We start from the raw sequence: 71,202 nt of genomic DNA, 5'->3' as shown, positions 1-71,202 counted from the left end.
TTTGCTGCTCTGAAGGTTCAACTTGCTCCAAACCACATGTTTATCTGCTCAACATACAGTGGGTTAAAGGGATGCCCCAGCAGCTAAGACCATTGGCTACTCTTGCATTAGACTCAGGTTCCATTCCCAGCACCCACATGCTGGCTTACAGTCATCAGTACTCCAATTTCAGGGGATATAATGTCCTTTTCTGGCCTATATGGATATCAAGTATGAAATATACACTCAGGCACATAAAGCAATCTTGTGAAAGCAGAGATTTCTCTAGAGAGGAGTCACTTATCTGGATGTTCTCACCAGCAGACAGAAGATTGGGTAACTGCAAAATTGAGGCAATAGGTTTGAATTTGTACAAATTGAAAAGTTGTTTTTTCTACATTTGTAAAGTTAATCATTGGCCTTGAAGCCAATGGAAATGTCTTATCTGCCTTTGAGTCCACAAAATCCTCTGTGGTAACTAGCACTAAGGTACTACATATGGAAAAGTGATGAGTAAATATCACTTACATTGTAGAAGTATAGAAAACTGTGGAGGGGGTAACTGCAATTCATTGACCTTGCCCTGGCCTAGAACATCAGTGAGTAACAGGACCACTAGGTATTAGTCAGGCCAAATTCATAGACCTTCAACTTTGAAACATCTAATATTCTGAGTTTAAGACAGACAAGAAAATTTTTACAAAAAATTCTAATAATTAAAGTGTAGCCTGTTGTATTTGACACGTTTTAAAAGTAAAAAGAAGTGACCTTTGTAAACCAGATTGGCCTCCACCTCGAAAAGATCATCCTGGCTCTGCCTCCTAAGTGCTGGGATTCAAGGCATGCACCACCACACCTGGCCAAGAGATCCTAATTTTTGTAGATGATATGAACTCTGACTGGATCACCATCCCAGCATCAGTTAAAAATTTTTGGACTTAATGTTTTTTCTTTTGATGGGCATTGTGAGGGGTATATATATATATATATATATATATATAAAATTCTAGAACTAGCAAATCTGAGGCAGGAGTATCAAGAACTTGAGGCCAACCTGGGCTACATAGTTTGAAACCTAGCTGGACTACATAGCAAGACCCTACCTATCTCAAAATGCATTTGTGGGAGAGAATACATAGATGAACAAAAATTATTCTTATTAATTTGTTTAATATTGTTATCAATTGAGTTGCAGCCCCCAAAATTTATCTAATGAAGTTATCACTCCTAGTACTTCAGAATGGGATCTTTTTGGAATTACAATTAATTGCTAAATGTGTAGTGGGATTTGTTACCGTGAATACTGTATCTTTGCAGATGAGGTGAGGGGGAAGGGAGGGAGGAAACACCACTTGAAGATAAAGGCAAATATGGGTCTATAAGCCAAAGAATACCAAAGATTTCTTCTGAGGGTGATGAGTAAGAACCTGTTCCAAGGCAAAGAGCAGTACATTGAGATGGACTGCTGGATTACCAAACTGAGAGACAATGTTTCTGTTGCTTTAGCCACTGTTTTAGTTACAGTTCAATTGCTGTAAGGGAACAGTATAACCAAGGCAACTTATAAAGCAAGTATTTAAATGGGACTTTTCAGTTTCAGAGTTATATTAATCCATGAAAATCATGGCCAGGAGCACAATGGCAGGAAGGCCAGCAGGAACAGTGGCTAAGAGCTCACATTTAATCCACAATTTGTATTCAGGAAGGGGCTTTAGTGTGGAAACCTCAAATTCACCCCCAGTGACATACTACTCCAACAGGCCACATCTTTTAATTCTTCCAAAATAGTTCCAGTAACCAGAGATTAAGCATTCAGACATAGCCTATGGATTCAATTCTCATTCAGACCTCCAGAGCCACTTACTGTGGATCTAAACCATCCCTTAAAACTTATACAGAGGTTACACAACAGATCTACTAAAGACAAAGTGCTCGAAGATTTTTGAAATGGAATAGGAAATAAATGCAATAAGAGAACTAAGGCAAGGAATGAAAACCAAAAATGGCTGATGTGAACTTGCTGCTATTTTCTATTGACTGTTCAATGCCACTTTGTTGATGCTTTCTGCTGGGCATTAATAATTCCACTCATGAATGTACACATATGCCTGTTTCAGAACTGTTTGTTTCTTATAGGCCTTTCATCAGGACACTGGCCACTGCTCAGGAATATGTATATTCTTATCTTAGAACATGTCTCTTCCCATACAAAGTGGATAACTGGAGCTCCATCCATTATGAATATCTTTCCTCCTACTTTCTTTCACTTATATCTGTAGGTGAGTTTCGGTCAAATACAACTGCTATCAATTTACCCATCAGCCAAACAGACCTCTTTCTCTTTGTTCATCTAGGTCTTTGAGGAAATATATCCTACATTGAAAGAAATTGATGTTATCATGACGGATAACATCAGGGTCTAGTTCCAGCTCACACTGTGTTCCTGTCCAGCTTGTATTTCAGACACAATAATTTAATCCTACAGTGAACTGCTGGTGGGCATCTATCCTAGGGAAAGGGGTAAATAAAGATTTGTAGCTACCTATGTGATCGTGAAAGACGTCTTTCCTAGATTGAAATGGAAAGGAAAACAACCATATAATGGACACATGCTATGTTCCTGAGCCCATATTAATCTGCTTGAGCAATGATATCATACCTGACAACCAGGACCTGTACTAGCTGTTTTCCAAACAAAATAATGAGCTAATAAAATAAACTGATGTATTCATTTGTAGTGACTGCAGCATAAGGAAGTTCAGATGCAAAATAGGTGCTTCTCTCTGTGGGGGAAAGGCTGGGAGACATTTGGGAAGGGAATCTGCCTGGCAATGTCTTAGGTCACTTCTTTTTACTTTTTAAACATGTCAAATACAATGGGCTATATTTTATCAGAATTGCTTGAAAAAAAAAAAAAAAAAAAAAAAAAAAAAAAAAAAAAACCTTTCTTATCTGTCTTAAACTCAGAATATTAGACCTTTCCAGCCCATTTGAGGATTTCAGGTCATTGACTCTTCATTCCAGACCCTGAGGACAGGTTAAGATGATGGGTGACATAGTGTCTCATCCCGTGGGGCAGAGACAATGGAGAATGAGGCTAAGATGTAAAGGGGCAGCTTTAAATTGATCAACTCCAGTGGATTGTGAAAAGACTATAGGTGTGTATCTCCATTACACAACACACTCACAGAGTGGTTGGTTATTCACAAATAAATGTTTCACTATTACATCTTGCCTGAATGGTCGATGATATAGCAGACATGATCTGCAGCTGGATAAGATCCTTGGTGTCATTTCTCCACTGGCAGCTCACGTAGCACCATCCAGTAATATGATCAATAGCCAGCAATGAGGGGATGATGGCTAATACATATATGCATAGCTGCCCAAAGAACTGAGAATAAGCGACTGAGGCACGCTCAGCCTTAAACTAGACATCTGTGTCAACTTCTTCCCTGGTCTCCAGGCCTAAGGAACATAACAGAAAACCGTAAAGGACTTAAAAGCCAGAGTATGGGGGAGACTGTCCTGAAGTGCTGGGACTTGATGGGAGAAAGGGGTTCAGAGGGAAGGGAAGAGTGTAATGCAGGGCTGTGTATAGCAATGCAGTGTGGTGTGTGTGTGTCTGTGTGTGTGTATGTGTGTGTATCTGTGTGTGTGTGTGTGTGTGTCTGTGTGTGTGTGAAAGAGAGAGAGGGGTGGGGAAGAGAGATTGTTAAAAAAAAAAAAAAAGGGAACTCTGCCAAGACTAGGTGGGAAGAAGATTAGCTAGAGAGTCTAATGGGCATTGAATATTATCACAATTCACAATAAACTGCCAAAGGAGGGAAAAAACAGGTAGAAAAAAATTGGTTCTGCAATACTGAGCAATCCCTTTTTGCTCTTCCACTTCTGTTTTTTCATTTAAACAAACAAAGGCTTCATGACCACTGGGACTGGACAAAGTGTGGCTCCACAGCTGGGCCTAGTCTCACCCTCAGCCCCCATCCCCCAACCACACCACACCCCCTGCTTAGTAAATGCACAGGGAACCGAACTTCCAAAATAGAACTAGGGCATGGCTGAGATAAACTTATTAGTAGGGGATGGAAGGAAAAGGGCTGTCTGCTTGAGATCTGGACGAGTAATGCAGTTACTTCAGCAGACTGCCCAGAAGATACCCTTCGGTCCTCCACCAAGGCCAAACACGCCCTGAGATGGTGAATATGGTAGTGGAGGATGGGCAACAGGAACTTACTGGGCCGTTTGGAACTATTTGTGGTCTTGCAGCGACATCTCGCGGTCAAATCGGGCACTGCCTCAGGAAAGGTTCGGCAGATGCCTGTCTCATTAGCAGCCATTTTACGGTTTGTACTATCACACTTCCCTGGGGTCTGTGCAACTTGAGCTCAAGGTTGCAGGAAATGGCTGCTTGCGCAAGCGCACTCTTACTTAGTCTCCGGCTTTGCCGGCGACAACCCCTGGTGTATTCATGTGCCTGCGCTCATTACAGGCTTGTAGATCGATAAAACTGAGGCTTTAAAAGCTTGATTACTCTGCTATGGAGTCAACACACAGCTCACAAACAGATATGAATGTTCTGTTTCTGTTGCTTATGTCTCTGGAATTTGAATGAAACAACTGGTCCACTCCGCCCCCCCCCCCAACCCCGCGGACAGTAAAACTAGAAAGCTGCGAAAACTATGTCAATGGTGGGTCTTATATGCATGTCATCTTGACTTCCCTTCCATATCTTGTTTTCTTGTTTGTTTGTTTGTTTGTTTGTTTGGGGGAGTTTTGTTTGGTTTTTTGTTTCTGTTTTTTTATGAAAGGGGTGGTATCCGTAAAAGGAAAAGCAAGAAGACAACGTCAGTGCCCACCATGCCTAGAAGTCTAGAAGTTGGCATCTGATAGTAAAGGGCACCATAGACTTTTCTACAACTTCCAGCTGATATTGGAGCTTCACATGAACTTTATGAAAAGCACTTTTAAGCCTATTCTTAGAAGACAACCAAAGAAAAATTAAAATCTTGAGCTTGTGAGTTTTTGGAATCTTAGTATAACAATAGCACAGAGAGGGAAAGAAATATAAAACATTCTTACATACTTTTAAGTCACCCCCTTATAGCTTTATAATTTGCATTTACACATCTTAAAGCACTTTGTAGACCCACACAGCATAGTAAGTTTTCACATTCTCAGATCTCTATACTTGTATTTATATACCTTACAGCATTTTTTTCAGACCTTAAGATCTTACATAAATTTTAAACATGATTTTTCCTATCCAATTATCTACTACAAGGTATAGGCGGTTGACTACTGTTTTTTTTTTTTTTTTTTTTTTTTTCAGTAAAACATGCTAGCTAACTGCAGTTTCCTTTAAATAAAGGAGTAGTAAACCGATGGTTCGAAAGCTGTTTTATGAGTTGATCTCTTACAATATAAGGTCTGCCAGTAAGATAAACCGTGACTGTGACTTTCTCAGCTCTAGAAACAAATAAGCCCTATACTGATTCCAGTCTTCCCCACTTTCTTAATTTTTTTTTTCATATTTTTTATGAAGAATTCTGAAAAAAAGACACATTGCACAATCAGACTTGGGAAATTGATATAAGATCACTGGCTAAGATGCAATTAAGTGTCTAGCAATAAATGAAGTTTGCATTCATACTTACTATACAAATTGCAAGATCTCCATCCTATACTGATTCCAGTCTTCCCCACTTTCTTAATATTTTTTTCATATTTTTTATGAAGAATTCTGAAAAAAAGACACATTGCACAATCAGACTTGGGAAATTGATATAAGATCACTGGCTAAGATGCAATTAAGTGTCTAGCAATAAGTGAAGTTTGCATTCATACTTACTATACAAATTTATATATATATATCCATCTATTCTCCTAAGTGACAAATCAGCAACACTCACAAAAACATTTTTCCTATCCCAGGATCCCTTAGTGAATTAGTCTATCATGGCAGTACAAGGAGAAGATTAATTTATAAATTATTCCATTATGATCTTATAAGGTACAAGTAATTAATCTCTTTTTATAGTATTTGTTAAAGTTGGCTTTATGACTTAAAATGTGATCTATTTTGGATCAGCTTGGTTTTATTCCAGGGATGCAAGATGATTCAACATATGCAGGTCTACAAATTCATAAATAAAGAATTACAGAAAGGCTGGTCAGTGATGGTGCATGCTTTCAATCCCAACACTCCCTTGGCAGAGACAGGACAATCTTTTGAGTTTGAGGCCACCACATTGTACAGACCTAGTTCCAGAATAGCCAGAACTACACAGAAAAACCCAAAATAGTCTCAAAAAGAAAACAAACCCAAAGAGAGAGAGAGAGAGAGAGAGAGAGAGAGAGAGAGAGAGAGAGAGAGAAAGAAAGAAAGAAAGATGTCATATTTAAACTTTGTCAAGATTATGGATGTTAATCCTTGTGACTTTAATAGTATGTATGGAGATTTTTTAAATCTATTGAAATATACAATTATGAGGACTAAGCTTGCATTGTAAATTATTACAATTAAAAACAAGCACTTGGGGCCATCAAAAACATTAGAGCCAGATCACCTTTATAAAGTAGTTGGACCAATATCAAATATACAGTGATCTTTATTTTATACCTATTAATGCTTAAGCACTCATTTAGACTGTTTTATGAAACAGGAATGATTAGCCAAATGTCCCCACTGTATTTCTTGTCTTCTGTCTTAAACAAGTTTCTCATGGCCTCTCATCTCCATAGGCCCCCAATCTGGGAAGAGACCAAAAGACCACTCAGCATGACCAAAGTCTGAATTGAGGGTCTGTACTGAGCCAGGTGCTGGTTGCCTGGAGAGAAACAGTTCTCGAAGAGTAGTTGGATGGATTTTACAAGGAGCATTTAAAGACAAAGAACATAGAAAAACTACATTCTGGTTAGCAGTTGCAAGCAAGCAGTTTAATAAAAGCAGAAATCATCCAACAGAAGTGTGCATTTTGACCCCAAGTTTCTAAAACAGGTTTGGATATTTTCCAACAGTACTTTTCATGACAGGGAGAGAGAAAGGGAGATCAGTTTCAAGTTAAATTAATGATGGTTCCAGCTGAAACAAGATGTAGGGAATTTTGCTCTGTTATAAAGGCCACCGCACTAATTAAGCCAATTAAAGGTATATAAGTCATTTAATTTTTAGCTGATAACCAAAAACATAGTACTGCCTCAGAAGGTCCCTGGATGTTGAAGCTCAGGGGTACAGGATTTTATAAGACAAAAGTTACAATAGCATAAGTGTTAAATGAGCATTAAAATAGACTTATAACATTAGTTATCATAGAACATAGTGATTATTTCAGACACAACATGATAATTCAGAGGATTAAACTCAAGTTCTTGTGCTTGAAAGAAAAACAACACTTTTTCTACCGAGTTTTCCCTTCATCCCTAAGAGTTTTTTAAAAATAAATCCCATGCAGCTTAATTATTTTAGCCTCTTTTTTTTTTCCTTTCAAGATATAAGAGAGAGTCCTTTGTGGTTGAAAAGGGGAACTTCTAGGAAATCTCACAGACAATTTCTAGTTAAAAATGTGTCATTCAGGAACTAGAGAGAGGGATCACTGTTTCAGAGTACAAACTGTTGTTGCAGGGACCCAAGTTCAAGTTCAAGCACCCACATTAGGCAGCTTACAACAGACTGTAACTCCAGCTCTAGGGGATCTGATATACTATTCTAGCTTCCATGGGCATATGCATAATTAAAAATACATCTGTTTTAAAAAGAAAAAGAGCCATGTAGAATTTTATTTAAGGAGAGAAAAATTTCAGAAGTATCATGTAGTGTGAAGATTTTGTATATACATCATGTCTCAGTGCAAAACAGAGCTTGACTACCTATTTAACCAAAATAAGATAAGAATTTTAAGTGTTAATATAGAACAGTAGATAATTATTTTAAAATTGAGTGGAATTGTGAAATGGGAAATAATATTGATAAACCAAATATGTGATAAGAGTTTATATCCAAAATATGTAAGGAACTCACTCAAGTCAATAGTATGAACAAATTAAGGCAGAGAATAGGACAGAGTGAGTGAGTTCCAGGAAGTCTTACACAAAACTTACAAAATTAGCACATGAAAAAGACAGTTAACAAAGAGGAAGGCTGGAAAACATCCAAACAAAGCTAATTAAAACCAGCAAACATATACATAAAGAGAGGCATTCCTGACCAAAGGTGATGATTGTAATTGATCATTATAATGAAGATTTAAGATGCTAATGTGACATTCCCAGCTTTCTTAGAAAGTTTTCTGTGGTGGTTTGAATGAGAGTGACCCCACCTCCAGGGTCAGCTGTTGAAACTATTTGGAAAGGATTGTGAGGTGTGGCCTTGCTGGAGGAGGTATGTCACCGGAAGTGGGCTTTGCTCTCTGCTACTGTTCCACCACCTGTTGCCATACCTTACTTTGCCATCATAGACCCTAGGGCTCTGGGTGTGCAAGCCAAATTAACATCTTTCATTTTTATGCCTTGATATATTCTCACAGCACTAAAAAAAAAACTAAACAAAACAACAACAAAAAAAGCCTAAGACACCCACATTATATAAATGATACAGAAAAATCATTCTATACAGATGAACCAAAAAGCCATGATGACATAAAAATTTGAAAATTTTGGACCCGTGTCCAGATATCTACCCTTGAGAGACAAAAGGAAAATGTTCTTCATACCATATCTTGTTTCATTTATTTTGTGGGTATATATGTGTATTGGTGTGTGTGTGTGTGTATTTATATCTCTCTGTCTCTGTCTCTCTTTCCCTCTGTCTCTCTGTCTCTCCCTCTCTCCCTCCCTCTCTCTCTCTCTCTCTCTCTCTCTCTCTCTCTCTCTGTGTGTGTGTGTGTGTGTGTGTGTGTGTGTGAGTGTGTGTGTGTGTGTAGGCCAGAGGTCAGCCTCAAGTTTTTTCTTTCCTTTAAGTTAACTCTTAAAAGATGGGTCAATAATTTATCGTTAAAGTATTATTATCTTTGGGCAATTTGCAATGTCATGTTTCCACTTAGGGCTATAGGTGTGTTATAACAAATAAAGGGAAAAAAGGAGAGAAACACATTTGTTGGAAAGGAAGCTAAGACTACATTTGATTACTACTACTACACAACATTTCAGTACCAACATGAGGGGACCTTAAAAGGAGAGACAGAGACTTACTTCCCTTTAATACCTTTTGATTTAAAATATCATGTAATAAACTACATTTAAAAGAATTAAAGAGAAATACATATTTTTAAATCTATAAAATATGCACTGGTGAGATGGCTCATTAGGAAAAGATGCTAGCTGCCAAATGACTTAACTTCAATTTCTAGGACTAACTTGGTGGAAGAACCAACTTCAGTAAGATCTGCATATGTACAGCATGGTACATATGTGCTCACTTAATACACATACATGCACAAAATAGATGGTGTAATTACTTTTTTAATCTATGAAATGGGAGCTGGAAATATGACTCAGTAACATGGTTGCCATACAAACATGAATTTCTAATTTTGGATCTCTAGCACCTATAAATTAGCCTCATTTTATTAAAAAGAAATAGATTTCCCTTCCTGGCTTTCAGAAACCTCTGCTGTATCCCCTTTTCAGATTCTAAAGGATATTTGTGACAGTCTCTGCTTTCATGTGGTGTTTCAATTGTGATACTTTACCTTCCTTAAGAAATTTAGCTGATTTTCATCTTTGCTGACTAACAATACCTCAGTAAAGCTTCAGAGAAAGAATAAAGTCTGACTTGATGAAAGGTAGGTTGTTGCAATAGAGAACATTTGAATCATGAGAACTTTTTTTAAAAAAAAACAAACCTTCATTTATTGTCTACAGGACAGTAATTTTGCCCCTTAGCTGGTAATCAAAGGTGGCTGTGTACTAAGCAATACACATCTTTTCTGGTTACCATCTCTGAAAGCTCAGAAAATTCAAAACATCTATTCTGCCACCAAAGGCCTGAACTATATACACTTTGCTGAATATTGGCTGTGTTCTATCGATGCCCTTCTTTGGAGAAACAATTTGGTGCTTCTGGACTAGCATTTGAGTCTCTTCCCACTGAGGGAGAAGCTTTCCTTAGGAAACGGTGGAAGGACTGGAGAGATGGCTCAGTGGTTAAGAGCACTGACTGCTCTTCCAGAGGTCCTGAGTTCAAATCCCAGCAACCGCATGGTGGCTCACAACCATCTGTGATGGGATCTGATGCCCTCTTCTGGTGTGTCTGAAGACAGCTACAGTGTACTCACATGCATAAAATAGATTTAAAAACAAAAAGCAAACAAACAAACAAAAAAGCCATGACCAGGAAATCTAGGGACTGAAGTGAATAGAACAGGGGGAAAAAAGGAAGAAAAAAAGGGTATAGAACAACAGCATGAACTCGAAGTAGCATAAAAGGCAGTGTGTGTGTGTGTGTGTGTGTGTGTGTGTGTGTGTGTGTGCGCGCGCGCGCGCGCACGAGAAAGAGAGAGGGAAGGAGGGAGGGAGGGAGAAAGGCAGAGAGACAGAGAGAGACAGAGCCGAGCAAGCAAGGAAGGAAAACAAAAGAAAAAGGGATATACAGGTTTTCGCTGTGTATCCTAGGTCAAAACTCATGTTTCTTCTGGTGACAGGACTAGTTCAGACAATGAAATCTTGTGATACTATAAATACAAGAAACTTGTAACATTGGCCTTCCAACTCGACAGCAAAGAATAAACAGATAATATATAACCTTTAGTTATGAAGTCCCTGCTAGGCTTGCATTTTTTGCTGAGCCCTATATTTTGCAATCAGACACATACTTTGTGTTCAGCCTGTACAGACAGTTACACCCACCGTTCACTATTTGAATATACAAATAAGAGCAACTGATGACCATTACGTCACAGCTAGTAACCAATGAGGGACACACACGTGAAACAGGAGAACCAATGGCTGCTGGGCCTGGCATGATACGCGCCATGCGTGGTGGTCTCTGCTAAGACAAACTTTAGAACAAACCTACCGCAACTCTGTTCAAATTCTGTGTCCCTCCCACTTGTCCCTCCCCCAGGCCCGACAGGATTGGTTAAGGCAACAGAATTCTCCTATTAGGGAGTGAGGGGGGAAGAGAAAGTGACACCAGGGCACAGCCCTCCAAAGGGTCGTGTGCAACACCTCGGGCGTGGGCGGCACCCGCATATATAAGGTCTTCCTGTACTGGTCTCGGAGCCTATTTCACCTTGAACCCGTCTGTGGTTGCTGCATCTCCTGGAGTTCTGGCCTGGAGGCCTCTTCAGCAGGTACGGCGCTGCCTTCCCCTTGGCACCATACGAATTTCTGCCATTTCTAGACATCACCCATTCCATTTGTGTCCTTTACTTTTATAGCCTTTTGTTTTCTTTCACTAAAACTTTTTGGGAATGCGAGGTAAGGGATAAGAGGAATGGAGGAGATCTGTGAAGGGGTGCAAAGCGTAATGAATTGTTCTCTGGTTATTTTCTGTTTGTGAGAGTATTTTTATGTTGCACAGGCTGGTCTCACATTTCCGGGTTCAGGTGATCTTCCTGCCTCCTGAGAAGCGAATCCCAGGGTTTGTTTGGGTTTGGGTTTTAAATAGGTCGAGGTAGGAGAATTTAGGCATAAGTGAGGGAGGATTTGGCAGCTGGTGTACCTTAGCCTATTGCTAGGATGCAGTGGTGGTTCATGGATGACACGGGACCTAGAGACATAACTTGAAAGCTGTATTAGAAGGGGTTGGCCAGGTCCAGAGCAAGGACAGAGAGATGTCTACAGAATTCTGGGAACTTGCTGGAACTGTGAAGGGGCGACACTTGGGACAGTTAGGAAGTTGCTGGAACCCGGACCTGTCTGAGTCTTGTTCAGAGCTGGATCTGAGATAGATGGTCCAAAATGGCGCTGGAACCAGGAAGGGGCGGTGCTTGGGACTGCTGGCAGGTTGCAAGGACTAGGATGGAGCTGGATGGCAGCTGTTTCCGGGGTGGTCAGTGGATTCTGTCTCAACTGCTCAAATCCTTGCAGGAACTTTTTTTTCCCCTAAGTCTTACAAAGTAGCAATGTCGGCTTAGGTTTCAAAACTGACAGATCAGCTTCAGCCTGCTTCAAGTGCAGGGATTAAAGATGTGCACAACCGCTGTCTTTAGATTACTGAGCAGATGCACAATTACCACAGCGTGTATGGGCAGGGACATTCAGGACAGACCATATTAAATATTCCTCTGCCTTGCCTTGAACAGATCAGTATGCCGGAACCAGCACCCCTGCACTGCCTGTCTGGATAGAGCCAGAAGACTGCCAGGATCAAGCACCTGTACCAGGAAAGTTATCATCCCCACTCTTCAGTGGGGCACTACACAGAAAACAGCAGGGTGAGCATCTGACTGTAGCAAAGAGCTGGTGAAGGGGTTTCCTGCCAAGATTCACAGACTGCAGGGCAGGGCCATACCTAGGATGACAGTTTGTTTACTTTCTGGGATCTTTTCTGCCTCTAATTCTAGATTCTATACTATGTAAATCCATAAGCTTAGTTTATCAGCACTCCTAAGTCTCTGCTCTCCCCTGCTCTCCAGACCTGATGATAAGATGCTTCATTGGTTGGAGAACCATGACATCACCTGTTGTCCTTCAAAGGCCTTAACCTATGTACTTATTTTAGAAACCCAGATCCACACTGTTCTTTGCACCCAGCACTGTGATCACATCTGCTTAGTTCCAGTCATGCCTCTTATCTGTTGAGCATTTTTTTCAGGAGGAGAGTTTCTTATGTGCTGTCAATCTTGGATCTAACAAGGAATGGGCTGAATCCAATATGGCAGGCACTAAGTGGGTAGCAGAGTGTTCTCCTGTCCTCCACTGGGTCTTTTCCAGTGTCCTCAGGCATTGGTCATTACCTTCTGACACTGGCATTTTCCCTACAGGTACTTGCAGAATGAATAGTAGTGTCCCTGGACTTCCAAGGAGGTTACTGCAACTGGAGGTCAGCAGGGTTCAGTGAGGTTCAGGGAACTTTCTGTGATTGCACAAGACTGAATGTCTGGGAGGAGGAAAGGTGATGGGAATCATTAAGTAACATCTTAACTTCATTTGCATTTCAGGTTGTGGAAACCAGGACATCATTTCCTTTCTACATGGCATTAGTTTAGAATATTTGAGTCCTAGTGTTAGGACTACCCATAGAGGGAGGGAAAATGGCTGTGGCTCTATTAGATGACTGGTGTAAGGGGATGGATCTGGACCCCAAGAAGGCTGTGCTCATTGTGGGCATCCCCATGCAGTGCACTGAGGCTGAGATAAAGGATGCTCTGAAAGAAGGCTTACCTCCTTTGTGTACACACAAGGTGATAGGCAGAATGTTCCGGAGGGAAGATGAGGCTAAGGCTGTATTAATTGAACTGACTGAAGTTGTGGATTATAATATGATGCCTACTCATATACCAGCAGAGGGTGGGGCCTGGGAAGTGGTTGTCAAACCCCGAAGCCCAGATGATGAGTTTATCAATAAGTTGATCTACTTTCTGAGAGAGGAAGGACGGAGAATGGTAGATGTGGCCAAAGTCCTGGGGTTTAGCACTGTCCCCACAGAGAGAATGGAGCTAAGGAATTTAGGCCAGGACAACCCAAAAGGCTTGAAGTCCCTGTGCAATAATAGCACATGTTACCGAAAACTGAAAGTGTTCTCTGGCAGTCCCTTTCCAGGCCCAGGAGAAGAAAGCTTTGAAACCTGGTTAGAGGAGGTCACTGAGCTGATGCAGTTCTGGCAGGTATCTGAGAAGGAGAAGAAGCAGCGCCTGCTAGAGAGCCTGCGTGGCTATGCCCTTTCAATCATGCAGGCACTGTGGGCTAGCAATGACTCCCTAACTGTGGAGCAGTGCTTGAAAGCCCTAAAGCACATCTTTGGGAATAAAGAGGACTATAAGGTCTTACAGTTCAGGTTCCTTCAGACTTCTCAGAAACCTGCAGAGAAAATATCTGACTACTTGCTACGCTTAGAGCCCCTGCTGCAGAAAGCAATTCAGCAGAGTCCACTGTCAACACACAGCACAGATTCAATTCGTCTCAAGCACATTTTATCTCAGGTCTCCATGACCACGGGCCTTCGGGACAAGCTGTCCCTCTTAGATCAGCAAGGGTGCCCACCCACTTTTCTGGAATTAATGAAACTTACTCGAGATGAGGAAGAGTGGGAAACTACCATGGTAGAGAAGGAGCAGAATCAGGCAGCAGATCAAGTTGTCACCCAGGCAGAGTGTTGTAGGGAGATCAGCACCCAGACTACAGGTGAAGAGATCACATCAGTGAAACGGAGGCGACTGCTATGGAGACAGGGTGCTGAGGAAGAGGGACACATGAGGGAATCAGGTTTCTGGGCTGAAAATGAAACTGATGAGGAGAAACCCTGTATTACAGTACAGGTATCGGGAAACGAGACAGGGGCTTGGGTTATGAGCCACCCCAACCCCAAGGAAATTTAGGCTCAGGACATCCAGGAATTCCTTCCTCTGGCAGGCAACAGAGATACTTTGACAAAATCATGGGGCAACCCAGACAAAGGGAAGGAGACATGGGTGTTGCAGAAGGGCAACAGAGCCAGGGTAAAGCACCCAACTACTTACTAGCTAGAAATGATTCCAACAAGCAAGAGTCAGTTCCACACAGCTCAGTGACTACCAAATGCCAGGCCCATGGAGAGTGTCAGAGGCAGAAATTGGGAGCTAATATAACCAGACTACAGGGTGATCCAGACTCCAGTTGGGATAATAGTTGGTCACAAAATGGAGAGGCTGGGTGCTCTGGGCTAAGGATGCCCACTGGCACTGAAGCAGCACAGGGCATAGAAGAGCCTGCCACAGGTTTGTCTTGGGTAGAGGATACCAATATCTGGGAGCAAGTGCAGCTAGGCAGGGAGGCAGTACCCAGGAGAGGAGGCCGCAGAATCCAGCCTGTCTTAAGGATCATCTACACTGCTCTAGGGGAGCCTCACGAGGGCAGCACCATTGAGTCCTTTCGTGAGTGAAATCCCCTCACCCCTGTGAAACCCCAGCTCTCTGGACCCAAGGGACTGGGGGAGGAGGGGAAAGTGCCAACACTAGACAGTTTCCTTCTTGGCACCCTGACAGGACACCTGTGCCTGAGAAGAGCCCTAGGCTGGGGCACATGGCACTATAGGCTTAATGCCCTCAGCTGGCCTGAGGGCCTGGGAGTGTGAAGGGCAGGCTTTGTGTGAACAAAGAGGAGGTGGAAGAGCAGGAGGAGGACTGTGGGGGGGGGGGCGTTGGGGAGGGGCGTAGTTTGTTCTGCTCTCTTTTGTCCAGGAGAATGCAGAGAGCAAGCAGAGAGAGCTGGGTGAGTCCAGCTCTGCCAAGGCTGGCCCCAAATCCTGCCGACCTGGGAGGGTGGCCTGGCTGCACTGGCGAGGGGCCATCCTCCATCTGCCACCCATACCAAATGGGTGGATGACACAGAAGAGGCCAGCCATCTCAAGGGTTCTGCCTACTGCCTGAGTGTTCCAACAGGGACGCCCCTTCCTCTTCTCCTTCCCCCCTCCCACTGCAGTCCAGAGACAGGCTGTTCTCTGCTCTGGAACCCCAGCCCCTTATCTGTTAACCTCATAGTGACCCAGCTGTCCAGTGAGTCCCCTCCCCCCTTTGTGCTTATCCACCATTGGTTGCTCCTGTACAAAGCCTTGAGTGAGGTGTGTGTTAACGGGGGCAACTGGAAGCTATGCTCCCACCAATTCTTTGTGCCTGGGCTGTGTATTCTGTAAATAACTACACTGTGGTAGGTGATCTCTTGTGATAGCAGAAGGCTCCTCCCTGTGTTTGCAGGACCTGTAGCTTCTAGTGACCACTCAGTGTTTCTCTTATGTTTTTAATACAAGTTTTGTTAAATAAATTTCAAGAATGTTCTGGCTTTGTTCTGCCTTTGCTGAGAATGAGTCGGAGGGCAGCAGTGGTGGTTGGGTTGACACTGGCATATATGCATGTAAGAGACCATGAGGGGCCCCAAGCCCTCCACATGTAGATGAAGAAAAGGGTGCAACCTGTGGTCAGTAGGCTGAAGACAGAGATCTCCATTCTAATGAGGTGCCTAGAGGTCTGGAGGGCTTAGCCAATAAGCTTTCCTTCTCAGACATTTCTCCCTTCTAAAAGTTTTTAATCTCAGGTGCGTCTTGAGAAGTGGGGTAGGGTTTTTACATGTCCACTTTCCACCACGGCCATAAATGATTTGGAAGCACAGACTGTCTCTTCATTGGGATTCGCAGTGGGGAGCCATGGAGAAGGCCTTCTATAGAGCCACAGTCTACTATCCTATAGAAGGCCTCTCTATAACCCCAGCTGTGACCACCACCAAGTCTAAGCCTGACAGCAGCTGTTAAGCCAAGAACTACCCCCCCCCCCCCGTGGAATCAGCCAGAACCCCCTTTTCTTTTGCTCTGGGCCACATCCAGTGTGTGGGCCCAGTTAATGTTCTCAGTTCTTCTGTGACTTCCAGCTGCACCTGACCTCTTCGAAGTCTGGGGGACCTTTGAGTCAGCTCTGGCTGTCCCCAGCCTCAGACTGCACTCACCACTACCACCCCTGCCTGGTAACAACACAGTCAAACTTCCCACTTCCCATGTCCCAGCTTCATGAGAGGCCGGATCCTGTGGAGGAGCAGACTTGGGCCCTACACATCATCTTGTTTTGTTTTAGACAGGCTCATTCTAAGTAACCAAAACAAAACAAGATAACAGTTCACTCCTTCAGTGTTCCAAGATTACATAAGAGATCTGGCCTGTCAGAGTGACCCATCTCCTTAGTGCTAGCTAGTGTTAAAGTCATGAGCTACCATCTCCAGTTTTGTTTTGTAGCAAGAATGGCATCTATCTGGTTAACCACATGCCTACAACTACCAAGTTATACTTAAGTGCACATATACACACATTTTAAAAGAAAATTATAATACTGGTATGTACTATCTTAACATTTATTATAATTTGTGTACATTAATGTGGATTAAGCAAGTATAATTAAAAACACCAAGCAATTAAAAGGAAGTAAATTAATGCAAAACCATTTCTCTTTGTTACCTGCAGAATTTTGTGTCTAAGACACAAAAGGGCTGTTTTGGATTCAAATGAATACTAACCTTACAAGCTGTCTTTGAGTATACTTCATATTTCTGAAACTACTTAAATGGCAGAGTACGCCTTTAAGGTAGGGAATCCATTGGATTTAGAGCCTCTTACTCCATCTATGAGGCCTGCACTGAAATGTCCAGGTAACTAAGGGGAGTGACTTAGCGTTCTCTTAGTAATTCATTTGGCACACATGTGTTATTGCCCACCATCTGCTAAATCTCATCCTAGAGCTGAACTTGAGAAAAACTAGTTCATGGTTAGTATTGGGGTGTAGAACAATGTACTCCTCCCCTTCTGAGTACATGTAACAGAATAAATAAATAGAATGTTCTTCTCTGATTGTGTAAAAGGAACAAGTCTGCACTCAAATGTGTTTAGGGTTCAAACTCTGGAGAAAGGGAAGAGCTATCTTATGAATAAACCCAACATGGAGGCCTCCACTTTGCATCCCCAAGTCTTGAGGATTATTTTTCCTTTCATGGAGCTTCCAATGCAATGCTGAGCCCAAAGGCAGCAGAGCGAGGTTGAATCAGCAGCACATTAGCAAACTTCAGGGAAGACCTGCCTCCGCTGTGCCGGGCATCAGCTGGTAGAGTACCTGGGGACCTAGAATTTGATGTACTTTGAGAGCCTACTGCACATTTCACCAGATAGGAAGCTTTTCCTTGAAAACTTGCATAAGCCAAATTTGTTCTTGGGTGTAAGCCTCTATTTGGAGGAGAGGGAAAGGAAGCAATTGAATTACCATAGTGTTTCAAGGAGGGACCCAAGAATCCCAGAGATGGAATTTCACACTCTTCAAAACTATTTCTAACACTATACTTCAGTGAAATATTTCACAGTAGCAAAGGGGCCCTTCAAACATATACTCAACACTAGGTTGATGCCACTACAGCCATTGCTTCTGGAGAAAGTATGGGCTCCAGAGAGAGACAACAGTGGTTCTACGGGGGTTTTCCCACTTCTCTGAGCATTACTTTCTTCATTTCTAAAATGAAGATGAGAATATTTTAGAGATTACTAATGAGATTAAAGCCAGTGCTTCATGGTAATGCTAGGTGTGTGGTGAAGTCTCAAGAAACCTTATCTGTTTTCTTTACCCTTTTAAGATCTACACACTTTAAAAGCATGTCAGAGGATAAAAGTATAGGAATACGAAGGGTAAAGATTATAACCAACTATGAAAATTCAAATGGACACAGATATCCCTTTGGTTAGAAGCCTCCTAATAAAGTGTCTTGTCAAATTTAAACCCGGGTAAACTTTCCAACATGTGTTGACATACCTGACTAGAAAAACTCAAATTAGAATGGGAGGGGGTAATTAAAATCTGCTACATAATTCGATCAAAAGCAACTATCTATTTCTAAAATAGTGAGAAATTTAAACACACACAGAGAGAGAGAGAGAGACAAAGTGTGAATAGACAAGCTAAACATTAGACTACTGCCAACCCTTAGTATTCAATGCCTGTAATTTCCCTATCAGGGATCGTCAAGAAATTTTTTTTGGGGGGGGTAACTTGGCCCCTTAGAAGCCTCAGAAAGTCTGCATACGCGGATACCCAGACTTGTACCCATGTCTGACACTAGGTCATCTGCACTCATTAGAAAGCCAACATGTCTTAGGGAAGTCAAAGTGGACTCATTCATTCTGGAAGCAAGGATCTCAAGCCTGAATTGAGATATTCCTAAGGTATAAAAGGCTACAAAAGTAATTATAACATCATTGCTATACAATCTTAGATGTATACTACTTCGGTAGAAGGTGGGCAGAAGTACAGTGGAACCATGGAGAATGTAAGGAGGGAGGAACCAACAATTTGGCTCAACTGGACAGCCAAATACAGCTGGGGATCATCAGCTTCTGTTCAGCCTGGAGGAACCTAAAAAGGAAATAAAGGTACCAATGAGACTTTAAGTAAGAATCCAATCCCTTACAGTCAGGGTCCCTTAGGATGGGTAACTAACTGTTGTCCATCACAAAAGCATTTCCTAGAGAGAAAGAATCCTTCAGGTAGCCAGAGAGGGAAAATATGCTGTGTTCAGGCACTTTGGATAATCCCACTGGCTACTGGCCCAGAGGGTGCTTTTAGTCAACACCTTGGTTTTTAAGCCCAAATCTAAAGCTATGCAAATAATGCTGGAAGATGGCATAGAGCCTGGCACTAGAATTTGAGAGCTGAAGTGAGGTTGAGATTTTACCATATACCAACTACATGTTTGTTCAGAACCATTCCCTTTCTACATCTTTATTTACTTGTCACAAAACAGCCCCAGGTGTTCCAGGGTTAACAGATTCAGCTGAGGTTCTAGATGGGAGAGGTATTTCTGAAAAGGAAGATACCATGACTCTAGCAACTTAGAAAGGGTCCCAGAGCTTGGGATGAGGGTGGAGATGGGTGCATACATTACTCAAGATCTCCAAGTGGCATAGTGCAAAGGACAAGGAGTTGAGATTCTCTACTTAGATGGCTGAAGTAAAACCCAGGTCCAAACCATGGCTAATTTTTGTCTTGTTCCTTTAGTTTAATGGGGCTCTTGGATGCTTATCCTATGAGCTTCCAGCACTCACCTAGAAGAGCTTCTCATAGCATTTCCCACAGTGGATGGTGTCATGGTGAATGAAGATCTGATCTAGGAGATCACCCATCGGTTTATTGCAAATCTCACACTAAAAAGGCAAAATGGAGGTCAGCACTCAAAGCAGGTACTGGCACATCCTGGACTTCCAAGGAGACAAGACATTGCAAACATAGATATTAAACATGATTTATAAAACAAGATAAACACACAATAAAAGACCAAAAGTAAGCTGGTAGAACTGGGGAGATGGTTGAGTCAATAAGGCACTTGCTGCAGATTTGATCTCCAGAGCTCATATAAAAGCCGGGTGCAGAGGCACAAACCTCTAATCCCACAGCCAGGATGGCAGGCATGGGATTTCTAGGGCTCTGAATACTCTTAAATAACAAAGAGCAAATGAGAAAGACATCCAGTGTTGCTATCTGGCTTCCTTACCTATAAGATTGGGAGAGGCTGGAGGATGTTTAAGGTCCAGAAGAAGGTGATAGTGTCCCACCAGCAGAGGAGGATATTTTAGTAGCCCAGTCCTTCCCATACACCTGTGTCCCTAGGAATGTCAGTGGCAGGACTTCCTAACCTGGCAGTTGAATTAAAGAGACCAAGAAGTGCCAGGTTTCCCAGAACTCTCAATGTCTCCAGCCTGAGGCAACCAAAGGTGCACAGGAAGGAGAGAACCGCGTTTAGACAGCCCCAAGTCCCATTGCTCATTCTTACCCTTCTCATGGCAATCTGGGTACTTCTACTTCTCAGCTTACTTCTGACAGAGTATTCTTCAATGTAGATCAATTATACTTCTATTTCCTACATAATGTTTCTATCCTTTTAGTTCATGTACACCAGACTGGAACATGGACTTAGAATGGTGCTGATACATTAAAGGGTCACTTCTGGGCAGAAAATGAACAAACAACATATATGAATAACCCTAACCAATATAATCACTTTTTGGGGGGCAGCAAAGAGCAGCTGGATAGTGCCAAGGATAAAACTTAGTGCCAACCCTGTTTAAACTGTAGGCAAGCAGGACACTGGAGAGCTGATTGCAATTGCTTTGCTCAGGTAAGGTCGGCTGGTTCCCCCACCTCCAAGTTCCTACTCCACAGCAAAGTTTGTCAGATCTTCTGGGCCTGGTGGTCGAAGACTGGCCCTGTCCTGGGAGGAGCCTAGGGTGATGACTGTCCAGGCAGCCAATAAGTCTCTGTCATTTTTTAATAGACTTAGGAGCTGCTTGGTCTATAGTTTGAGGTAAAATCCATCCTCTTTAGGGCTCCGATAATGCTGACACTAGGCTAGTGACACCTTTATCAGTTTAACAGCAGCAACTAAGGCCTCAGCTGCCTCCTTGGTTCTCTTCATGTGTAACATCAGCCTCAAACCTCACTTTCCTAGAGCTTCAACTAGGTCTAGACACAATTTACCTTATTACCAGACTCAAAAAGGAGATAAACTCACAAAAGAGATTTCAAAGTAACTTTTTACTATTCCTTTATTTAAAGAAACTCGCTTTACAATGAATGCTCTCAGTAATCAACCATCTGTGTCTTATGGTGAATGACTGAATAGAGAAATGGGTGTAAAGTTTATGTAAGGTCCTAGGATACAAAAGCTTAGGTTGGGAGGATCAAAGAAAATAGTTTGTGGTCTAAGAAGTTGTCTTAAAGGTGTATATGCATGTTATAAAGGGCTGGGATGTGAAAGCTTAAGTTGTGTTAAGAAAGTGAATTAAAGTATAAAAAGAATGAAAACTGTTTCAGATCCGTTCCTTCTATACTGTTGTTAAGACTTCAAAAGCTCAGAGGGTTTTTTATACATTAATCAATGAAGTTCTGATAAGCTATTAATCTAGTTTTGATAAAGCACTTCAAAATGTTACCATAGTCACAAGCTCAATATTTTAAATTTCCTTTAGTTGTCTTCTAAGAATAGACTTAAAAGTTTATACTTTTTTACTAAAAATGTCTGTCTAGTCTATATACACTTTGTCTTTTGGACAGAGGAAAAGGGCCCTGATTTCATGGTCTAAATTTGTACTGAAAGTCAAGATCAAGTGAGCTTTTGCCCTTCTGTTCCATGGGAGGTTTCTGTCCTCCCCAAACTTGCCTTAAGAAGTGTTCATGCTTTTATCCCAAAATGATATCCCAGGTTTCTATGACAGAAAGGTGTAAATTTACCTTTTCTCCAGCATGGATTTCAGTACAGACTGCAAGCAACGATAATACTAATATATATAAGACATCTCTTTTGTAAACTTTGGGGAATCACCTTATATCTACCTCTCTTAGATCAAATGGACTCCAGATAAATACTGTCAATCAACAGCCTGTTTCTGCATCTGCCTTTTCCACTTATTCCTGAGGATAAATTCGCCCTCATTTTTTTGTTCTTGAGACTTCCCTCCCTGTACTACCAGGACCTTGGGCCTGGAAGTTTCAAATGTATACCTAACAAAAAAAATTCTCCCTAAACTCCTTAGCTTTATCTTCTGCCCCTAATATGTATCTGTTCCAACCCCCTCACAGCTTTAGGTGTTCCCTCAAAGTATGCACCCAAGACAGTTTCAAAGCAGCTAGCCCCAGGTGGTCCAGCCTAACAGACTGCTTCAACTAAGCCTGCATTTTCCTAGTCCCAGACAGTCCTGTGGAGATCCTGGACATTGAGGGAAACAGCCTGCTCTTCCTGGACTCTGCCAGTATACCACCTTTCTTGGATCCTCAAAGATGTCAATACCTTCAGACAGCAGGAAGCAGTCCAAAGAGCACAGCACTCCCATTCCTGCCTCACCATCACCCCTTCCTGTTTCCTGACCTTTTATAATAAACAAAAGGGGGGAATGTTAGAAATCAGACACTCCCACAGCCCACCCTTCCTGCAGTGCCTGCAGATACCAGCCAGGTGCAGGTGCATTTCCACTGGTGCTACAAGTTGCATATTTTCCCTATGCAACACACATACTGTGGTGGTTTGAATATACTTGACTCAGGGAGTGAGTGGCACTATTAGGAGGTGCAGCCTTGGAACAGGTGTGGCCTTGTTGGAGGAATTCAGTTACTGTGGGGGTAGGTGGGCTTTGAGACTCCATTGGTCAAGCTCCTCCCAATGAGGGTACTCTTCTCCTGGCCGCCTTTGGATCAAGCTGTAAAACTCTTGGCTCCTCCAGTACTATGTCTGCCATGCTTTCTGTCCCGATGGACTGAATTTCTCAATCTGTAAGCCACTCCCCATTAAATGCATCTATTTCCTAACTTGTTCTTTTTCAGACTTTCCCATGGTAGCAAATAATATCACATCCTTTACCACAAGGCTTAGGCACAAAACCCTGGGACTTGCCAGCTGTGAGCAATCCAGTCACCATCTTACCATCTTCATTGTCAAACTCCTTGACTGGTGACCTGTCTCTCTAGAATGATTTGTGAATGATAACTCCTAGAATCTGATTGGCTGCTTAGAACATTAATGATGTGGAGAGGCTGGAATATTGAAGTCCAAAAACCCAATGATCTTGGGTTACCGTTGACCTACTAAACAGCAATTCCTTGATTCTTCTCATCCTCTCACTAAAAGACAAAGACCTCACATTTTAAATAAAAACCCTTCTGGAATCTAGCAAGTTATCCAACCAATAAAATGCTAAGTGTGTACTCAAGGTTTTCACCAATGTTATTAAAGTGTCTTGATTTATAGAATTCTTTGTTGTGAGAAAAATAAATGAGTATTTCAACCCCAGCTGGTTTTATGTTTGATTAATGTAGCAATTCATCTTACAAAAGTAAAAACAAAACAAAATCCTAACTGTAGGTAAGATTTCCTCTCAACTGAAGAAATTTATCATCTTAAATTGGTTTATTTTAAGCACTTAATTAAAAGCCATAGGTTATATATAGTATAATCAGAAACGGGCAATCTGTGCTTTAATTAAAATGTAAAATGGTCTGTAAGAAACTGATAAAATTAGTCATTTATAACAGTAAGTTATAAAACTTATATGTAAGGTCAACGACAGTAAAATTAATTTAAATTAATAAAAAATTGGAGGTTATATCAAAGTTACACATCCTTTCTGAGATAACTCTATGTTCATCTCTTCCTCTGACTTTGCCACTTCATTTTTATCCCCTAAAAATGAGATTCTATATCAAAGGGGAGGACAGTGGCCTGTATAAAAGTATTAAAAATTCCCATGTGTCACTGTTCTAGTTGTCATGTGAGAGCCTTATCTTTGGAAAGATCAAGTAAGAAATGAAAGAATCCAGAAAACACAATCTGTGTTTTAGGAGGCATAGAATGAAGAATATCTGTGAGACTTTAAAATCAAAGGAACACTGAGCCAAGAAAGGCATTAAATGGGGAAGAGAGCTTAAAGCTGTTAATATTTCTAGAGGGACCAATAAAAGCTAACTGATTCTTCTTTGCAATCTACAAACAAGGGTTTATTCAATGAAACCAACAATAAATAAAAATGACACAAGAAAAATGAACTACATTTGTATGTAGATCCCATTCATGAAAATCACTACCATAGAATGTTGTAAACTCTAATGGCAGGGCCATGCTTTAAACATGAGTGGGCTAAATCCAACTATAATACCATTTGCATCTTTGGCCAGAGTAAAGGAGAATTCATCTTCATGCTAGAACTTGGTAGGGAAGAGGAAAATGAAACTTTGTATAAGGAATTTTGGCTCCTAAGAAGGGGCATACACAATGACCAAACACAAGGCTTTCATTTTTCTGCTTTGGATCTGAGTGATCTGGGCCTTGGCCAAACTTAGGGTTTACAGTTCCATACAACTCAGGTTTGAAAGTGATGTTTCGAAGAACCTAGTTCAATTCTGTCATTTTGCAGGTGAGAATAGATGCTATGAGGTCACTTGTTTAAGGTTTCAAATTTAGTTATGTGAACTGATAAAAGTAGAAATGTATAAATATTCTCTTGTGTACTATGGTATTATGTACTGATAGATGCACCAGAATTTACATATATATGTCTGCAAATATATGTAAATGAATAAATATGTATGTAAATATATATTAAAAAGATGGTTAATCGATGTAAGTGTGGAATACATAGCTTAGCAACATGATAGTGAAGTTTCAGTTGCTTACCTCGTGTATGCTGGTTGGGAGTGGTGGCTCAATGTATCAGTACATCATAAGAGCATTGCTCCACATATTTGTAACCCAGGGTGGACATATGGCAATAAACCAATAATTTTGGATGTAAAAAAAAAATCCCATGTGTAAAGGTCACTTTTACTTGGAACACTAGACCTACACTTACCTGTCGTATTTTTCTTTTAATGTTCATAATTAAGATTGTACTGAAATATATTTATTATACAAGCCAGTTCTAAAATTTCTTTCAAAATAGATCCTAAAGCCACAAATCTCAGTTGGTTTGAGTTGAATTCCATAAGGCTTAGGGGACCACCTTAGAATGCTAAGTGTTAGGTATCAAGGAAATCCAGGATAAATGGATGAGATGCATAGAACATATTAAAACAGACATTACAGCCAGGCTCTCCCAGTACCTGTTAGAGAGTTCTGGTTCTTAGAAATTCTCAACTCTACCCCCTATGTAAAACTTCTCCAGGACCTGAGCTTTGCTGCCCTTCATCCAGCTCCTCTTTTTCTATAAATACAAAGCCCAGCCATTTTAGGTACATGCTGGTTCTCTTGGGTCCTGGTTATTCTCTTGGCCTCTTGGTCTACAGCTCTTTTTTTTTTAGCTCCCCCCACCCTGTCCTTCTGTTCCTCTCTTGAACCTCACTTGTCCTTCTCCTTTCATGGTTTAGTTGAGTCTTAACCCTTCCAAGGGACCTGGCCTCTCCAAACTAACCTGCTGATTTGACTTTCCTAAGGTATGTATCAATCATTTGCTTCTGCTGGCTTCTGCCCCCTATCAAATTATACTCCCAATTCCAGACTCCATTTCTTCAGACACATCGTCCCTCCACCTGCTCTAACCATTTGTCTCTCCTTGTCTACTCAGTAAGTTGTTCTCTGGCTCCTGCAGTTCGCTATACCTTCTGTGCACTCACCTCTTGAGCCTCCTATATCCTCCTGGGTTTCCTATCACCTGGGTAGTTCTTGATCTCTCCGATCTGCTGTGCCTATGTGGGAATCTCCTTACTAAAGATGCCTCCACTCTTTCCCCCAAATCCTCTCCCAGTCCACCTCTTCCACAGTTTTCCCTGCTGCCTTCTCTCTCTCTCTTCTTCTACTGGATAAATATCACCCCAGAGTTGCCTGCTTTGTCTACAATTACTATAAAAGTCACACCGGTGTGCTAGGATGCTCCTCTTGTCCTACTGGGCCCCCGTTGTGATTTGATACATTTCTCTCTGTATTGAAATTCTTCCACCATCTCACTTCCATGCTCTGTTCTCGTTCTCAGCTTCACTATCCTCCTGGGCCTTCCGCCCTCACAGACACCTGCTCTATCTCTCCTTATGCTCTTCTGCACCTTGTATGGCCCTTCCTCTCTTCTTCCCTGGACTCAGAGATGTTATTAAAACCTTGCTGTCCTACAAGAAACAGCTTGGCCTCAGTACAGATTAATCAATGGCCAAAGATTGGCAAGTCAGATTTTTCAACAACTTCTGCCACTGCGCAAATGATCCCAAAATCTTATGTCTAAACTTGTCCACAGGTATGTACATTGGTGCAACCAAGAACATTCCAATTGGATTTAAGGTCAGCTTCATGGAAGGGAATTCATATCCCAGACTTGTAAGCCCTAACAAAGGCAGTGGCTGGGGAGTGCACAGACCCTATTGTGGAAAATACTGCTATTGTTTTATTAAATAGGCATTTATTCATGGCTACAGGCTATGCTGCTGTTAACTTTCATCAAGGAAGCTTCTTTTTGCAGTGAAAGGTTACTGTAGACTTCTAACTAGTCACAGTGCTGACTGATGTGACAGTTGCTGAGGCGTGGTAGCACAGTGGAGGTCTAAGTGGGAGAAAATGATCACACATCTGTATCCAAGACCCAGGAAACATCTCAGAACAAATATAGGATTCAGAGAATGGCTAAATTGCTGCGGAACTCTGTCGTTCTGGCAAGACATGAGTGCTGCATCTTAAAACTCATAGCATTTGTGATTTCCTGTGTGAGGTCTTTATAAGACTGTAGTACTCACAGGGCAGCTTGTAGGGTCACTGGTACCTCAGAAGTTGTGTATGAGGCTTATTACTAGATGCAGGAGGCCTCACTCCACCCAGCCCTAAAGATATATAAGCAGCTAATGGTTGCTTTGGGGAGGGTACTTTTCTTTGGTGGTACAGCTATATAACAAATTAAGCATGCTGTAATTAACCCAAATTAAACTCATTGTTTCACCCGACTTGACTTGGGTAAAATTTCTTTTATCTGTTTTCAGTGCTCTTATGGGGTATAAGGACATATATTCACATGTCCCCTAGGAAAATTTAATCGAATATCCTCTCATTCTTGCCATCCTATTCATGCCAATTAGAATGAGTTGTATTTCTGTGTTGGGGCCTTTGCAATAACTGGGCCTCTATGAGAAACAGTCCTTTCCCCAAACCCCATTATTAGCCATGTGGAATTGTCAGCACTCCTCTCTTCAGCTCAAAGCCCTGCTGAGCCTCTCAGATTGTTCACAACTGAGAACAGAAAACCAGTCTCCTTTTGTACTTCAAATCTGTGCTCCTCAGAATACTCACACCGCTTTCTTACCTTAAAACAATATTCATGACAGCAGATGCCAAGATGTTCAAGGGTAATCTTTGGACAGTCTTGGATCTCACGGCTGCAGTAAGTACAGACCCCATCAGTTGGTCTAGGAAATGGAAACAAGCATTCAGGCTGGTCCCATACTTCTCATAAGATGCAGCAGATCTTCCAGGTTTCCCAGGATTACCAGCTTCCCCAAAGTGGTCTTTGTTGTAAAACTGGGAGCATAACCTGTGCCAAAGTGGTTCTGAAACTTGTCACAAATCTCCTAAACCAGTCTTGACAACCTCTTCTGCCTGGGACCATGGAGCTCACCCTTTCTTCTAGTTTCTATCAAGGCCACCCCATCTTTAGTTTGACGGTATAGCCTGCTCAGAACTCATGCTAAAGTCCTAGAAGATACTTACTTCTTGGTCAGTTATATCCTCTGTTCCAATATTCCTTTTATTTCTAAGAATAATCTCTGCTTCCCTACAATTTTCTTTTCTTCCCCCAATAGGTGGTGGTTTGAATGAAAATGTCCCCCACAGGCCCATAGGGACTGACACTATTAGGAGGCCTTGTTGGAGGAACTATGTCACTGGTGGTGGACTTTGAGATCTCAGATGCTTAAGCCACACCCAGTGTGTCAGTCTGCTGCTTGTGGATCCAGATGTAGAACTCTCAGCTACCTCTCCATGACCATGTCTCCCTGTATGCCACTATGATTCCTGCCATGATGACCATGGACTAAACTTCTAAATCATAAGCCAGCCCCAATTAAATGTCTTTTATAAGAGTTGCCTTGTCCATAGTGTCTCTTCATAGCAATGGACACCCTAACCATCCTGCTGGTGGCCTATAGGCTGACTCTTTGGATGTAAGAATTGCCTGAGAATTCTCTCCTTACTTCATCCCTGCTTAGGAGCATTATGACATGTTCTAAGACTTTTAAGAGTTAGGGCCTAGAAAGAGGTAAATAAGTCATTTTAGGTGCTTCTTTCTTTGTATGTTTCTTTTTGTATTGGGGCAAAGGAAGCACACTGTTAAGATTTGCTTCATCTTTCTCCCAAGTCTAGCTGAGGCTTCTGAATGTAAACCACAGTTAGTTAGATCTCATAATAAGTGAGAAGACATATATATGGCAAAGGAGAAATATCCATAACCTGTTAGTAGTCAAGCCTCAGGATTCATTTCTGGCTCTGCCAATAACTAGCTTCCTGTGATGTATTCCTCCTCTCCCTTTTCCTCACTGTAACCTGAGTAGATTCACTCTCAGATGCAGATTCTTTTCTTTCTTATTCCAAGAATTTAAAAATATCCCCTTTTTGTCCTTAAGGCCATCCTATCATTGCTGACATCTAGTGATCAGATCCATGACTCCATGTAACTGTCTTCTTGGTGATAAAACAAACAAACAAAACCATTTTTCTCTATACACCAATCTCTTGTGTAGTTGTTTCTTTCTTTTGGCATCTATTCAGGTGTGCAAGTTAGTCAAATGAATCAGATTGTATTCTGAAGAGTCTATTTTGCTGATAAGAGTCTCACTGGGCTCTCTTTCAGACCTTTTGTGTCTATTGTTCATCTTGGTTTACAGGCTTCAGTTGCTATAAATGTGATATCCCGATTGGGGTCGAACCACCTTATGCAGTCTCCCTTGTATGACAGAACTACAAACGGATCAAAAGCTTCCAAGCGGCATAGACCCATGTGGACATCTCAGTGCTCTCTCACCCACAGAACTGGAGGACCTCTGTCAAAAAGCAGACATACCTCTCAGAAGGTAGAGTGCCATCATGTGCGGGTTTCTTTGCCAGATCCAATGAGTTCTCAATGCTGCTGGTACTGCAAGAAGTGTAATGGAGAAGAGCCACATCATCATCATAGTCATACATAGAAGACACTTTTCTCATTAGCCACAATCAGAGATATAACTACACTGACAGTCATCATCATTGTGATGGGAAATGACGTTTGGTACAATAGGGACTTATACTAAGGAGGCACACTTTTCTTGGTGAGGAGTTCTTTCATGGTGAATGAAGAAGACACCCTGAGGTAAGGTTTTTGAGACTTATATACCATTGGGACCCTCAGTTCCTTTTACCAGCAGTAAAAGGTTAGATATGGATATCAATAAGAAACTAGACATACTGCCTACTTTTATGTGAACTTGACACAAGCAAGAGTAATTTGAGAGATGCGTCCATAAGATCAGCCTATAGAAAAGGCTGTAGAGTAGTTTCTTAATTGGTGATTGACATGGGAAGGCCCAGCCTATTTTGAGTGTGGCCACTCCTAGGCTGGTTGTCCTAGATTCTTTAAGAAAGTAGGCTGAACAAGCCACAAGAGCAAGTCAGAGAACAACACCCCTTCACGGCCTCTGCATCAGCTCCTGCCTCCAGATTCCTGCCCTGTTTAAGTGCCTGTGCTGACTTCCTTAGATGATGGACTATGATGTGGAAGTGTAAGCACTTTCCTCCCCAAGTGGTTTGTGGTCATGGTGTTTCATCTCCACAGTAGCAACCAAGACAGGAGTAGGGTACAGCTATGACAGTCCTGACCATTTGGTTGGGGAAGATTGCGGAAGAAACTGGGAAACAACATTGGTTGAAAAAATCCATTGAGCTGCCTAAGCCTGGTGAGCTACTCTGTGGTAGCTTAGAAGATAAGATTGTTGAGAACAATGCAGATGATGAAGACCTGGCTTGTGAGGTGCCAGAGAGCAGTCAGAGAGTCACTTAAAGACTCTATGGGGCCTTGTATATTTTCATTAACAGTCTGTGGTACTGCTTAGCTGGGGCAGAAGAATTGGCTATGATTAACAGGAAGTACTCGCACTCAAATGGAACCTTTCCTATACTTGGGATAATCAGTGCTGGTTGACTGGAGATTGATGGGGACTTGGCCCCTTGTGGCAGGAGTGGAGTCTCTGAAATAAGGCTGGGAGAGGCTATTATTGGTGAAATTGGAACATTGGGTGGGTGGAACATCACTGAAAGGACTTGGAAGGAACTTCGTGCATGACATCAGAAAGCAAATAGACAAGGGGTTCAGTGAGACCACCTAGCATAAAAGATCATGGGGCCTGGATTTTCTATCTACCTAATTAGAAAGAAGATCTGAAAATTCATAAATCATGCATTAATGGGCACTTGCAGTATGAATGCCCAGTAGGTACTGCCCACTGAATTCTGCTTGAGGTAGCAGGATGTAGGAATAAAGGCAGCACTGAACCTGGTACAGGATAAGACAACACAACAGCTGAAACCTGTTCTTACCTGTCACAGTGTGAAAACACTGGTTTCCCAGAAGACACTTCACTGGCATTCATGTACTCCTTCACGAAGAGAATTCCTTTGCTGTAGATGGAGCACAGCAGAATAGGGTGTGTACTAGAAGATTCTATGGGACTGGGTCTGGCCCACAGAGGAGGGTCAGTGCCCCCAGCCCAGTGTGAAGAAAATACAGATTCTTATGTGAAGGCATAGGGTAGAAGGGCTAGCGGGCTCCTCAAGTCAAGCTGCAAGGGAAGCTGCAGACAGATGTCAGGATGCTCACGCCATCGTACATGTTCTTTCCACTTAGTGCCTTCCCTGCAGCAGTCACTGATAACACTCCACGCTCCATTAGCAATTGGGTTCTAGGGGACTCTATGCTATGAAAAGCCTCTGAAAGCTTTGGAAAAATGGTCTGCTTCAGGCTGGCTCAGTATAGCCCCACCCTTGACCCTCATTCCGTGTTCCAGCCCCCTGGCCTGATCAGCAGAGAACTTATATACTGTTCACTCAGTAGACTTGCTAGGGTGGCATCCCTTCCTGTAGGCTAAAGGTATTCAGTACAGATAAAGCAGTGAGGGGGAGATCAGCCTGGCCTCCCTGGCTTTCATACAGATGGCAAAGCCTGCCACTGGTTGTATCTGATTGCTTTGTATGTTCCCCTTCAGCTTCATGTTAAGATGAGAAGGAAAGCATATTACAGGACCATGTCCAGTCCTGCCAATAGGCTTGGGGAGTATAAAACTTATACTTGAGGGACTAAGCACTATATATATCTGTCCATTTGATAGTGGGATGCAGGAGTTGGAAAAATATCACAGAGAAAGCAACAGAGAAGGGAAATGACATCCTTTACTTGCAAAATTATAGAGAACCCCCATGCTCAAGGACATCACGACTTGCTAGATAGTCCTTACATAGTTGTGCTGGAGTCCACCTCACTTGAAGCTGCGGGAACTGGACACAGTCGAGGTTGTTCGGAGGTGTCCGAGATGGTAACAGTGACAATGCAGCTTGAAGGGCTTTTCTTCCTGAAAAAAATGGAGCAAAGAGTGAGTCTGTCTTACTTCTTATTCAAATAGGCCTTTATGGTATAACCTCGAAGTTTGCCACTTCAAGACCTTCAAAAGCATTCCAGTGTTTTGGGAACAGTGGATGCAAATCCCTTATTACTGCTCTTGAATATTCCTCAGAGATCAGTGAATGGAACCTCTATACATAGAAGAAATCCAGGTTTGATGGGAGGAGGGGACACGGACCACTTCATAATGACTCATGGGTGAGACTTCCATTTTCCAATTTCTACTCTTAATTCTGGACTGCAGGCTAGGGCATTGATGTTGGTAACTTGCTCATCAGGTTACTGGGAGTATGGCAGCTAGGGTGGAGGAGCAGGGAAAAACAGTCTAGTTTGCTAGTTAGGAAACCAGACAAAATCCTTTTGTAGGATTAACTTCCTAACCTATGGAGAACTGCAGACCATAGGAAGAGAAGGGCTCAAGGATGAATGAGGAGGCAGGCCAGATGCATCTCATTCTGAAAGATACCAGTCACCCTGGCTGCAACACATGGCCCTAATCCTGGATGGTGGCCCCCTAGGTAGCTCACAAGTACGAAGAAGACTGGAGTTTGGATCCCCAGAATATACATAAAAATCTAGGCAATGTGACAGCCACCTATAATCCCAGCACTGGGGAGGTAGACCCCAGTGAAGGGATCCCTGGGGCAAGGTGGCTAGCTAGACTAGCAGAAATTGGCAAGCTCCAAGTTCAGCAAGAGACCCACCTCAATACAAAGAAAATTATCATATACCTGGTGCCAATTTGGACCTACATACACCTACCATGTACCTATAAATGCAAACGTATAAATGTACACATACCACACATGTACCAAAACATTAATAAGGTGGAGACTGATAAAAATACCCGAGCCCATCCTCTGGCCTCTACAAACTCATACTTGAGTAAGCACACATCACACACACACATACACACATGCACAGAGAGAGAGAGAGACAGAGACAGACGGGGGGACAGCAGCACTGAAGAGATAAAATTAAAAAGAGAATCCCCCCCCCTCCAGACCCGCAATGTAAGTAGCAAGAGGCCTCCAGAGTTCTTTAAAGCCAGTGGTAAGGAAACAATCCATTTCCTTCCCAGTGCTCTCCTCTCCCTAAGCTACAAAAGCCCACTTTTCTGTTCCCTTGTTCCCCTTACTCCATTCCTGTCAACCACAGGATCCATCTTATGGGCCCTTCCTGTTTCCTTCTTTTTGTGGGGGTTGTTTCTTTCCAGCTGCTGTTGGTCTTCCTCAGAAATAACACTTTGCCTGAGTCCCTTTAAGTCATATTACAAGACAATTTTCTTGGCTCATTACAAACAGACAAACAGGATGCACAGTCTACTAATGAACAGTACAGGCTCTGGCCTCTGAGTGTGTCCTGCTAAGTAAGACTCTTGGAACTGAGATACAGAGAAGCAAAGGTGAGAACAAGACAGTGAGTGGGTCAGAATCAGGTCTGGGGGCAGAATAGCCAGGAAGCCCAAGAAATAAAGAAGTACTGAAGTGGAAACTTAAGGGTTCTTTAGAAAGTCAGGTATGTTGGGGTATTTCTTTTTAAATAGACACGACTTAGACTCGTCAGGAGCATGTAAAAAGACACATGATAACAGATTTTTTGTTAACCATATATATGTACTGGTCTGTCTTGTACTGTGTACTTGACTTATGTTTGTTGGGACTCTAGAGAGAGAAACATATTAAGAAACATTTGTTGGTGTGTTAGAGTTTTTGGTCACTTTTGTGGATTTGGGCCGACTGACAAAGTGATGTGAACTGAAACCCATGGAGGACACTTGATGTTTAGAGGGCATATGAAAAGGGCTTGACAGACAGTAACAGAGGCTGAGTTTGGCTTGCTTAGAAAACTAGTTGTATAATGTTTGTTGGCCTCATGTCTTTGTTGATTTTTGTTTTGTTGAGAGAGACATAGTTGAGAAGTTTTCCTGGCATCTCTTTGGGTGTCTCTTGTTGACTTTAGCCAAGACCTGGCTGTCTCTGTTGATTCATGTTTCTTATTTCAACTCTATTAAATTAAACTCTTGGTGCATCCATAAAGTGCTTGTGAATGAGCTATCATAATTAACCTATGAATTAAACTGTTGACTTTTAAACAATATAGATGAGAGTTGTTTTAAAGAATATTGAAAAATAGGTTTATTTTTAAAATATCCTTTCTTTCCCACTACCTCTGGTAGATAATGGGCTAAAAGAGAGATTAAAGAATTTAAGAGCTATCATTAAATATAGGCCTTTAAAAATTAAAGTTACAAATACTGAGGATTGCTGATTTAATCCCAGCCTCTAATAGATTTTATTTATAAATAAGAGTTGACAGAATATTTTAGCAGAGAGAACAATCATACTATACTTTGAAAAAATATTACATGAGCAACCTTAGTGTGGACGGGCCCTGATCTTCTATGGGTAAGGAGTCGAAAAGCTCCCACGGTGGGAGGCCTGAATTGCTCACAGAAAAGTGGAAGGGGGAACACTGTTTATTTTTTAGTGCCTTAGACCTTAGTCTCTTGGGCTCTCACAGAAAACTTATGACCCTTGTTTCCTCAAATTACTGCTGTCAGCCTGTTTCAGCTACCACATCTTCTAGGTCAGCACTACAGAGGTGAATGATTGACTAACTGGTCCCTCTCTGGCCATTCTGGTGGTAGTAACAGTGAAAGAATGCATCCAGCCGACAGCTTTGGTTATGCAATAATCTTATCCACACCAGGCTCTACCTTACTCAGATCTTACAACCCCATGATGGGGTTGCAAAACACCCCGCATCCCCAACTCCAAACCACATAATTTCTCAGGCTCCAACTGGTTGCTGGAGCAAGGCAACATGGTGCTCTTGTTCAACTAGATCTGATGTTGTAACTCCAAGAGACCGCCTGCACTCAAATACTTGTTTGGTCTGCTTTATACTGCTTTTTAGCCTCTCAGGTCTGTGAAGAGTAAAGGGCTTGTGCTATAAGTGCATGTGTTTGTCCTGGGTTGTAGCTGAGCCTGGGCAGTAAGAGTCGTTCAGGCCCTTACTTGTTGATATCCTCTACTTTGATGTTTTGCTGGGGTCCACTGAGGCTACTTTGTGGCTCTGGTATGCTGAGATTTGCAAGTTGTTGAGAAGCCACAGTTGGGTCATCAGGTATCTCTTGGAAAGCTTTGATGATTTGGGGGGTTGCATTTTTCTCTTCACAAGCATCTGGAGCTGCATTTTTCTCTTCACAAGCATCTGGAGTGCTGAGAAAGAATAAATATTGTATATCATACAATATTCTGCAGAGAAGAGCAGAGGCCTGACCCTTGCCTAGCTCTGGAATCTGAATGTTACTTCCCAAGGGCATTGGGGGAACTTATCTCAAGAAGTACACAGCCCTCCAACCCCCAGAAAGCAAGCAGTTTTGAGAATGGTCCTAAGTTGAACCACCAAGAAATGAGAGAGAGTTATGTTCCTTTTTCATACACCAAGCCCACAGGGAAAGCCTTGGATGTATCTATCCAGTAACAGTTCCCTCCCTTTATTTTACAATTTTTAAATCCCCCTGCAAGCAGCATATTCTAGACCTCTTATAATTTCTCTTAAGACTTTCTTGTTTTTTTAAGCTTCCATTGTGTTTTAGCACTGCCAAGGCTGAGAAGGTATGAACCAAGTCATATTTGCACGTCCTGGACATTTGGCTTGGTACAGAGGAGTCATTAAATATAACTTGATTTAGTGATGTGACTTATGTCTGATTAATTTATTGAGGAAAAAAATCTAGGTCCCCACATAGTTTTAATCACTGACTTGACTTCCCTTTGTGCACATGTGTCTCAGACACTGAGCCTTTTCTTACTCATAGATATGACCACACCATGAGCTCTTCAACTTGTGAACTCTTCTCTTTACCTTAAGCATAATGTTTCCTCCTTGTATGAACCCTCCACATTTTCCTGTAGCCAAAATCATCTTCTTTACACCTTCCAATTCATACCCAACATCTGACAGCTATGCATCCCTACTACCTACCCCTCCTTAGTTCATGTCCCCCTTTCTTTTCTGTTTAAGATTTATTTATTTATTTTATAAATGTGAGTACACTGTTGCTGTCTTCAGACACACCAGAAGAGTCCTATTACAGATAGTTGTGAGCCACCATGTGGTTGTTGGGATTTGAACTCAGGACCTCTGGAAGAGCAGTCAGTGCTCTTAACTACTGAGCCATGTCTCCAGTCCTCATGTCCCCCTTTCAATCTACTATATATACAAATAACACCCTATCCTAGCTACCCTACTGCCTCCCCCAAGGCAGCCACATTAGATGAGCCAGATTCATGGTTCAGGCTACCCAGACAACTGGCCAGGGGATATTGCTAAGAAAAGCAGAGACTGGTTTCCACACTGTTCTTGTTGGCTCCCCTCACTTGTCACCTATAAATTGACAACTCTCAGCTCTCTAGTCAGTGGTCATATCTTTACTCAACTCCAGCCTACTGGACTTCTTGTCAGCTGGATCTCCTATAGGCCTTTCAAAATCAACATGGCCTAATGATCTTAACATTGTCACATCTGCACTTCAGCTTCTCTAACTTCCTCATCCTCAGCTAGTTCCTTCCAGCATCCAGCCTTTCACCCCAAACAGAAATCTGGAAGCATCTTTGGGTATCACTTTTCCATCACCACTACCTGTAATTAATAGGAGGAGTTCAAGAAGATGGGTTGCAGGAGTGTCAGGCTGAGAGTGACCCTATAAGGGTTGCTGACTAACAGCCTGAGTCACAGATTCTATACAGGCCTCCTGCCTTGTGCTGCTGTGCACCTCCCTGACCTGACACTCCTGCAACTCATCTTCTTGAACTCCTCCTAGTTGAAAAGTATCACTGGTCCTTTGGCTCCTCAGTGTATAGTTTGCAGTCACCAGCTCAGGAGCGAGTGGCTGCTTAGTTTCCTTTTAGGGCTTCCTGGCAGGGGCACCAGTTAGCTTTTCTTCCCTGCAGTCACTCTGAGTCTACACTCACTGTGGTGGTTAGAATGTGTTTGGTCCAGGGATTAGCACTGTCAGGAGGCGTGGCCTTGTTGGAGTAGGTGTGTCACTGTGGGTATGGGCTTTAATATTCTAGCTGCCTGGAACTCAGTCTTCTGCTAGCAGTCTTCAGATGAAGATGTAGAACTCTCAGCTCCCCCTGCACCATGCCTGTCTGGATGCTGCCATGTTCCTGCCTGGATGATAATGGACTGAACCTCTGAACCTGTAAGCCAGCCCCAATTAACTGTTGTACTTTATAAGAGTTGCCTTATAAGTGTTTGTTCACAGCAGTAAAACCCTAACTAAGATACTTAGTTAACATCACAGTCACCTTTAGTTATGGTCACAATATCCATCACTCATGTAATAAGACAAGTATTCACTCTTTATATTTTCTTTCTCAAGCATGGCCCTTCCTCATCTTTTTCATTCCATTTCTCTCCTCCCCATGTCTCTCATGTTCTCGTCATACTTTGATACCAGCACTGTATAAAAAATTATTAGTCTTCATCATCCCTAGAAGCCTGCCGATGTACACTCTGGGAAACAGACTTCCTTTTTGCTTTATGCATCAGGAAATAGCCAGACTTCTTATGTTGATCACAGCCCTATTTCAATTTCTCAAATCCCAGAAGGTAGTCAATACCACCTTAGGACCAGGATACCAACATTCTGGGAACATTCAGAGATCCAGTCAGTGGCCTGGAGTAAGAAAGTGTTGTGACCCTGGTAGAAGCCTTGGTCATAGGCAGCAGGAGGCCAGTTAAGACCTTACCTGTTGGTACAAGCATCATGTTTGATGAGCTGGCTCGGTGCACTGGGGCTGCTCGGCAGGTCTGCGGTGCTGGGATCTGCAGAACGTTCAGTGGCTGAAAGTATGTCTCCTTGGCCACCTTTCATATCAGCAGGCATCTCTTGCCAGGCCTTGATGGTCTTGGGGGCTGAGGGGCTGAGGAAGAATAAGTATCATATAGAAAGAGGTCCAAGGCACTGGCTCTTGCTGTCCCACTATACGCTGACAAACAGCTCAAACTATACCTGAAGCCATAAAGGAGGGTATATCTCCCTCAATCTGCCTGCTGTGTACTCTCAAAGGTGGGGCCACAACAAAGACATTAGTGGTGTTGCACTTCTCTCTCCACCAACAATGACTGCCTAGACCTCACCCATGGAAGCTAAGGCCATAGCAGGGATGCTCTGAGCTGGCAGAACAGAGGCAATGAGTGGTGGCCATGCTTTTCAGGGTCTGTGTTGTAAAACTAAGTGAAGTTTTCAGCCCCAGGTAAAAGGAAACAAACTTCTGCCATGGAAAGAAGCCAATTGTAGCCTCCAGCTATACCAGGGAGAAGTAGAGGCAAGATTCTCCACAGAGAACAGCTTCAAGGTAGGCAATATGGGGAAATCCCCAGGGCTTGAATCGGGGCAACTGCATTTTCAGGAGTCCTTTATTGGTCGTGAAAAAAAAATATTGGTCAAACACTCACAGGATGCCACTCGGCCTCAGCTACTGCTAAACTGGAGTGGTTAGAGAGAGGGAGGGAGGCTCATGGGATGTGAGATTTGGTGTATTCTATGAAGCCTTCACAGAAGCTGGAAGTGTAAGACAGCTGTTAGTTAAAAGATGAAGAGTGTGTGTGTGTGTGGGGGGGGGGGGGATATGGCCCATGTAGGAGGGGAGAGACCTTGGGGTAAGTGAGATGCCTCTGGGGGGCCCATGTTGGGAATCCCTTCCTCCTGAGGGACCAGCCATAGGATGGTATAGTAAGAATAGAGTTTATTCAGGACATGGGGAAGTTAAGAGGGTAGTAGAGGCAGAGAGAGAGAGAGAGAGAGAGAGAGAGAGAGAGAGAGAGAGAGAGACAGACAGACAGACAGACAGACAGACAGACAGACAGACAGACAGAGACAGGAGAGAGGAATAGAGGAGTGGAGGCCGGCCATGAGCACATAGAGAGAGGGGGAAGGGAAGAGGAAGAGGAGGGGTAAGGTGGGGAGAGCAAAAAGAGCAGGAACGTGGGGGTGGGCAAGCAGCCCCTTTATAGTGTCAGGTAACTGGGGAGGAGTATATCAGGCTGTTGCCAGGTAACTGGGGGGCGGGGTTTACAAAATTCCAACAGCAGCCACTGGCAATTTTTGACCTAACTATATACTGCATACTGCGATGCCACTTTCTACACAATGTAATCTGCTGCCTGACCACAGTTGCTGACAGTGAGAACACGTACAAAACTCACCTTCTTGTGTCAAATACAAACTAGAAAAAAACCCACACTTGCAACCCAACAAAGAGGAAAACAATCTATGTCTTAGATTTAACATGTGATAAAATTTTGAAGGAAAAAGGCAAGACGGTGTGCTGTCAAATGACTGAATAAACAAAAACATTGGCAGTGGGGAACTTTATCTTGCAGGTTTTTCTGGGCCTGTCCTCAAGCCCCTCAATCAGTCTGTTTATCAAACGGAAAGGAGACTGTGAATTCACAGCCGAGGGAGAGGTCAGTCGTGTGTGCAGGGCCAGATGTCCCTTGAGGTCCAGGTGGGTACCGCAGTACTCACTGCAGACTGTCCTTAGGTTTGGTCACTACTAAGTAGGCTACTGTAGCCAACCGACCTCTGCGATTGCTAGTGGGGGATGGGTAACGGGAGCGCACTGGCCTAACAGGGACCATTTATGATCTTCCAGCGCCATCTCGCGGCTGGTGCTAGTACTGCCTCAAGAGGAGCCCCTCAGAAGCCAGTCTCTGGAGCAGCCATTTCGCACTCTCATTTCACAGCGGGCACCTTCAGCCTGAGCTAGCGGCTGCAGAAAATGGCCGCGCGGGTAGGCGTATTCTTACCGGGGCGCCGGCCAGCTTACTCATGCGCATGCGCGCGCCGCAGGCAGAGAACCAAATCTGTCTGCGCCACTGAAATCTGCTGCAGTCGCGGGTGCATGCGTTCTGTATTCACGGTGCTGTCTGCGGCATCCCGTGTTCACATATTACTCAGTGTGTGCGCGCGTGTTCCCCCAAAGTGAATACAAGTGCTAGAGGAGGGCTTGTCAACCTTAATGTTTTGGGGTGGATAATAGTACTGTGTGCACTGAGAAGATTCAAGCACTATTATCACGTGTATTATAGCTCGTGTAGAACCATCTATGATTCTTATCCAGTGTATACTGGAGAAGAGAGGAAACTGGAATGCTTAAGAAAAATGCTGGAGACATACCCTCAGGAAATTAAACAAAAATCTCAAGAAGTGTTTTGTTATTAATACTCCCCAGGGTGGGAAGATGGTTCAGAAGTTAAGAGCACTGTCTATTCTATAGAAATCTTAAGTTTTATTCTAAGCACCTACATACAGCTGGAAACAATCTTTAACTCTAGTGTCCAAGGATCCTTTGCCTAATACTGGCCACCACTGACACTGCACATGGGTGGTGTGCAAACATATATACACATAAATTTTTAAAAATTTAAATAGGAAAAAATCCAAACAGCTAGTTATTAAACGGTGTCATCAGAAATGTTTCAATTGATTTTTCAAACTGGTAAATACTAGAGAGATGTTACTGTCTTGGCCTGGGCTCTGCAGTTTTCTCCCCTATCAAATTGCATAATTTGATCAGTCTAGCAGCTGGAATGGGATATTTCACTTTAAACACATTTTACCAATCAGGTTTTAACCCAAACAAGAACTGCTGTGGTTTACGGACATAAATGTCATTGCATAGAACAAGGAAGGCCCAGATCCACAGTCTCCTCACTCATTAGTCTCCAGCTACTCTATGCTTTGGAACATGTTAAGTCCAAGATCCTGATAAGAGACCCTATTTCACAAAAGAAGATATGTGGTGCCTAAGGAACAACAGTAGAAGTTGATCTCTGGTTTTGACACACAGGTACACACACATACACACACACACACACACACACACAAATACACTTGAGAATACACATGTGCACATACATATATATGGACATGCATACATATCTATACCCATATATACATACAAAATCATGCATACACATGTATATCCATAGACATACAAAATCAAACTAGTATAAGTAAGATAATTGACAGACTGCACTAAATCTTATAAATCTAGAAAGATACTTCATGTTATTTTGCAAATGACTTTGAGGTTTAGCTTTTATGACGGTTTGTAAACAGGAAGGATGAGTCCAATGAATAGTCAAAGAGAAAGCCACCAGAGCCAGTCTAGATCAGATGTCTTCTATAGTAGCCACCAGCACTCTGAAACGGTCTGCACCATTGTGGTACGGGAGAAAGAAAAGGCAGAACTATTGGAGCTAGAGACAGGAGTCTGAACTTAATTCAAGGAAGTTGAGAGCCACTGTGAAGTTGAAAAGGGGTGATAGACACATTGTGGTTTATTTGGGGAAGATTCTTCTGATGCCTAGACAGGTAGCAAAAAGATACATTAGTGACAATTCACAGAGCTATATCCCTGGCCTAATGGATTTTCCAGGACCTCTTAAAAACAGAGATTACAGAGGTAGCAGCCAGAAAAAGTGTCCTGAAAGGATCCACATGGGTAGGCTTCAGGTCGTGAGGATGGGCCAGTCCTTCAGCAGCCTCAGCCCTCTTCATGCCAACCATTAGTTTAAAACTGTGCTATTATTTGTGCCAACATCTGCTTAACTAGCCTTTGTCTCCAGGGATAACTCCATTTTAGTTTGGAACCATGTTGCTTACTTCTTTCTTTCCAGAAATGAGGCAATCAAAAATCAACAGTTCTACCTGTTCCAACTTAGTTCCAAACCAAAACAGAGGTGTGGAGTGGCTAGACTAGAAAAGAAGAGAATCCAACAAGAAGTACAACATCATGGGCAAAGGATGTGGTGTGGTGGTGGGAGGCACCAGCATCTATCTATCTCATCCTCCTCGTTCTGTGCCTTTCTCAGCTCTATGCCCCAGTGGTCTCTAGGCAAACACTTCTACTCAGATTTAATGGCTTACAAACAAGCATGGAAACAACAGGCGGAAACTCAGATGGGTAGCTACATCAACAGTCAGTGGTCGCAAGAGCAAGACGTGGGAATTTGGGTTACTAGTGAGCCAGAGAGGAAAGACAAAAACCTTTCCCATTCATCCACGCTCCCATTCCCTCATTCCCAGGAATCACTCCACACATTCCCAAATGACAACATATAGGGGGACCCAAGGATTGTGAAATGTTATAGTTCTGCTCGCTATCCCCCTTCTCTCCCTCCTCTGCAGATCTGCAGCTGCTGTGTATGTCAGCTCTAACACTGGACCCAGGCTCCCAGAAACCCTTAGGCTGAGTGCACAAGGCTCTGTGCGAAGACCCGCAGGGGTAAGAAATGACTTTACTCCTCCACCCACACTCTAATGAAGGCAGTTACCTCATCCTTAAATGCCAGCTGCCTCGAAGGAGCTGAAAATGTGCTAATGATGAGCTCACAAATCCTCAATATTAGTCACCATTGTTGACTCTGTTCTTCCAATTTTCCACACATGAATTCTCCACATCAACTTCAATATTGTTACCCACGCCTGTTTTCCAGATGAGCCACCTGATGCTCAGAAGGCCTGAGTGGTGACTTCCAAGTTCCACATGTAACATGAACTCCGCTTTCTTCTTACTTCTTGTCCTAACCCCTCAGTCAATCCTGAGATCATCAGGAGCTCCATGTGACCAAGTCCAGAAGTCAGTTTCAGCATTATTTTGGGTCACCAGTGGGTCTCTCCCTCAAACTTACTACCTCTCTTCCCTCAATCCTGTGATTCCTTCTGTTTCCTTTTATCTCTTCCGCCTTTTCTGTCCTTGAAACCTTCATGCTCCAGTCTTCTTCCCTGGCTACATAACCTGCTAGGCTACTGAATGCCCTTTCATGCTATCAACTTAATGTCCCCAAGCAGATGTGTGGAAGGCAGCATGGGGAGTGGAGCAGTGAGAAAGGTGACAGAGAATTAGAAGACTGATGATAGAGCTGGGGACAAGAAGTCTATCTTCTAGGTAGGGTGGCCAAGTTACAGAAGTACCAGGTGCAAGCTTAACAACAGGACGCCGCTGCTGCAGTGGGCAGTGTCACCACGGCGAGTAACTGCTTACCTGCCAGGAGCGGGTCTTGCCAGAGCAGGTGGTTCCTGTCTTTTCTCAGGAAGGACATCCTCCTCTGCCACATCAACCCTGTGGGCGAAAAAAGTGGCACGTGTGGACCTCTCAGCTACCTTGGTGCTTTCTGGCCTCTGAAGGATGTACTTTCACCAGTGTCCAGATAAGTCGGGTGACTAAAACCATGGCCGCTCCAGCTCAGAAGAACATCGCCATTGGAATATTCCCTGGAAACCAGGAGTCTGACTTCGTTTAGAAATAGGCTCTTAAGAGATGCAAAGAGGGTAAGTATAGGTGGAAAGTCAACAAGGAACCAGCATTCCAAATGTTCCAGGCCAAAGGCCTAGCCAGTAAAAAGGCCCAGAAATGGACATATAGTGCTGTGTTGAATGATAGTAGCAGTGAGAGGTACAGGGTTGGCAGCATCCTTCCCCATGGACAACGTATCTGACAACAGTGTGTTCTTAGCTGTGGCGAATAGTGCAAAGTACCACCAACTGAATGGCTTAAAACCCTAGAAGTGGGGGTCAAAAATCTGAAATTGACATGTTGTCAGGGTTGGGACAAATTGTATTTGCCTCATTCCAGTTTAGGCCACCGTCTTCATTCATGTGGACTTTTCTTTGTGTCTCTGTCCACATTTCCTTGGTCTCAGAGAGACACTGCCATTGGATTCAGGACCTACCCTAACTTAGCATGACCTCATCTTACCTTTTTTGTATCTCTACAGATCCTTGGCTCACTCTCCTCACTCAATCCCCTTTCATCCTATTTGTTCCATGGGATCAATCAGTAACATTACAATCAGCTCCCATGGACTTTCTCTTGGTTGTTAGGGTCCTAGTTCTGAGTGACAGGAGAGCAAAGGGCAGGGCAAGAGGAAGGACTCTTGGTACATTGATTTCTTGGTGCCTACCACCTTGTGAAAGGAGTGAGGACATCTGCTAAGGCCCCTACAGCCCTAAGCAAAAGGATTCTCTCAGTCAGGCTCCTAACTGCACAGAACTGGCTAAAAAGGGCACATGTGTCACCAGTCACCCAGGTCTTTATCTGACATGCAGAAAGATGCCTGATTTGGCCTCACATGATTCTCTTTGCTCAGAGAGAGCCCTCCCTTTCTCCAGCATCCCTACTGACAGCTGTTTGGATAGCGCCTGGCTCCTGAAGTGGTGTTCCTTGCTCACACTTACCTTTTTGCAAGAAATGGTGACTGTAGCTCCTGGGTAGGACTGCTAGAAAGGAAGCAGAATGGGGACATGTTGGAAAAAGCTCAAGGTTAGGTGGCATCTTAGTCCTTCTCCCAAGAGAGTTCGAACCTTTCTAATGCTCAGAACCTTACCTAATTTTAGTCTGTTTATCTTTCTGAGAGCCCTGAAGCTCAAGCTGGAATTCTCAGTCTTTTATTAGTCAAAGGAAAGCTGAAGCCCCAAGCAAAGGAGAAGGACCCCAGAACATGGAGTCAGTGGTACGCAAGGCAGGTTCAAGCCCACAGGCCTTGTTCCTGGACAACTCACCTAGTAGTCTTCTTAGCTGCCGAGAGGACATAAGAGTGCTCCCGTGGGGCTGTCTTCCTCAGAACACCGATTGCAGCCTGGGACCTGGGTTAGTATGGGGTATTTAATGGGTGTCAGTCTAGCCTCTCTGTCAGGTTAGCCTGGGATGTTCACTGGCTGACTCGTGAATACACCATGGGGTTGAGAAGGATAAGCCAGGGTAATGTCACTGATTGAGCCTAGACACTACTCTGGTGATTTGACTAAATCCACACACTTAAGCAGGTGACAGGACAGCATTCAGTAAGAGCCACCATTGGAGATTCTTATTCATTTGCCTGCTCCTGCACTATCCAGATTTCAGGCCTTGTGCCACTCTGGTCTTTTTGCACAGAACTGACAGCCTTCCAGGGATGTTAGAAAGGAGTTGTCACTAAGCTTCCTAAAGCACATACGGATTGGCAGATGTTGGCCTTTACCTGGGATCCTGTTAGCAAGGGTCATTTGAAACTCTGGATTCATTCCTGCATTCAAAGAACACTGCAAACACCACACACCCAGAGAGGGCAGGATGCAGACAGCCTCTCCTAGGGCACTTTGCCCTGAACATTTTTCATGAGCTTTTTTATTCTTTTTGTAGACCTGTGTTTTCTAGATTCTATCCCTAGAAGGTTCTCAGAAGTGTCTCCTGAACTGGCCCAACACTTAGAGATAGTTACCAGACTTCTGGAAAGACAAGGGGTGTCCTCGTGATTCATATGTTATGTATTTTGTACTGTGGCTTGTATGATTCTTTTCAGCAATCTGTGAAGAGTCTGGCCCCTGCCCTGCCCATGGGTATGCCCATAATGAAGACCATCACCTCCGTTTCTGCTCATCTGGAGTGAATGGCACATCCTCTTCCTCCATCCCTGATAAGGAACTGCGCCTGATGTTGTATGGTGCTCTGTGGAGGAGAGATGCAGATGACTCTTCTTCCTCCATGTCCTTTCTGTTCCCTGCTACCGGCTACACCCTCAGCATCTTGACCTACTGACTACCAATAGTACTAACACTGCTGGAGCAACACTGAGCCTTAGCTCATGCCACTTGCTCCCAATTAAAAGCCAGTACTCTTTTCTCCTGTGTTTGGTCCCTCAACAGCCAAGTTTCACAAGTTCCCTAGAAATACCTGTCAACTGTGCCATGAAACAGGATGATGGGGGCAAAGAACAAGCTGTCTAACAATGTGGACTAGACCCCTGTCCCAGTCTAGGGGCCCTTGGAAAGCACCTCAAGGAAAGCTCAGCTTTAGATACAAAATACCCACACCTATAGTCTATGGGGACAATGGCAACATAAGAAATTTTATGCCCAAAAGCATAGCTCAGTCCAGCCCAACCCAGCCCAGCCCAAGGACCTGAGACCTGAATGAGAAATGCAGAGTGTGAGCAGTAGCCCCATAGCTATGGCTCATGGTCCACTGTCTAGACCCCTATGCTCCTTCCAAAAACTTCCAACAGTCTTTGCTTTGCCTCCTGTAAGAAGTGTATTGGGAATGGCCATTCGTTTCTCTAGAGCTTTCTCATCCTTTGCTCAAGAACCCATCTATAAGTGGCAGCGGTTGTGAAGGCACTAGGAATAGCTCTCCTCAGATTGTGCTCAGAGCTCCATGTCCACCTGCCCTCAGCAGGCCCAGTATCTGCCATCATGGTATACTCACAGCTTCTTATAATCTTCTGTAGTCATCTTATAGCCAGACGACTGAAGAGGACGGCTGGAATTAGCTAATCCCACTTGCCCAGAAGCACTAGAAGAGCAAGACATTTCCATCTGTCCAACCACAGGTCCCCTCTTACCTGCAGGTTTACCAACACAGCCCAGGAGAGACAGGACCTGTTGACCCTGCCAGGCATTCTGAGCAGGGCAGACCCAACTGAATAGGAAAGAGCCCACTGGGCTCTCTTCCATATCTTCTCCAATAGTGTCCCAGTTTTGACTAATATCAAGATGTTTCGGTAACATGACACCTTGGAGTACTGGAAAGGTGAACTAAACACATGGCTCAGTGCCTTCAGCAAGTGTAAGGTGCCTGCTATGAGACCAAGGGGATGAGGGGTAAGTAAAACGAAGATATATGGGCGCAATCCAAATCTCTGTCCAGAGCCCCTCTCCCTGGGTGAGTACCTCCCCCTCCCAGTCTCTGTCCCTGGGAAAAGGCCAGACAGAACATTCCCTTACTGCTTTGCCAGCCCTCTCTCAGACTTGACTCAGGACAAGGCTCTCCCAACCTTCCTATTGACTATCTAGCCAGGATGTACCTTTTTGGAGCTCCATTGGTCTTAGAAGTGTGATCCTGGGAGTGGGAACTATCTATTGTTCGGGTGAACACTCCCCTATAAGAGACACCAAAAGATATTTAGAAGTCTGGGTGTGGCCCTAGTGGCATGAGGATGCAGGTCAGGTCTGGAAGTCACTTACCGGATGATGTAACCAGCTGGAGCCCTTGTGTTTGGAGACCTGCCAAGAGAAAAGGAGACATAAAGGAAATTGTGGCCTTATTATAGCTTTCAAACCACTTATTCCATCCTATTTCCAACTATGATGGCTGATCGGTGCCCTGATTTGGTGATTAGGTGCTCACTGTACTCCACCTATCTCTCCTTCAGTCTCTCCCAGGAACACGGCCATGGTTGACTCTTCCACAGCCATGCTGAGCAGGTACCAGGCCAGGCTTGCTTTATGGTTGGACATTTACTGCAGAGTTCCAGAAGTTTCCTATCTGCCAGGCACCAGGGCACTTGAAGGAGAGATCTGTCTGTTCTCTCCTAGATCAGACTTAAAGTCCTTTGGTCAAAGCCCAGGCTGACCTCAACCTGGGGCTGTGGTGATGGATAGTAAAGCCCTGTGGTCTTCCCCTCCTTCCCACTCCTGTAGAATGTTTCCTCCTCTGGCCCTTGGGGCTCTCACTCCCAAGTGGCAATGAAAGTGTGAAAGCAGAAGGCTTGGTCAACAGCTGGGTGCTGGGGCATTTGTCAATGACAGATGGGGTTCAGAAGACTTGGGAGCACTAAGGAGAGCATGTTAGAAATGGTGAGAAAGGGGGCAATGAGGGCCCCTCCAAAGAGCTGGCAAGATGGCAAGGACTCAGCAGAGAGTTCTATTCAGCATGAGTGCTCTGGGCTGGAACAGTGAAGCAGGTCTAAGGGCACCACAGAACTCTAACATCAACTTTTATACACCTAGTTCTTAGCAGATTCTTGGAGATGGACAAGTTGCAGAAACACTAAAACATTACAAATGACTCACTCAAAGTTCTTCATGACATTCCCAACTCCTGCTCCCTCTGTGATACCTACACCTCCTTGAGGAAGTTTCTGGGATCCACTTAAGAGTCAGCTAGGTAACACCTCTTACCTGATATTTGATTCGTCTCTGACAGATGAGAAGGATGTGGCTCGGTTTTGACTTGAGAGTGGCTCTCTGCAGAAAGACAGGCCCTGAAGATAGCAGCTCTCATGTTCCCCACCACCTCTTACCCCTGTGGCTCTATCCCATTAGTCTGCTGTGTACCACCACTGCACCTCACCTTCCCCTTTTCTGACCCACTTTACAGGTAGGTATGTGACTACATATGCCTCTCAGCACATAGGATTGTGATATTTGTGGCTGTGTTCAGGTTTTCAAGTTTTAATGTCACCTGGCTGGGCAGTGGACACACAGCTTGACCGAGTTCTAAATGGTGGGATGTCCTGAGCATCCTCAGGAAGGGTTGGGTCACATGCTTCCACTATTGCTGCCTTCCCCTCTGGCCTTGTGTCCGGGACTTACATGGTATCGTCCTCAGAGTTGTCATGCTTGGTGATCCAGCTCTGGTCACCTTTCAGTGTAGTTCGTACTTTCATCTGTTTTAGGATATTATTGCGCTCCTCTTCTCCAGATGGTAAAGGCCTCCCTGGCAGGGGCAAGGCTAAGAGCCTTAAACATGGAATTCCAGCCCAGAGTCCCAGGGTCCTTGCCAGCCCACCCATTATGGGGTCATCCATTAGCTGCATGAGCAATGTTCATGACCCTCTAGGGGTTTGCCTGGGATAATTCAGGCAAACATCGCACGCAGGCTTACCTTTTCCAGTACCTCCTAACGAAGAAATACTCATGATGTTTATATTTCGATTCTGTAATTGATGGATTCAGTAGGCTCCTGGGAACAAAGACAAACAGAGATCTGTCAATACATACATTGTAACGGCTTGTGGGTCACCATTAGAGTTTGGATATGGTTTGTCTTGTGTTGTAAGCCTGGTTTCAATATGGCAGTATTTAGAGGGGACACTTAAGAAGTGAAATTTTGGGGAATGGGAAAATGACTCAGTCAGATATGGCTATGGTAACACACCCTTGTGCCCTAGCACTGGGAAGGCAAAGACGAGGATCCCCGAGGCTTCCTGGCTAGCCAGTCTAGAAGACCCTATCTTATAAAATAAAGCAAACAGTGATAAAGACAGCTGATATGACCTCTGACTTCGACATGTGCATATAAATATGTGCATACATGTGCATCCATACTTAGCCCCTTCACCCACACATCCACATCCATTCTACCTGCTACCGTAATGCCACCAGCCATGAGATCCTTATGTGAATTAAGCTGCTGCTACCAGTATGCCTTTGAGTCTCCAGAAGTAAAGATATGTCCTCTAGCCTAGCACCTAGCCTCAGGTATGACATCATAATAGAGAAATTAACCTGCTGTGATCTTAGCACACAAAGATCATACCAGTTTCCCAGGAGGCATGAAGGGTGACAAGAATCATTGGAATTCAGAATGTATGAGTGAGGCCAAAGACTAAGCACACATTCCACTGCTGGGCACTACACCTACCTGTATAGCCATGGCTGCTCACCTGGAGAATATGGAAGCCAGTGGGCAGTCAAGAGCTTCTTGTCAGTTACTAAGGCTAGAGTGCAGACAGTGCTATTGAAAAGACTCTGGGGAAGGGAGCTGGTGGTATTAAGGAAGATCCAACAGTGTCATGATGATTAGTATGGTATTGAGCCAGACAGTAGGACTGAAGCACATATTAGGCACATCACCTTTGAGAGCAGGCAGACGTCTTGGAGGTAGGGCAAGGACTCAGGGAATCAGCTACTTTAGGATCATCTTTCTTACACTAGCTGTCAGGCCTTGGGCAAATAAGGTAATGTCTCTGGGCTGCCTCACCTGTAAGATGAGAGTGAAATGATCTACATTTCTGGACTGCTGTAAAGTCAGGAATATCATTGGGCAGCTTGGCATAAGGAAACGCAGCCAGTGTTGTCTAATCAGTACAGGACTAAGTGGGTACGTGCAGGCCTATTTGAGGTTGGCTCTTCATCCTGTTTCCTCAGAGGGACCCAGTGCTAAGGAGTGGCCTCAGCATCAGATGAGGAGACTGGTCATAGCCAACAGGTTCCTCATAGTCTGGTCTCTAGGCTGAGAGACCCAAAGCTAAGGAAGAAGAAAGGCCTAGAGTGTGGGTTTGGATATTTCCCTTAATAACCGCATTGGATCCTTTGGACATAAAGAGAGCTTGGGAGGTTCAGAGGTGTAGACAGGACGGAAAGCAAGGCCCTAGAGGTGCTAAGGCGGAAAGAACTTTCTCCTGGGGTTGGCCACCCCATAGGTCCCTCCAGGGCTAGGCTCTGACCTAGTTCAGTAATGGTACCAGCTGGCAGGACCTGAATATGTTTCCGTGGAAGTTGGGGGGTCACACTAAAAGGGGAAGGGAAGGAGGCCAAGACCAAACTAAATTAGTCACATCAGCAAGAGCCTGCTCTCCCATAAACTGTACCAAGTGAGCAGTCCAGGCAGGCTGAACCTTCTACATGCCAGGAATGGAACCTCATCATGGCACTGAAGTTGCCACATCAGAATCCAGTTGCTCTTATGGTTGCATAAACCCAGTTGTCTGCATCCTAACAGACATGTGTAGAGACCACATGAGCCAGAATGCAAGGTACAGTCAGTGCCTTTATGCAGACCTCTAAAGCCTGAGCCTTCAGTCCCTAGGTCTTTTCATGATATCAAGTGTGAAAACCTTAGACAGTCCCTCTCCTCTTTGCATGAAAGCAAATACCCCCCCCCCCTCTGTTGGTCCCTCAAATCGTACTAGGCCTTTTTTTTTCTGCTGTCTTAACTTATTTTCTGTAAGGCACCTCAAGTACATACTGCTTTCCTAGATGCCAGTGATTGTGGCCACTGGTTTCCACATAGGAACTGGGTAAGCAGGTAAAGCTCATCCCCACTGTAGCAGCCACAGCCATGCTAGGGCTTGTACTAAACTGAGAACTTGTGAGTTTTCCCAATGACCATGTTGTCTAGAAGTTTCCTAACACATTAGAACCAAATAAGCCACATGTCAAATTAAGACACTCCCCAGGCAAAGGAGCAAGGATGTGTGCCAGAAAGAACTGGGGCTAGTGCTTCCCTCAGTCACCCGCTTTCCCTCAGACCTGACTACATCCCAGAAATCCAATTCCCCTTCCAATACGACATTATTCTGTTTTTGTTCATTCGTTCATTCATTCATTTTCCCATCCATCCATCCATCCATCCATCTATCCACCCACCCATCAACTTTCCCAGGCTGGCCTTAACTCACTATGTAGCCAAGTATGGCGGTTAGCACCTTGGTTCCTCACCACCATGGGTGCAGGACCAAAGTCACAAAAATCAAAATCTGCAAGGGAAACAGACCCCTGATGCTACAGCTGTCCTCTATGGCTGCCCTGCAAGAACTTGGTTTGGGCTCTACAACTCTGAGATTCCAAACTTCCTGAGCCCCAGAGCCCAGTCGGATTATGTTGCTCCTTGGCCAGAGTACTTCCACCCCTGCTTCTTGCTCAATCCAACCTATGCCAACAGATGCAAGGATGGCTTTAGGGAAGCCCTGTTCTCAAAATGCACCCAAGCTCTTGTATCTGTTCCCCACCCCCATGGGGAAAGCACAGGCTTTAGGGCAGCTTCTCTGCTCATCAGTGGAACCCAAAAAGAGCTTGCTGCTTTGTATGTGGTGGAAGGCGAGCAAAATAGTGAAAATCTTGGCTGGGGCAGTCTCCCTCTAGAGGCTTTATAGGGAACTGCAAGGATGAGCAGGTATACTGGATTTGCCAGGATGGAAAAAGCCCTGGGTTCTCAGTACAGGTCACTGAAATAAGGGGCTAAGAAATGCTAAAATTCAGAAAACACAACCTCAATCCCCCGACTCACATTCAGCATACTTATCTGTGCTATCTAGTCCTATCCTTTCTCAAGGAATGCACTTGGCCCACAAACGGGACCGAGGCAGACCTAAACTAGCACTCAAGCTGCCAACTTGATCTCTTTCCAGGCCAAAAGGACTGGAATGATGAAATGTTCCATTTGTGAAACAGGCTCCCTGTGGCTGGGATTTGTAACCCTGGGCATTTGGATTCTCACTGTCCTGCACTGGGGTCTCAGCAGCAGTCAGCAACGTAAGCAGCTAGCAGAGACACTACTGTCATCGGTCCAGGAGGTGCTGAGATCTAGTTGCAAGTGATTTAGAGACAGAGCTGGATCTGACGGAGTAAAGGCTGAGCAGCATCTGGCTCTAGTCTGAGCTCCTAAGTCTGCTGCTCAGTATACAGGTCCCAGGAATTGAAGGCTGGGCCCCTCTGGCAAGAGTGTAAGGCCTGTCTGCAATGCTCTAGTCCCTGGAGCTCCCGCCTGCAGGCCAACAAGGCAGCAGGAAGGAGGTATACTACGTGGAAAGAAGTTGGAAGAGACGTGGGTTGCAGAGGAAAAAATGTAATATGGAAAAAAGCAAGCATGGTGGGAGGGGTGGTATTTGTAAATGTTCTTTACAGGTAAATGACTTCTGCATGAAAGTCTGGAATTTCACCTCCCACCATCCCATCCCCAAGCCCCATATTCTAGACTTCTTGGCATCTGTGCTAGAGAAATCCTGGGAGGAAGATGTGTGAGGCTGGCCAGGTCATTTTCAATGGGTTAGGGAGCTGAAACCCCAAAAGGGAAGGAGTACTCTTAGCTATCTGCCCTTCCTAAGTCCCTAGAATCGCCCAACAATCATGTACCCATTCTCTGACTCTCAGAGGGATGTATTAAAAATCCTTGAAGATGCTGGGCTACTTCAGGGGTGCCTTGGCATACAGGACCAGCAAGGACCACTGGGAAGAGCTCTTAGAGAGATGCCTTTGAGATATCTGGGTGAGGTCAGCCTGCTGAGGATAGTGGAAATCATCTTGCTCCCAACAAGACTTCGGCTCTAATTTCCCATATGAGCTATTTACATTGTTAATATTTTACCTCTGGAGCTATTTTTCAAGACAGGGTACAGAGGAACTCCTAAGCCTTACTCCACAGTCCTAGGCACCTCTCTCATATCTTTACATCCCAACAGTTATTTCTTCAACCTGGAATCTGAGGTCTCAAGCCAGCCCCACTCTCTCAGAGATGCTATTTCCATCTACAGATGGACATGTCATGAGGTCAGAGGGTCTGGGAATCTTGGAACCAACACCCCTCCATCCTTCATGAGTATCCTATGCCCTCACAGCTGCTACGTGTTCAGCCTTTTCCAGAGCACACGTGATGAAAGGAACTCAGCCCCATTTGCTCTTAACTTTGGCCAAAATCACCTTTGTCCTTCTTGAAAGTGATCCTCTACTGGGGATATAAAGAACTACCCACCAGCTCTTCTAGTACTCAAAATGTTTCTCTCTTGTACTTTCCTGTCCAGCTCAAGCCCAAAGTCCCTTTCACTCCACCCTTGCTTCTCCAACTACCCCCATTTTGGGATAAGAATATGGAAGCCAGGAGAGGAGAATGCATTTGCCTAAGGTCACATTTTCTTTTCTGCAACAAGCGCCTATAGCAAGCTACCAGTCAGGCTGGGTGCTGGGAGATAGACAAGAGTCAGGAGAAGACAGACAGGCCCCGCGGGCCCTGCCAGAGTGCTGCATTTCCCAAGGAGGTGCCCTTGGATCAGGTCCTAAACTATGAAAGCATGAGTAGGAGCTGAATGTGCGCATGGTCAGAAATGGTAAGCAAAGTCTGCTTTTTGGGGTTTGTGGGTTTTTCCCTCTCTTTATAGGCTAAACCAGGCAATGCCTGATGTCAGCATTTTCAACAGGGATCCCCATTCGTGTGAGTGGAATCCTGGTGCCTTCTCTCTCCATAGCAACCTTCTGCCACATCAAGCTCTCTGGAAAAGTGACTTAGTCATCAGAAAGTGGTGTTCTGAGCCAACCATCATAGGGATCAGCCCAAGGGGACTGAACCTCATGCCTGAGGTGTGCCCACAGATGGAACCAAAGACAGGGACCACCAACAGCCACCGCTATGGCTTGGGTTTGCTGACCACTGGCCCCAGAGGCCAGGCCTTCTCTGAATCTTGGGTGTGTCTTCAGAGCTCCACAACCTCCCCAGGCTACCAGCAGTAAAACCTCAAGGGCAACTGTGCAAGAAGAGGGGCTACAAAGCAGGCATTAACAAGTAGGTAAAGAACTGCTCTATGTACTCCTCAAATTCCCAGCTTCCCTCAAAACAAGAAGTGAGCACCACCCACAGGAAAAGTCCAGAAAATGTTTATGAGAGCAGCCTTTAAGTTTCTTCAGCAGATAAATTCCTCAGGGACATGTGCTTAAGTTGCAGATTCCTTCCACCCTCCTCCCCTCTGAGTTTAGGTTGTAGCACATCAGCCCTGGAGAACATGCACAGGACATCTAGGTCTTGTATTTTCTGGCTTCTTTCTACCCAGACCCCTCCCTCTGACTTTGGTCACTCTAGCAGGGACAGTGAGCTAAAAAGACCTTCCAAATGCTTCCATGTGAATCCACAAGAGAAGGTAAAGGGCATCATTCTGTGCCTCAGTTTCTCTTTGAGGAGAAATGAACTGATACCAGCTATGCCAATGGAGAACCAGCTATACCAGGACCAGGCCAGAGTGCTAAGTCGACTGATGGCAGATCAGGGTGTGTGGTCAGTGAAGATAGTGTCTTTACAGCACCATGGGTAAGAGAAAGGCCCAGAGGTCACACTAAGTTCAGAGCCCAGCTCAACAACCATCCACTTGGACAGACAAGAACATACTACCCAACCTCTATGGTTTTGATTTCCCTCCTCATATTCAAGCAGTTTGGTACAAGGAGAGTGTTATTAGGATGATATTTTCCTCCTCAGTGGTCATGGGAGCAGGAGGTGAGGTAAGGCTTAGTTTGGGAGGAAGAAGCCAGACAAGTTGTCTTCACCCAAGCCCGATACCAACCATGGGTGCCCAAAGTCTGTAGTGTAATGAGAAATTTCTCCAAGCACCACATCCCTAAAGAGCAGCTCACCCAGAACTCCAGTAATGATCCTGTTCCGTGTCACTATATGGCTAGCAATGAAGGGAGCCTCAGGATTTAGCAAGCAGAAAGAAAATTTGTGTCATGTGTGACCCAGCACAATATAGGCTATGGCTTGAGGCAACATCTAAAGGGATCAGTCATACATGGAGACTTCAGTGAGAAAAGAGAAAGGCAGGCTTCTGGCTTTCATCAGGCACAATTCCGCATCAAAGCCAGAATCAGGGGTGTTTGTTTGGCACACAACTGAAGACAGTTCAGGGAACAGGTACCAGGGCCCACCTCAGCCAGTTCCCGAGTGCTAGGAAACCAAAGACCCTGCCCTATCAGATCTTAGAAGGCCCAAAGCAATTTGAGGAAGGAGTCGACTACATTCTAGTTACTGCTGGGACCACTGCTCTTAAGTTGGGAGGGCTTTGTCCTGTTAAGATCCAGACGGCAGCTCCTTCCGGAGTAGCCTATCTCTCTAGAGACTTCTTGGTAAAATGTGGGGCTGATTTCTCTCCTATCCCTCTTGACCTGCTCAACTTTCATTCAGTTTCCCTCCTCCAGGGAGCCTTCCTAGTCTTTCCAGCTTGGGTTGCATCCCTGATCCCATTTAGGGAGCTTTTCATTCTCAAAGCTGCAGCACCCTCTGTGGTCATGAGCCATGTTTGTCACTGACCCGTGAGTGTCCAAAGGATGAAAATGAACAGATTTTGAGCATCTGTTGTGTATTTGGCCTTGACCTGGGTACCTTCTATCAGTCCCACTCCACTGAGTGCAGAGCCCAAGCCAGCGCTGAAAATTGATGGGATGGTTCTGTTCCTTCCAATCTTGTAGTGGCTGAGGGTGGTGAAGCGAACAGCACCTTCTCCAAAGCCCCCCAGCAAATTGTACTTGGTGAGTATACCTGTGCCTTGGAGACTTGTTGGCACCCAAGCAGGCACTGTGTGTGCCATGGGAAGATAAGAACTTCATAACCCTCCTACTGCAGCTCTCCGATTCAGAGCCCTCACCACCATTCAGGTTTATCAGCCTGTGACAACCTGCTTCCTGCTCCAGTCTGAGTACCATGACTAGAAATCCAAAAGCCAAGAGAGCAAGACAAGACCAAGAGCAGGTGTCAAGGTGAGCCTGGTAGGCTTCTTTTCACCAGGGGAGCTGCAGAAGAAAGTGGCAGAGCAGACAGGAGGGTTTTCAGCCTTTCTCAGAGGCCGAGTTATCATTAAGCAGTTCCAAAGAGAACGAGCCTCTTGGCTCCCCCTGCCCCCGCACGAACAATCCAGTTACAGAGACTGTGCACAGCAGATCCCGCTGATAACACCACAGTGACACTTGATTCGGCGCCTTCTGTCTGGGTATGAGCAGCTCCCTTCCCAGCCCCGAGGTCGCTCAATGCCCAGTGCATGTCCATCACAAACCACCACCAAGTCCCTTTGCCCTGGGCTCCAGGCCAGTGAGGGGATTCTGGAGTAAGCTTGCCTCTGGAGCTCAGTTTCCTCATCTACAAAATGGGCACATTTTACTAAGGATGTGGGATTCTGGGATGCTTGCAAAACACCAACTCTAGGCTTACCCTGCCCCCTCCCTGCTGGCAGTCTACAATCGGTCTCATCCACAAACGGGTAGGACAGAGGGACTAGACCAGCCAGAGAACCACCTGCTTTTGTTGGTCACTCTGAGGAACCTTGCCCGTTTCTTCACTCGCAGTGGAAAGCAGAAACCAAGGGTACTGCCTCCTCGACGAGAACCGCAAGAGGGATGCTTGGAGCGAGTGTGAATTATAGGCAGGGAAACTGAGGCCCTGGCTTGTGTCCAGGAGGACACAAACTGGGTGCTCCTTGTTGCCTCCCAGTGGTCGGGCCAATTCTTTAGGACGGCGACTCAACAACCCTACCTGGTACAGGTGCCCGGCTTTTGTGGCGGGCACAGATGGTCGGGCGGGCGTGGTGCGCGGGCTCCCTCGGGTGGGCAGCGCTGGACCCAGCCGGGCCGCGTCAGCCGGCGTGGGGAGCGGGGCGCAGCGGGAAGCGCGCGGGGAATCGAGGAGGCACGGACTGGGCTCCGCCCGCCCGAGAACAAACAGGTTTTCTCCGGCTGCCTGGAGCCTCGCCCCTCGCCCCTCCCCTCGGCCGGCCCCCTTCCTCTGCCCTCTCCTGGAGTAGGTAGATGCGCCTGGCACATTCCGCACATTCTCCCGCCAGTGTCCTCGGTCCTCCCACCTCTTCCCTGCTCAGCCCTACGAAGCTGCTGGAGAAATCAAGGCTGGGGCTCCTGTCACCCGGCTCAGAGAGAACTCCAAGAACTTTTGCCGCCGTGGAAAACTTCCAGGCTAATTCCTCTGGGCTCCCAGCCCTGGGGCCAGGAGGACTCCACCAAGTAAAGGGCCCCCGCTGCCTAGTGGCTTCCCCAGCCTGCGCCCGGCGAGATCTGGCCTAGGCTCTGGGCCAACGACTTCCACAGATGCTGGCGGGTCGGTCCTGTTGAGAACTACTGTTGCCTAGATCCATTTTACAGATGGAGATCCCAGACAGGGGCGGGGAAAGGACTAGGCTTTGGGAGGGGGTGCCGACTGATGTCTGAGATCATGCAGGAAGTCAGGCATAGGAGAAAAAAGTGAACTAGAAGCTTCTGTCTGGCGCCTGGGAAAACTTGCACCCTGGAAGGTCATTCTTGGAGCCGGGGAGGCAAAACAGGACCACCTCTCAGGGCAAATGACATTCATTCACGTTTTTCGGATACTTAGTGTGTGCAATGCACTAAAACAACATCCAACAAGGCTCTTTGTGAGGTCAGGGAAGCTCTTGCTATAGAGGAGATAGTTAAGGCAGCTTAAGCAAAAGCCTGTCAGGATGATAGGCTCAAAAAAAAAAAAAAGAAAGAAAGAAAGAAAGAAAAAAAGAAAAGAAAGAAGAAAAAAGGGGGTGGGGAGAGTCCTGCTTCCTCATTGTTGCCAGTGTTATAGCAGTAAGCCTCAAATCTACCCACTGGTGTCCTTGCCTGCCACGTATCCTCCTTCCCATTCAGCCATCACACAGTAAGTAGCTCCACTGGGTATATGACCAGATGCTACCTGCTTGGAGCTCTTCCCTACAGCTTCCTGTTGCTCTTAGGTTGAAAGCAGATGCCTTTAGAAGGCCTAATGGTTGACAAATGTCTGGCCAACCCAGCGCTGCACTGTAATGTCCCTGGTTCCCCCATGTCTTCTGAGTTCATCTGTGCCCTTACACCTCAGACATTTGTCCCTGCATTCATACTCTCTGCTGCTGAACTCAGTCAGTCTTCAGATGCCATCCAACCTAAATTGTCTCCCACCTGCCACCGAGTCAAGTGGGCCACTTCCTTCTATGCACTCCCTCTCCTAGTTCCCTCAGAAGACAGAGATGACAGTGCACAAACCTTTATTCTTAGTGCTGAGCTCTGGGAGGTTGGCACCCTGTCTGATTATCTCTGGACCACAGAAAGTAGCCCAGAGGATCTGGGGCATTTGCAGAAGGAAAGGATAGAAAGAAGATGGCAACTCTAAAAGGAGATTCTTTTCTTTGTGGGACTTATCAGACAGAAAGGAAGTGCCTGGTGTGTTCTGGAGGAGTGGTTAATCTTTGTCTCCTGCCAACAGGTGTTTTTCTCCTTCTGATTCTGTTAGTCCCAGGCCAGTGGCCAGCACCTAATGCTTCTTTCCCTTCCCCCACCAAGGCATCCTAGCTCCCAAACATACTAACTGTACGACCTAGGATGGATCACAAAACCCTTTTGGACCTAGCCCACAAAGAGGCAAAATGTAAACCACAAAGTGATACACCATGGGTGAGAGGGAGTAAGGTGGTAGCAGTTGTCTCCCAAGGCCTCCCAGCAAACAGAAGGCTCTGCTGCAGAGTCTTTAATCAGGATGCGCCAGCTAAAGGGCATGAACAAGAGTGCTAGCCAATAAGAGCCATTGAGAGCTACAGCAGACCTCGAACTCTTTCCCTGTCCAAAGTGACTCAGGCTCTGCCCAGGGCAGATTCCTCCTGGCAGCTTTAGCCAAAGAGACTTAGACTCCTCCCTCCTAGCTAGACTGCCAGGCCCCGGAGCAGATCTTGCCTGCAAACGGGTTTGACTCGAATGGTAGGTGCTGTGCCCTGCCCTGCCCACCTGTTCACTGCCCCAGCAGAATCTCCCAATGATGCTTTCCGCCCCCACCTTCTCCCAGGGCTACCTCCACTTACCTCAGCCAGGCACCATTTGAGGGAAGAGAGGTGCTATGTAGCCCATGCCAACGTCAGATTCACAACAATCCTCTTGCCTCAATCCCCTAAGTGGATAGATATGCCCAAGTGCTATGCACTCAGATAAACCAAGTGCTGTCATATGACCAAGCATCTTTGTTTGAGATGACATCTCTCTAGGGACATTCGGTACTGATTCTCAGCTGTCAACTTGTCTCCATGAACCTTACCTTGGAATCCCCTTAAGTTCTACCCCCAAGGTTTTGGTGGTTACTGTCTTCCAGACTCAAGTGTACCTGTGCCTGGCCTGAGTCTGTCCCTGGCCCTCTTTCTAATAGTCTGCCTTGGCCCCTGACTTAGCTCCAAGACTGGACAAGAAGCCAGCCGTTTTCAGAATTGCAATTTTCCCCTCTATCCTTTCCTTCTGACTCTGACATCCTTCCAGTTTGGGGAGTAGTACCCAAGGGGGACTGGACAGCGGCCCCCAGGAATGCCACCAACAAGGAGTTGCTTTGAAATCACAGAAGATGGTTCTAAGTGTAGAAGGCTCAAGGAGCAGGCTGGACTGTCAGGAAAGGCGTGGCATGGGAGGTGGCATTTATGTTCAGAGGGGCCACAGCTCAGGAGTAAGCAACCAAAACAGCTTCTCTGGCAGGCCAGACTGAAGCCAAAGGATAGGCCAGAGGACAAGTGGCTGTCTGAGAGAATGGGCCAGCAGGATTACTAGACTCCCCAGGATGGCCCTTCACATCTGCAAAGCTGGAGCTCAGGTGGGCCTAGATAGCTGAAGAGTTCCCAGGCTTGGAAAGGAACAACAAGTGGTACGCTGAATGCTAACAGGACCCAGAGGTGGGGCAGGCAGGATTCCTATGCCAGAGTGTACTGAAGACAAAAGGCTGGAACCCCGCAGCTGCAAACAGAAACAGAAGCTCGGAGAAGGGCTGTACCCAAAGATCCTACAAATAGTCTGCTGCAGGACTCCAGAGGCTTTGGGTGGACTATGTGTCTGACAGGTAGAAACTGGGGTGCTGGAGTTTGTGTACAGTGAGTGTACCCTAATCCCCTGCTTCCCCTCCCTCCTTCTCAGGTCCCGCCCTGCTGCCTCATCCTGTTAAGCCCTTCAACCAGTTTACACTTGCTGGGTAACTGCTGACTCTCAGCAGGGTGGGTCCCCTGGGGCTAGTGGTCCCCAAGCTAGGCAGAGCCACACCCTGAAATGGACCTATGGAACCCTGAGCTTGTGATCCCAGGCCTCTGTTTGTCATCTGCTCACCTGCCAGGAGGTGGCCCAGACTCTCAGCATTTGGGGTGAGTAGTTCCTTACCTATAGAGTTTTGTCTTCAGTGACTCCCTACAACTCCACTATGAGGTTGTGCCTCTTCTCCAGGATACACAAACACTCATACTTGTCAAGAGCTTCCACTACCCTGCCACCTCCATCTTACCCAGTCCTGTGGGGGAGGCAAAACAGTCCCTTTCTGAGGAGCAGCTTCTGTGCCCAAAATTTGCAATGCAACCCTGCAGGGAGTCTTGAGTTTATGTTTCAGTGAGGGGACTGGATAGTCATGCACCTCTTGACATGGGCCACCTTCAAATGTCCTCCAGCCCTGTACTTGGAGCTGTGCTGTCTTGCTTTGAATAAGCAGGACACTTTCTACTAACAGCCTCTGTTTGCATGACCTGATGCCCCAGAACAGACTCTGCCTTTTCTCTCTGGCTCTGAATGTGCCCCAGGCCAGGCCTCCGGAGCACGAGTGCACAAGCTGAGCCAAGGCCTTGCTGGCAGATAATCCCCACATGCCCTGAAGAATGGCTTTTTGCTGCTTTAAGAATCATCCTCAGATCGGAAAAAGAATGTTCTAATTGGAAAACCTCCCCGCCATGGTTTTCCGGAGTTTTAGTACAGTTGGCCAGCAAGGAAGCTCCTGGGATGAGGAAGAAGGAAAGTCATGAGGAGGAGAGAGTGGGCTCCTTGCCCACCACCCCCTCATCTCCTGAGCTAACTCAGCCACTGCTGGCCAGCATGGGGCCATGCAGAGGGCTTGGGTTTCTCAGCCTTGGAAGTCCAGAGGCAGTCTGGCTTTAGCTGAGAGCTTTGTCCTGGAGGCCAGTCCAACCCAGCTCCCAGGAGGCCCATTACTGCCCCAGAAGTGTTGCAGGCTCTTGGGACCCTCTCATAGGAGTGATGCCTAACGGCTTTCTTGAACCAGTGCCTAGAAGAGCAAAGGTCTGGAAGTTACTTCTGCTCAGAAACAGGAAAGCGTAGTCCATACTGTGGGGCCACTGGCTGACAGATCTGTGGCCACAGCTACTCTAGGTGCTTTTTAGTACCAGAGCTGTGAATTTGCTCTCTTGGGTTGAGATCTTCCCTTGTATGTGTAGAGCAGAACCTTGAAAGGCAAGTGCCACACACCCCTGAAGCCACAGTGCATCTTCTGTACCTGGGAGACAGCAAGTGATTGTGCTTTACCTCTTATAGGCTGTAGACTTTCTGATCTTCCTCAGAAACTTCCCTGGGTGCTTAGCTGCCTTGACTTCCCAGGAGATTGGGGGGGGGAACAACATTTGGGAGAACAGAAAGAAGATCCATTTGAGCAGGATCACTACTCTCCCACCCCATATTCCAGTTGAGATGAGCATCTTTCTTTTTGCTGTCCAACTTGCTACAGACCAGTTTCCTGGCCCCTCCATAGAAAAGCAGGTTCGGGGCAAAGGTCTGGCTCTCATCATAAAGTGTCAGACAGACATTGCTGGGGATGCCCTTGACTCCTGTTCATGGCATATAGGTTTAGTAACTTGTATCTGTGCATCATGAACTGGCCATATGGCTCTAGGCTGGTATTGTACCTCCCGTTCTTCCTCTTGTCCCATTCTAGGCCTAGGGGTCTGTGACAATGGAACCTGAAACAAGTATGTATCTGTAGAGCTGTACTGACTAAGATAGGCATCAGTGGCCATTGAGGGCAGGGAGGGTGCCCATGGCATTCCTGACCAGATAGGAGTCCTGGGTTGGGAGGCCTGGCAGAGAGATACAGATACACAAATGCTCATTTCTAAATGGCCGCATCTGTCCTATAAGGGATAGCAACTTGTACTCAAAGGCCATGCTGTTAAGGTTTAAATGAGTCACAGGGAAATACTCTTGGAAATTCTGTTTTTCTGTCATCAGGCCACATCTCAAATGCTCAGCCAGCCCATGGGATTGGCTACTGTGTTAAAGAGTAATACAGAAGCTTCAGCTGTCATTAACAATGCTGCTTGCTTCGAGTGCCCGCCTCCACTTGATCTCTCTACTTCATTCTTAACTGAAGCCCTTTCCAGGAGAAGCTCCTACACTCGTCTTTCTTGAGATGGAATGAAAACTTAGGTCTGCTTCACTTAGTAGACGGTGGGGGAAATGACTAGAGAGCAACAGTAGGCTAAGAAGTATGTGGCACCAGTCCTCAGGCTCCCAATTTTCCCACCTTTATGTCTCCAAAGGCTGTGTCAAGTCTACTTCAAGCAGCTGGCATGGTGTCCGAACCTCTAGAATCTCTAACACGGGCCTCCATTTCCCAGCTTCCTCTCTTTCTAAGGGTCTGTTCAGTTGGTTCAGGGACAAATATCTAAGAAGCTTTGTAGAGCTACAAACTTGATGTCTCTCTTTGCTTCTCATTCATTAGCCTTTCCTTTCTTTGTCTTCCAACCTAACAAAGTACACAGCCCATTCTTTCAGCCACAGTGTTCTACAGCACCCTTATGTTCCTCTGTCACCTCCACCAAGACTGAGTCTCACTATGTAGCTCTGGCTGGCCTGGAACTTGCTATATAGATCAGGATGACCTTGGGCTCACAGTGATCTACTTGCCTCTGCTTCAGAATGCTAGAATTAAAGATATTACTATTCTTGGCCATTTTATTTTTTGAAACAAGACTAATAACTGAACCTGAGGCATGTTGGTTTAGCTAGACTAGCTGGCCAATGAGTGCCAGGATCCTCTGTCTCCTCCTGTCCCCACCGCCCCAGTGCTCAGGTGTATATTGCAGGTATATATAGAGGCACCTGCTTTTTAAAAAAATTTAAACAGAGGTTATAGGGATTGAACTCAGGTACTCATGCTTATATGGCAAACAGTTTACTGATAGAACCACCTCCTTACCTCATAACCATCTCCCTTTCTTTTGTATTATAACAATGTCTGTCTCACTGGGAATGTAAGGCCATGACCTCAATCCTTAGCACTTCAAATATCGCCCATTTTATCTGGAGCATTTCTCATCAACACTATCATCATCATCATCATCATCATCATCATCATTTACTATTAATCAATGAACCCCACTGCCAGCTCTACTTCCTTATCTAGATGCATTGCCTCCACTTCTCCCATTCTTTCACAATCTCATTCCCATCCACTTGCTTAAAATCACTCTTGTCAGCAATTCATATTGCCAAACTCACCATTCACACCCTTGTCCTTACTTCATAGGTACAACTGACTATTCCTTCCTTCTAGAAAGACTTGTTTTGTGTGGCTTCTCTGACACTCCACTTATCAAGAGACATGAAAGTTATGTTCACTTTCTCTGGAACCAAGCACTGGATATGCAAATTAGCCAAGTTACTTGCCCTGTGTTTCAATTTCCTGTCTGTATACTTGGAGCAAGAGTACCATTACCTGCCTTTGTGGGACAGTGTAAATGTTGTAAAGTTGCCTTCTGTTTATAATACAGTTTGTTTCTTGGCAGTGCTCAATGAATTTTTGCTGTTACAAATGTTGCTATTTGAATTCACCACATGGATGTTTAAGAATCAACTAAAGATAACATGTTCAAAAACATTGTCCCTCTATTCTAAGCCCTTGTTTTGTGACAGACTTTCACAAAACACACACACACACACACACATACCTCATTCCAGATAGGGAGACTATAACAGATCAAACAAAGTATGAATGTTACCTAAGTTCAACTTGGTAAACCGATGAGTTTTATTGGGGTTACTTACAGGAATATGGATGGGGGTCACTTACAGGAGCACAAATGACTCAAACACAACCGTATCACCAAGCCCACACCAGCATGGGTGACAGCTCACAAAGCTGGGGACCTGGAGCACACTACAGCCTGAAGGCAGCTCTATAGGTTAGAGTGTTTCCTCCAGGTGACTCTCCAAGTTGGTCTAAAGTTCTTCCAGGCAGCTTGGCTGGTTTCTGAGTCTTTAAGCAGCTGGTCTGTTCTTAGTCTTGTCTGCAGCTTTGTTTATCTGAGATGGAGTCTCAGGAGTCTTTATTATTTACTCTTAAGAGGGAGGCGCCTAGTGAATCTGGTCAGTTCTCGGGACTTCCTAAAGCAGTTTTCCTTTTGTTTTCAGGAGCTTTCCTGGGATGGAATGCTTCAGGCTGAGATTAAACTTCTCCCGGTTGCCCTCCAAAACCATCTTCTCTCCAGACTTTCTTATCAGAATGTTTCCTCCACATTTAAATAATTAGCAAGTCCTGCTGCAGCTCTCCCTTCCAGGAGCACCACCCACCAACCCCACTGCTATCACCACTCCAGTCTATACTGTTGTCCTCACCTCTGCTCTCTGCTGCTGGTGTCAAGCCCCTGTGTCCATTCATTGCAAAGCACCCAAAGGGGTTCATCTCTGTGCTCTTTCTGCAAGCGGGCAACAGGGCACTTTCTGAGACTCTGTAGCTTCTGATCAGGACTGGTGCACCCTAGAGCCCCAGCCTCTTGGTCACACTGAGTTCATACCGGATTTCTGCTTGTTCACATCCAAAACGTATCCTGCCTCCAAGTTTTAGTGCTGACTGAGGTCTCCCTCACTTGCCTTACTCAGGTTTCAAGGCAAGTTCACTTCTAGCAGGAAGTGGTTCTTAAATACTAAGATCCAGGACAAGGTCTCTCTGCTTTGTCATAGTACTTACCACTTGGCATGGCCACTGCCTCGATCTTCCACTCCTCCCTCACACCTGCCCTTCTTTCGAGTGAGACCTTGCTACCATGCCCGAGTGAGCACATAGGAACATCCAGCAAATACAAAGGAAGGAAGGAAGGAAGGAAGGGAGGAAGGGAGAGAGGGAGGGAGGGAGGGAGGGAGGAAGGAAGGAAGGGTTCATTTCAAATGCAGTGTATGACTAAGGTAGCACTTCAAACAAGTGCATTAGAAGCATTATCATGCAAGAAATCATGTTGGAACAGCAAGCTGGGTTTTCCACTCACACTACAAATGAAAATAAACTCCAGATGGCTTAGAGGTTTAATATAAAAATGAAACCATAAAAGCACTAGAAGGAATCTTGGAGTGAGGATGGCCTTTCTAAGTATGTCATGAAAACCAGAAACCATAAGAGAAAAGATGGATAAATGAAAAACTTCTGTACAGCAAAGTCCACCATAACTGTCATTACAGAAATGACAGATGAGTAAGGTTTCTTTGCTCTATATGAGAGCTCAAACTCTCAACTTACTAAAATTAACTCAGTGGGAAAATAGGCCAGGAAAGAATGGGACAAACAATAGGAAAAAAAGAACTCATCAATTGCCAATTAACACATGATGGAAAATACCCAGGAGTACTAACATGTACAGATTCCTTTTAGCATGTGATATACCCACATTTACATATTATATAAAACATGCATATCTGTCCATGCCAGTAGCAAGCTAGGGACTTTAGCCTCTGTTCTGGAGCTTGGGCATGACCTGCCTTGACTCAGATGAAAGGCCAATTTGTAGGCTGTACCTCCCATATCCTGTCATATAATACATTTCTTCCTTCCTCCTAGGTTAGCAATTAGTTCCTCTTAACCAGGCCATTCTGAGAGTATTCTGAAATTCTCACCACAGGAAGACAGTTTTCTCTTGATCCCCATCTTCCTGTCAGACAATCATCTACATATCTTGCTTCTAGCTCTTCTTTTTTCTCTTCTTTTCCTCATTTGTATCACTAGACAAAAGTAGCTCTTGTCAAGGTCTGGAGTCTGCTGTGTTGCTAAATTCAATGGCTACTTTTAAAGTGCATATTTGACTGGTGTAATTTGAGACCAGTCACTTTAGTTGCTTCTCAGTTCCTCCATGGTATTAGGAACCTGTACCTATCAAACTAGGAAAACAGAAAGCATAGGACTGGAACCCAATGTGGGTATACTCTTTAAAACTTGTACCCAATGACTCTTTCTGTTAGATTCTATGTTATAAAGATCCCATAACCTCGCCAAATAATACTACCAGCTAGGGACCAAGTGTCCTAACACATGCACTCATGGGCAACATTTCACTTGCAAAAGCATAACAATATCTCACATTTATAATGGGAGACTCTGGCTGATCAAGATGATGATTTTAGATCTCAAAATAGAGACAAGAATTTATACGTCACATTGTTAAATAAAAGAGGGAACTATGGCTTGCATATTAGAGCATAACATGATGATTCATGCTTTTAATCCTCAGGAGCCAGACTGGTCTACATAGCATTAAGATGCATAATGGGACTCTGTATCAAAAGAAGAAGAAAAAGGAGGAGGAGGAGAAAAGATCCGTGATAGCACAGCGTGATTTTATTTCTATAACGGTACAAACACCTTGAAGAGTATTACTCTTTGTTATAATCTATAAGCTGAAACTTGAGTCACTTTGTGATGTTGTTGTTGATGCTTGGTTTTGTATTCTTACATTCTATTTTGTATTTCCTATAATGTTTTGCTGTTTAAAAGATTTACTAACTTTTATTTTATATGTATGGGATTTTTGCCTGCACATGTATCTTTGTACCACATGTGTAAGCGCCCATGGAGGCCAGAAGAGGGCATCAGATCCCCTAGAACTGGGGTAATGTGGGTTGTCATGTAGATGCTGGAAATCAAATCTGGGTCCTCTGGAAGAACAACCACTACTCTTAACTGCTGGGCCATCTCTCTACCCCTTTCATTAAAAAAAAAAAAATCCTGTAATTCTAGTACTTTGTAGGTAGAGACAAAAAGATTTGGAACTCAAGGGCATCCTCAGCTATCTATAGAGTTCAACACCTGGCTGGCCAGGTCTCCATGAAACCCTGTCTCAAAAACAAAACAAAACCAAATACCTCTCTATGAGTTATTGGCCAAGGAAGCCCCACTAGCTCTCCAGATCATACAGGATACAGCAATTGCTCTTGGTTGCCCATTAGGACTGGATGGTAAGAACCTGTTGGTTAAGACTCCACCTATTTTTGGTTGTACAGCATATAGAAATCAAGTTGAAACTGATTTGGAAACTCCTTTTTTGGCTAGCTTTCATAGTGCCAGGATGTTGTGTGCAGGCTGCTGTGGAAGACTACTCATTAGTGGTCTTACCCAGCTGTGGATCTTGTTCAAATCCCTAGAACCCTTGCAAAGAGCAGGACCTGGATGCGCCTGTAACCTCAGCATTGTGGAGTACAGAAAGGCATATTCAGGAAGCCAACTTGTAGATAGCCTAGATGAAACAGTGAACTTCTGGTTCAGTGAGAGAGCAATAGAAGACACCCTATGTGCTTTTCTGGCCTCCACATACACACATGAACCTGAACACTCATGTATGCAGAATGTACTGAGGAATAAATGTTAAGCTGGGTAAGATCAATCATAAACTTTCTTCCCCAGCAGCCTGCATAGAACCTTCTGGCAGAAAGCTAGTTACCAGCAAGGCTCAGTTAGAACATGATTTCTAAATATCCCACAACCATTTGGCAACAGTAGTCATCTTCAATATATTCTCTCCAGCCAGTGCTTTGTGTTCATGACTGTGGTGGCCTTGTCATAGTCAAAAGACAGTACTTCCCAAATCTCCTCTTCCTTCTCAGGCCCATATATTCCTTCTGCTCTCCTTTCTATAGCCCCACATACTCCATATGAATACCACATACACACCTAGCATACATACCCTCCACACACATAGCACATACATACACACCAAAAGGAAGAAAATCAGGAGGAGGAGGAGAAGGAGGAAGAGGACAGAGCACCCATGGCTGCCTGTTCAAGATATAGACAAAATTAGATCCTTTGATATTCCAATATGGATCAGGGAGGAGATCCTTGGGGAGCTGTTGTCCCGGTAATGGTTCTGGGAGAAGGGTGTCACTTTCATCTGTGGTGTACCCACTAATAAGTTGCCCACTTTCTGGTAAAACTATTGGCAATGCTCATGCAAGTGATCCTATTTAAACTTAGTGTTTTCAAAAGGAAGATATAAAGGTAAGAAGGGTAAGCTGGGAAGAGGGGATGAGCAGGAGTGGGGGTAGGTAAGAGAGGAGATGAGTATGATCTCAGTATTTCCTCTGCATGTATGTGCATGTGCACAGTTGCTATAAATGATGCTAAGAGTATTTTTTAAAAAGCAATTTTCAAAAATCAGCTTATCTCATATTTCCACATACAAAGTATCTAGAAGGCTTCACACATCCAAAAAAAAAAAAAAAAAAAATGATCACAGTGGCTGCCTCTGGAAGTGGGTTTGTGTGGGCAGAGTCTGGGAGTATTTAAATTCCTTTATTCCCTTCTGTGTTCTTTGATTTTTTTTATGACAGTACACTACTTTCATAATAAAATTGACTAATAAAAACAAAAAAGAAAGCTGTTCTTAGGATTCAGGCTAGCTTTACCAGTCTCAGAAACTTTAGATTCAGCTTGAATAGTGACTCCGATGCCCCCAAGTACTTTACAAAAAGCCAAAGCACTCTTTCCAGGGAGTTGTGAGACCCAGAGCCAATGGCAGTTTTTCTTCTGAGTAGTGCCTTAAACCAGAAACTATAGTGTCACACTGGAGGGAGAAGTCATTCCCCAAAGACTCAGCACCGGATCTATTAGAAATAGCAGTGCATACCTATAATCCCAGCCCCTCCCTCCCTGTAAAGTCTGGATTCTTCTTAAAGGGCAGTAAATGTGGAGTCACATTTGTCCATCTTCTATTAGCTCACCCTGTAGCCACTTTGATGTAGGTTTCTTCTAGCAGCAGAATGTTCCTGTGTAGCTGGCACATGTTTGTATGTCCTCATTCCCAATTCTACTTCCCAGCTTTGACCAGGGAGGCTTGGAATTCAACCATGGGGCCAAAGCCAACAACACATAAGGACTGGTGTTTGGTGTGCATTATATGGTAGGCTGTGTTTGACCCAGATGGAGTTGAGTTCAGTGAGCAGAGAGCCTGTTTGGATCTGCTGCTTCCACCAATCATCTTTAACGTAGAAATCAGAAATGCCATGTGAGACAATTTAGGGAAACTGGTCTTCAGGACTAAACGGCAGAGGGGCAGGTATCCATAGCAGGGTTGAGTGGCTTATTTGACAACTCATAGAAGACCAAGTTGACATGCAATGACATGAGTGGGTCCCAGAGAAACATAATTATGTAGGGATAAAGGCACCTTGCCTTGGGCCCTTGAAAGTCCTGTTGGACATAGCATAAGAAAGAGTGAATATGCCAAGATGATCAGAGATGGCTAGAGAGGAACTACTATCATGAGAGGATTTTCATAAGGAAGGGATTTGATAAAAGGCCTCAGAAGTCACCTTGGTTGAGATTTACCTGCATAGCAAGGGTAGACCTCTTTCAGTAGGTTTCCCTGCCTGGGGGAACAGTGACCACAAGCCTGCAATTGACATTTCAGTCTGATCCAAATTTCTGTAACCACAGGAGACCAGAGACTTCTGATCCCTGCCTGACATGACATTACTGGATAGACAAGGCCACCTTAATGAAGCTGGATCAAGGCAAGTGATTCTCTTATGCATACTTTGTTGATATTTATTTAATACTTTTTATTCAAAAATAATTTCATTCCAGATTCATACCATCTGTAGTGTATTGATAATTATTTACATTTTACACAGCATGCCAAAATTGGCGAACCACTTCAAAATTGCGTGGCTATACTCCCTCACTACTCTAAGCCTTGGTATCCTCCTGTGGACCATACCCCAAAGGGAAGGTATAGTCCTTTTCCAGCTGTTCAACAATGGCAGCAGCTAGTAGGGAACACAGGAATCCATCGGCCAGCAGTGCTGCTCCTGATCTCAACAGCAAAGCTAACCTTTAAGAATGGTGCCAAACACCTCTGCTAGGTGTCCTGAGAAATCCATATCTACAAGGCCCAGCCTGCTGTTCTTGATGGCTATGCTTTGAAATGTAGACCTTCCCAGACAGCCCTAACCATCACATAAGCCACTTCCTTTCAATGGATTATTAGGATGGATATACTGTTAATTTTTTTTTTCCTGTAGGAATGGATATCCAATTCATCCTCTCAAAAAAAATCTTCACACTTGGGGAAATGTGTGGTGAATTCTCTCAACCATTTGTCAGAACCTAGAAAAAGAAGAAACATTCCCTAAAGGGAACAGAAAATAATAAAATGGCAATCCAAACATAAACACAGTTGCCAAAAATAAAACTTCACATCAACAGTCATAGGTAATGAAGGTATATGGAACATAGTCTTGTATCATAAGCAAGTTGGTGTTGATGCAGGGGTACAATTGTTTATGTAGTTCTCATTAACATATGGGGGGATAGAAATTGCCGCAATTGTTGGGCCTGTTGCTCTGCATCAATATGATCCACATCAGCCCTCTGAACTGCACTGAGGTGGGGACCACTGTGGAGCTTTCACATTGCATAGGGGAAAGCATGAGTCTCCAGCTCGAAGCTTACTGTGCTCTATCTGCCTTCCTCTCTAGGGGGTCTACAGAGCAGCAGGACATCTGCTCAAAACCAAGGCTGTGCTTATCACCTATGGGGTGAGTGACTCTACCTTAAGATGACCCTACTAGCCTTACATGTTTCTCCACTCTTGAAGGCCAGAGGCTGGGACCTAGCCCTTTTCCTTCTTGAGTACAGAAAAAAAAAAGTTGTTTTTTCCATACTCCTATGGAAAGAGTGCTGTCCTATCCTGCAAACCAGCCCTATGGGAATGACTGACTTTGGGCCTGTGAACTGTGTCTTGTTCCCACAGCCCTATGCCGTCAATGGGAAGATCTCTGCCAAGAGCAACGTGGACTTTGACCTGACCCTCAGATGCAGGTCAGACCTGGGTAGGAAGTTTGGCTTGGCTCAGAGGGAAGGTATTCTGGATGATACCCTTAGCTCTGCAAGTGGCCTCTACCTCCCTTCCCAACTGCAGGAACCCAGATTGGGGGCTTCATGACACATCCTTTCTGTATGAATTAGGCCAGGCCAGTGGCTTGGTCCTGGAAAGGATGATAGGCAGGGAAATGTGGGGGTGGGGAGTGTCCCTGGGATTAAGAGTCACCCCAGCCAAGCATTTTTCCAGGTGGACATGCCGGCTAACAAGTGCCTGATTTTCTGGAAAGAATAGCATCTGTCAAAAACTGTTATGGTACAAACTAGACTTCAGCCCCTCCTTCACTG

The 71,202-nt window shown here is 44.6% G+C and overlaps 2 protein-coding genes across 2 annotated transcripts; one reads left to right on the top strand and one right to left on the bottom strand.

Annotated features, from left to right (window-relative positions):
• Nucleotides 1-13,175: 13,175 nt before the first annotated feature.
• PNMA5 (PNMA family member 5) lies at nucleotides 13,176-14,459 on the top strand (the record flags this gene model as incomplete). The annotated part of the gene is made up of 1 exon (XM_080910256.1): nucleotides 13,176-14,459. The coding sequence occupies one exon, from the start codon at nucleotides 13,176-13,178 to the stop codon at nucleotides 14,457-14,459; it is 1,284 nt and encodes a 427-aa protein (XP_080766382.1).
• Nucleotides 14,460-16,985: 2,526 nt separating this feature from the next.
• On the bottom strand, nucleotides 16,986-56,589 carry ZNF185 (zinc finger protein 185 with LIM domain). Its single transcript, XM_080910999.1, has 19 exons — nucleotides 56,521-56,589; nucleotides 48,400-48,477; nucleotides 48,108-48,231; nucleotides 47,694-47,759; nucleotides 46,758-46,796; nucleotides 46,598-46,672; nucleotides 46,000-46,086; nucleotides 45,160-45,243; nucleotides 44,319-44,402; nucleotides 43,995-44,036; nucleotides 42,802-42,879; nucleotides 37,498-37,671; nucleotides 34,753-34,956; nucleotides 31,569-31,682; nucleotides 30,655-30,735; nucleotides 29,147-29,218; nucleotides 27,395-27,497; nucleotides 19,682-19,780; nucleotides 16,986-18,992 (listed from the first exon to the last, which is right to left on the bottom strand). Exons 2-18 carry the CDS (start codon nucleotides 48,431-48,433, stop codon nucleotides 19,682-19,684), a joined length of 1,560 nt encoding a protein of 519 aa, XP_080767125.1. The 5' UTR covers nucleotides 48,434-48,477; nucleotides 56,521-56,589; the 3' UTR covers nucleotides 16,986-18,992.
• Between the last annotated feature and the right edge of the window lie 14,613 nt (nucleotides 56,590-71,202).

This window comes from Micromys minutus (genome assembly GCF_963924665.1).
Source record: "Micromys minutus genome assembly, chromosome: X".
NCBI classification, from domain to species: Eukaryota; Metazoa; Chordata; class Mammalia; order Rodentia; family Muridae; genus Micromys; species Micromys minutus.
Note: the sequence above shows the minus strand (reverse complement) of the source record. Positions and strands in the feature narration are given on the sequence as shown.

Bases quoted from the DNA above. Each gene is read 5' to 3' on its own strand.
- ZNF185 (XM_080910999.1), bottom strand. From the start codon at position 48,433: ATGAGTATTTCTTCGTTAGGAGGTACTGGAAAAG. The intron at 46,087-46,597 runs GTACATCCTGGC...TTGCTCTTCTAG, and splicing joins ACCAATGGAGCTCCAAAAAG to TGCTTCTGGGCAAGTGGGAT. The intron at 44,037-44,318 runs GTGAGTTGTCCA...CTTCCTTTCTAG, and splicing joins GCAGCTAAGAAGACTACTAG to CAGTCCTACCCAGGAGCTAC.